This window comes from Callithrix jacchus, chromosome 12 (genome assembly GCF_049354715.1).
Source record: "Callithrix jacchus isolate 240 chromosome 12, calJac240_pri, whole genome shotgun sequence".
NCBI lineage: Eukaryota > Metazoa > Chordata > Mammalia > Primates > Cebidae > Callithrix > Callithrix jacchus.
Genome location: NC_133513.1, coordinates 61,272,761 through 61,333,708, shown reverse-complemented (window position 1 = coordinate 61,333,708; position 60,948 = coordinate 61,272,761). Strand labels below are relative to the sequence as shown.

Genomic DNA, 60,948 nt, shown 5'->3' with positions numbered 1-60,948 from the left:
TAGAGCACAGGCCAAGGTTTCTCAACAGCAGCACTACTGCCATCTTAGGCTAGATAAATAATTCATTGGGGTCTCTGTCCTATGCACTGTGGGATGTTAAACAACATCCCTGCCATCTACCCAATAGAAACCAAGAAGCCCTCATCAATATGACAATCAAAACCACTTCTTGTCATTGATCTCCTCCCAACTATCTTTGAGAACCACTGGCATAGATTAACCTACTAATATAGTATGTACATATTTATGTATGGATGATGAATATATATGTAAACATGTTGAGTATATTTAAGTCAAATGTCATATATTCTCATGCTTTATTTCCTACTAGGGTCAGATATTTTGTAGGCTCTTAAGAAATATGAATTCTCATTTCTAAAAGTAGTAAACTCATAAATTAAAAAAAAAAAAATCAATTATAGCACAAGTCTCTCTATAATCGGGTATACAAAACGTCCCAAGAGTATATAAATCCATACATACTATGCTGTTCATTTCACAGGACTCATAGCTCCCAACCGGATGGACATTTCCAATGGATTCCAAGCCTTCTTCCTCCACATGTATGTTCCATCAGAGCTAGCAGACAGAGAGAGTTCAAATGAAGAACAAGCTCTGTAGTCTGTATGCAGTGAAACCAAATTATTCCCAGAAGTATATTTTGTACATTCACTCCTGTCTTCATTTCATTTAGAGAAAAAAGATTATTGATTCACAAAAATATAATTGTTTCTCATGTCCTAAAAATCTAAGTGCAAATAATTTGATACAGCAGAAAAGCTGGCTCAAAAAAAAAGCACTAATAACTGTAGCATTTTCTATATCCTAAGCAACGAAAACATCAAGAGGTGAAATCTTTAAAATAACCTACTGAAATATTTTCTAATAGACAAAAATTTACCTAGTCATCTTTCACTTCTGTAATATTTCAAAAAATGTAAATAAAGCCTCATATTCCTATGTTTCCCAAGATATTTATTTTTAAACATTGGCCAGGAAACTCCTTTTCCTCTGTGTACACTATTTAACTTCATAAATAATGTAGGGTACTCATACTTGCCTCCCTATAAGGAAATAAACTTATTCTGGCAGTCACTTTTAAAAAACCTATAGACAAGGGTTTGTACATGCATTTCTATGCACTGATCTGATTATACCAGGGGATAAACTGAACAAACTGAAGGGATTGGACATACCACATGTCTATATCCAATCCCTTCAGTTTGTTCTATTTTCAAGCATATGGGCATACAAACACCAAATACATTTTCTCCAGCATTTAGTAACAAAATAATCAAACATAAGAGAAAATGTTTACCAGGTATTGTTTCACTTTCTTCAGTTTAAAAAATAAATAAAGCTTCCTCTGTATGTGTATCTATAAAAATTGCTAAACAAGAAAAATTTTTTAAGATTAAAAAATCAATCAGATTAGACATAACCTATATTATCTCATTTACCTTTTGGTACAGCTTTACTCATAACAAATAGCAATGATACGCTACCCTAAAAGAAAAGATGGTTTGATGAATGTCATACCACTGGTTGAGGTAAGTAGGGGAAAAGTAATTTAGAAGTACTGTCTATACTAAGCAGGAATAAGCCTGTGTATAACAGGCAAAGAACAACAAAGATTAGGAGTGGTTTTATTAACGTTGTTTTAGATATGGTGAAAAATGGGGTATGGAGCAAAAGTCGCAAGGAAAATGAATGTTATCCCACTCCAATTTTGTCTAGATCCATCCCTCCGTAAAACTTATAGTACCTTGAAATCTATCTGAAGATAATCCTAAATGTAAGTTCAGTTATATTATCTAAAAGAAAGCAAAGAGACTTAAGGTTCGTAATATTTACCAGAGACACTTACGTCTATCCATTCATCAGTTTTACTGAGGGCTTTTTCGTTTTCCTTGAAAGAATCAAATATATCCTGTGGTGGCACATTTTCACATTTCTCTTCTTTGAGAGACATTTCATCTAAAGTTATTCTAGTTCTGTTAGTCTTCTATATCTATAAAATAATCACCAAAGTCTTCACTTAAATCATTCTTGTCAGAAGATGACAAGGAAGACAAGGGAATGTCATCCACATCATCACTCAGGTATCTCGTTTTAACATCATGTTTCATGCTCTGGTTGTTTTTCATTCTGTAACTTTCATTTTCAGTCAGTTCTTGGTCCTTATTAGTAGCTCTGTCCTCAGCTGAAACTGTAGCATCTTCCTCTACATATGTGTCAGCAGGTGAATTTTATTTCCATCAACTGTGATAGTCCCAGAGAATGGAGATCGGCTAGATTTCAGGAGAGAGATGAACCATTCTATAGCCTAAAGTAGAAGTTACACCTGGACCATTTGGTAAAGCCAACTTCTTTCCACCAGCAGCATAAGGCCTATTAAACCCATACCCCAAATGTTCACTCCCGTTGAGTACTTCTGACTGCCGGGAATTTCTTGTTATCATACTTGACCGTAGAGGCACACTAATGGATAGCTGTTGGTTTTGATAAGGCTTTGTAAGATCCACAGCTCTATTAAAGGAATGTGATCAGGTTATAGATGAAGGTGGAAGGAATGAATTCTGAATGGAATGTGAAAAACTTTGTGACCTTACCATTTTCTCACAATTAATAGATTTACTACTGTCTGGGGATTGAGCTAAGCTTTCACCAGAACTGCTTCCGGTGGCACAGGAGTTTGCTCTAGGCCTTTGCATGCTACTAGCTGACCGGTTTCCATAAAATCCATTCAACTGTGATTTTGGAGTATTGACCGAAGAATATGAAGTCCTTCCTAATAATGTGCCTTTGGTAAATTTACCCAAATTAGATGGTTCAGAAAAAGACTTTTGGTTTAACTCCTCCGTAGATGACACTAACATAGTGGATGGCTTTGCTAACTTTGATGTGAACAACAAAGCATTTTCAAACCTCCCTTTATTCCATTTGTATCAGACATTCTTGGAGTAGTAACATGTTTTTCAGGATCAATTATTTTATCATGTGAATTTTGAGTATTGTTAGGCTCTTCGGCACCTTGTGCACAAAGTTGGTATTTATTTGCTTTTCTCCAACTAAATGAGTGAGATGATGAAAAATCAGAGCCATTATTTTTGATGTAATTTTTGATGTTATTATTCTTGGAAGTTCCTAATAAATTAACAAGTGTCCCATTTGGCGTTGGCTGCAATGTATTTCCTATAGAGTTTGTTCCATACTTTAGCAACTTGGAACCCAAAAATGTCTTGATTTGTGTTTTTTCTTCCATGAGTTATAAGGTGCATTTGTTCTTAAAATTTGACAGAATCTGTGAAGAGAAAAAAGTACATCAAACATTCTTAAATAAGGATAATTACGTAAATTATTATACAATATGATACTTATACTTTTATATGCAAAAAAGCTCAAAAGCTACTTATGATTTCTATAGAATTCCTAGCAAATAATGAATGCACTAATTAATAACTTTGTTGGAAATAAAAAATTTTTTTAACTTTTACAAACATATGCTATGAATGATGACCGCAAAATCCAGAAATAATAAAATTAAACTACCAAATTTGACTATGTAAAAAATAATACTTTCAGAGTACTTCTTCCAAATTCCAATCCAAGTAACTTTTTCAATTTGGGTAATAGTCTCTCCTTTAAAAATAAGAACATATGGAAAGCCATAGCCAGCACACTCAGGGAAGAAAATGAAATAAAGGGCATTCAGATTGAAAATGAGTAAGTCAAACTATCTCTGTTTGCCAATGATATGATTATATATCTAGAAAATCCTACAGACTCCTTCAAAAGATTCCTAGATTTCATAAATACATTCAGTGAAGTCACAGGTTGCAAAATCAAAGTACACAAATTGGTAGCACACCAACAATGACTAAGAATCAAGAACTAAATCCCTTTGACCACAGCTGAAAAAAAAAAAATACCTAATACACTTAACCAAGGAAGTAAAAGATCTCTACAAGGAGAAGTGCAAAACACTTCTGAAAGAAATCACAGACGATGCAAACGAACGGAAATACATCCCACACTCATGCATTAGCGGAATCAATATCATGAAAACGACCATGCTGCCAAAAGCAGACTACAGATTCAATGCAATTTGTATCAAAATACCAACATAATTCTTCACAGAATTAAACAAAACAATCCTAAAATTCACATGGAGCCAAAAAACAGTACAAATAGCCAAAGCAATCTTAAACAAAAAAACAAATCCGGAGCCATCACATTACTCGACTTCAAATTATACTACAAGGCTACTATAGTAACCAAAACAGCATGGTACTGGTATAAAAGTACATACATAGAGCAAAGAAACAGAGTAGAGAACCCAGAAATAAAACCAAATATAACAAACTGAACTTTGACAAACCAGACGTAACAAAAATTGGGAAAAGAACACCTTATTCAATAAATGGTGCCAGGAAAATTGGATAGTCACATGTAGAAGAATGAAATTGAATCTCTATCCCTTGCCATATACAAAAATCAACCCAAGATGAATTTAAGACTTAAATCTAAGGCATGAAACCATTAAAAATGCTACAAGAAAACCTAGGGAAAACTCTTCTAAATATTAGTCTAGAAAGAGAATTTATGACTAAGACACCAAAAGAAAATGCAACAAAAAAAAGGGACCTAATTAAACGAAAAAGCTTCTGCTCAGCAAAAAATAATCAGAGTAAACAGATAACCCCCAGAATGGAAGAAAATATTTGCAAACTATGCATCTGACAAAAGACTGATGTCCAGAATCTACAAGAAACTTCAACTAATCTGCAAGGAAAAAATAAAATCCCATTAAAAAGTGGTTTAATAATTTTAATAAAATAATCCAATTAAAAAGTGAGAAAATTACATCAATAAACATTTCTCAATGGCCAAGAAACATAAAAAAAATGCTCAACATCACTAATCATTAAGGACATGCAAATTAAAACCACAATGAGATATCACCTTATCCCAGCCAGAACGGCTATTATTAAAAAGTCCAAAAACAATAGATATTGGCATAGATGTGATGAAAAGGGAATATTTAGATACTGCTGATGGAAATATAAATCAGTAACACCTCTATGGGAAAAAGTATAGAGATTTCTAAAGAACTAAATCTACCATTTGATCTAGTAATCTCACTACTGGGTATCTACCCAAAGGAAACTTGTATTTAAAAAAACACCTGCATTATGTATGTTTATTGCAGCAAAATTCAAAATTGCCAGATGTAGAACCAACCTAATAACCCATCAACTGATGAGTGAATTAAGAAAATGTGGTATATATATATACACACACACACCAAGGAATATTACTCAGCCATAAAAAAGAATGAAACAATGTCTTTTGAAGCAACGTAGATGGAGATGGAGGCCATTATTCTAAGTAAAGTAATTCAGAAATGGAAAACCAAATACCACATGCTCTTACTTATAGTTGGGAGCTAAGCTATGTTATGCAAAGGCATACAGAGAGGTATAATGGACATTGGAGACTCAGAAGTGGGGGTGGTGGGAGGGAGATGAAAGATTTTTTTAAAACTACATAATGTAGTAAGGCACAATGTACACTATTTGGGTGGCATGTGCACTGAAATCTAATCTCACCACTATACAATTCATTCATGCAACCAAAAATCACCTGTTTCCTTAAAGTCAGTAAAATAAAAGTTAAAGAACATATATTTTTAAAATGTATATAATTTTATAAAATCTAGAAGACACTTGAAAACACTAATTACTAATGCCATGGAAAGTATATAGGTAAATAATGTAACAGTACCAAAAAAATTATTTTGGCATTAAGGGTTCAGTAATAAGCTGTCAATTTAGGCAACTATCTCAAGAGAATTTCCATCTAGTAACATAAATACACAGTATAGTTAGTGCCAGGTTGAGAATTACATAAATTAAATAAAGATTTGTCCACTAATCTCAATCTTACACAATTTATTTTATTTTATTTTATTTTTTGAGACAAGGTCTTGTTTTGTGACCCAGGTTGGAGTGCAGTGGCATGATCAGGCTCATTGCAGCCTCCACCTCCCTGGCTCAAGCAATCTTCCCACCTTAACCTCCCAGGTAACTGGGACTAAGGGCACACAGTATCACATCCAGCTAATATTAAAAAATTTTTTTTTGTAGAGACAGAGTTTCACTATATTATCTAGGCTTGTCTTGCACACCTAACCTCAAGTGATCGTCCCGCCTTGGCCTCCCGAAGTGCTGGGATTAGAGGCATGAGCCACTGTTCACAACTTGTATTTATTTTAAATATAACACAAAACTACAAAAACAAAAAGGTTCAATGCACACAAAAGAGCATAAACTAGAAACGACTAGTTGTTCTCTATTTCAGTAACTTTTTAATAAATTATGACATATCATGTGATAAGATTATAAAGATGAGCTACAAATATAAAATGTTTGTCCTAATATTAACAAAAATATATGGTCACTATATGCTCACTGTAACTATGTAAGGATTCTGTAAAAACACAAGGGAAAAATGGAAATTTAAAGATGCCCTAGGGTCACTAATGTTTTTAATGTAGTGTATAATATTGTCTTTAATTTTGTTTTGTTTTTTTTTTTAAGAGGCATGGTCTTGCTCTTTCACCAAGCTAGAATGCAGTGGTGCAATCACAGATCACTGCAGTCGCAAACTGCTGGGCACAAGTGATCTTCCTACCACAGCCTTCTGAGTAGCTAGGACTGACTACAGACACATGCCACCATGGCCAGCTAATTTATTTTTACTTTTTATGGAGGTGGGGGCCTTGCTATATTGTCCAGGCTGGTCTCAGATTCCTGGGTAAAAGTAATCCTCCCACTTTGCCTTCTCAAAGCGTTGGGATTGCAGGCACGAGCCACTGCACTGAGCTAAATTAAAAAAAATTTTTTTTGTTGCTGTTTAGATGGAGTCTCACTCTGTCACCTAGGCAGGAGTGCAGTCGCATGACTTCAGCTCACTGCAACTTCCGTCTAGTGGGTTCAAGTGATTCTCCTGTCTCAGCCTCCTCAATAGCTGGGATTACAGGTGACCACCACACACCCTGCTAAATTTTAGTATTTTTTAGTAAAGACAGGGTTTCACCATGTTGGCCAGGGTGGTCTTGAACTCCTGACCTCAGGTGATCCACCCACCTCAGCTTCACAGAGTGCTGACATTACAGGCATAAGCTACCAAACCTGGCCAATTTTTTTTTTCTATTTCACTTCTTAAAACATTTTCTTTTTTGCATTTTAGGTTTTGGGGTACATGTCAAAAACAGTTGCATACATAACACACGGCAGTGTGGTTTGCTGCCTTCCTCCCCATCACCTATATCTGGCATTTCTCCCCATGTTACCCCTCCCCAACTCCCCACCCACCGCTGTCCCTTCCCTATTTCCTCCCCAACTGACCCCAGTGTGTGATGCTCCCCTCCCTGCATCCATGTGTTCTCACTGTCCAACATCCACCTATGAGTGAGAACATGTGTTTGATTTTCTGTTCTTGTGTCAGTTTGCTGAGAAAGATGGCTTCCAGGTTAATCCATGTCCCTACAAAGGACACAAACTCATTGTTTTTTATGGCTGCATAGTATTCCATGGTGTATATGTGCCACATTTTCCATGTCCAGTCTATCATCAATGGGCATTTGGATTGGTTCCAAGTCTTTTCTATTGTAAACAGTGCCGCAATGAACATTCTTGTGCATGTGTCCTTATAAAAGAATGATTTATAATCCTTTGGATATATATCCACTAATGAAATTGTTGGGTCAAATGGAATTTCTATTTCTAGGTCCTTGAGGAATCGTCACATTGTCTTCCACAAAAACTGAACTAATTTACACTCCCAACAACAGTGTAAAAGTGTTCCTATTTCTCCACATCCTCTCTAGCATCTGTTGTCTCCAGATTTTTTAATGATTGCCATTCTAACTGGCATGAGATGGTATCCCAATGTAGTTTTGATTTCCATTTCTCTAATGACCAGTGATGATGAGCATTTTTTTGTATGTTTGTTGGCCTCATGTATGTCTTCTTTTGTAAGGTGTCTGTTCATATCCTTTGCTCACTTTTGAATGATCTTGTTTGTTTTTTTCTTGTAAATCTGTTTTAGTTCTTTGTAGATTCTGGATATTAGCCCTTTGTCAGATGGGTAGATTGCAAACATTTTTTCCCATTCTGTTGGTTGCCAATTCAATATAATGACTGTTCAACCCTGGCCTAATAAGTAGAATTCCTATAATGCATAAGTGTTATTAATTATGTCAAAAGTAAATATTTAGAAAATCACACAAATGTTCAAGTAAAGATAGTAGAGTGAAAAAAAACTAAAGAATGTCCTGTTACCCACTAATATGATATAAATGCAAATACATATGTATATGTGATGTTTTTACCAGAAACCCAGCAGCTACATACAATAATGCAAAAAGCTATTTAAGCTAAGCACCTATAAACTTTAAAGAGAAGTAGAAAAAAAATCTGTATGATACAGTGTGACTGGTAGCCTGCTGTGCAAGCAGCAGTGAGAAAGAAAGGTGAACTAAAAAACTTGAAAATTTTAAGAAATACCTCATTTGGATAGAAAAATTTGATTTGTCATGCCCTAGAGAAGTTGAGGAAAACATCTTGAGCACAGAGGCTTCAAAACCTACGATGAGGTATCACCAGGATCTGCCAACTTCTAAGGCCATATACTGAGTTGAGGGAAAGATTTGAAGCACATAAAAACATATTACATCCTCAGTAGAATGAACTGAGACTGGTATAAGACATTTAACACAATCTAAGGAGATGGGTAAGTGTAGGGCCACAGAAGGGCAAGACCAAAGTCTTGACCTAGTATCCAAATTAAGCCTGAGCAAGACAAAAAGAAATGGCATTACAACATATAAACATATAAACAGTTTCTTGTAACACAGAGCAACCTAATAAGAACATGCATCTAATAAAAGAAAAGCCCAAAGATGAAAAGACAAAACAAATAAATTAAAAAGAAAGGTCTGGTTAAGGAAACCATTAAGAAGAAAAATGAATGGGGGGAGGGGACAAAGAAAAAAACTAAAGACTTAGAGAAAAATCTCAAAACAACAAGAGTATTGAGAAGGCCAAAATGGTGGATCACTTGAGTCCAGGAGTACAAGACCAGTCTGAACAACTTGGCAAAACCTTAACACTACAAAAAATTACAAGAATTAGCCAGGCATGGTGGCACACACCTGTTGTCCCAGCTACTCAGGAGGCTAAAGTGGGAAGACAGATTGAGCCCACGAGGTCAAGGCTGCAATAAGCCATGACCACACCACTGCTGCATTCCAGCCTGGGTAACAGAGAGACCCTGTATCAAAAAAGAAAATAAAGGAAGGATGGAAGAACAGAAGGAAAAAAGGAAGGAAACAAAAAAAAGTTAAAAAAAACATATTGCAGAGAAAAAAATGACAAAGAAATCAAAAGAATTAGAAAAAAAACTAGGACAAAGGCTGAACAGAAAGATAATTAGTATCCCTCAAGTAGAACAATTAATTAAATGGAAGAGAAAAGGCAGAAGAATATAATGAAAAATATCCCAAAAATGAAGGTGAAAAAGTCTATACAAGGAAAGAAAAAATATACCAAATCACATGGAAATATATATCCTAGTTAATGAAATACCAAGAATAAAAAAAAATTGTCCAGAAATATAAGCAGACAAAAAAAATCACCTTAAAATTTTTTTTTAACTTGTAATATACAAAGGAAGTTACCAGATATCCTCCCAAAGAAATGCTCGGGATTCTAGGCATAATTTAACCCTATAGAAATCACATTAATTTTACCTTTAAAATTTATTCTAAATTCACCATTTCCATTCCAGAATTTTAGTTCTTATGCTCATCATTTTTTCCTATACTACTACCAAGGATTCCTACATTTATGTCAAGATTCCAACCTTACTTCTATTTAAACTCGAGTCATCTTCTTAAAGCACAGATCTGGATCACATCATTCTACTGATTGAAAACCATGTGAGACCAGGAACAACAAAATAAAACCCAAAACCCATTGTACAGGGAGGACGCTACTCTATTTGCTTCTACCTTACCTTTGTTATGTACTTAAGCAAAGATACAGTATTTGTCATTCCCCAAAATCCATCCTACACTTTCTATTTTCTATGCCTTTGCTAAAGACCACTTTGAAGATTCCATTAGCCTCAAAGTCCAAAATCACCACATACACCAATGTTTTCAGTAAAAATTAATCTTACATCATTATTCTCTTCACAGCAATAATATAGCAGAGTCTGTCTTCGAATTACGTGCCTGTCTATTTGACCCACAGGAATGTAAACCTGCTGAAAACATAAACTGAGTCCTATATATGGTACTTTGAGGCCAGCTACAGGACTACATATTTAATAGATCCTCAACTTATAGGTAAATTCATGTCTTAATGCACATTACTTAAGTAAGTAATATAAGTAAGGAAAGACTAAAGAACTGTTTTGTGAACCTATGATTCACATATGACTGGTAATAGCTCCCTTGAGCAGTATATTGAAAAGGATTCTGAGGCCAGGCAATGTGGCTCACACCTGTAATCCCAGCACTTTCGGAACCTGAGATGAGAGGATCACTGGACCTCAGGAGTTGAAGATCAGACTGAGCAACATAGTGAGACCTCATCGTGTCACTGCACTCCAGCCTGGGCGACAGAGCAAGACTCCATCACAAAAAAAAAAAAAAAAAAAGAAAGAAAAATAAATTTAAAAATAAATTAACATTAAAATTTTTTTTAAAAAGGATTCTGAGGTGAAATCTAGCTTCTGAAGTAGTCACATGATCAAGCAGCAATATTTGCCAGGAGCAGAACAAGAGCCGTGGCAATATCCATGCCACACAATGGTCTTCTTCATTTTTGATAATGGTCTTTTTTACAAAATATACTCCCATACCCACAACCACTTTCAGTATAAACATAAGAAAACTGGTAGTGACATTACATATTAGGGTCATTTTGTAAATAAATAACACATGTTAAAGATTAAAGAGCCCGAGAGTCAGAAAGGCTTTAACATTTCCTTGCCTGTCACAAGTAGACCATGGAAAGAAAATTCTATCCTTTCCCTTCTCTATCTCTATTTTCCTGCCTAAGATGAGGGTAATGCATGTTATCTCCCAAGAGCATCCTAAGTCTTAATAACTTAGAGACACAAGATGAGCTCAAAAAACAGGTAAACTGTTACTAGTGTTTGTGGCTGTACCACTTTCTGGAGGAAAGGAATAATGTTAGAACCTGAATGTGCTATTCTCTATTAAGAATATTTATTGATTTCCAAATGTACAAATAATTTCAACACAAATGATATCAATCATCTTGAACTTTGGTCTTAAAATAAACTAGTCTGACAGCTCGACTATATAGTTTACGCTATGAATATTGTCACTTCATTTGATTAGCTACCTACTGTCTTCAAATGTTCATGCAAATATCCCTTACATTTGCTTATACTTTTGAAGTAAAATAAACATTGTAAGTCTGCCTCATTTTGGTAGCCATGCTGACTTTCATGCACTTTACCTAATTTGTAATCTGTTAGGTATCTAAGAAATGCATTCATTAACAATTTGAAAAAACATGTTCCCTCTATCATCTAATGATATAATCTTCTATGTGACACTTTAATACCATCTGTGAGCTTTAATTTAATGGTGAACTAAGACTAATATTTGATACAGTACTTGGAAATGTCTGAGTCTTTTTAGTTTCCGGAAAAATAATTTTTTAAAAATATAGCACATTTATAGTATTGGTATTTCATATTTTAAAACATTTTTTCGGGCCAGGCATGGTGTCTCACACCTGTAATCCCAACGCTCTGTGAGGCAGAGGCAGGCAGAGATCACCTGAGGTCAGGAGTTCGAGACCAGCATGGCCAATATGGTGAAACCCCATCTCTACTAAAAATACAAAAATTAGCCAGGCATGGTGGTACACACCTGTAATCCCAGCTACTCGGGAGGCTGAGGCACAAGAATCGCTTGAACATGGAAGGCAGAGGTTGCAGTGAGCCCAGATCACACCACTGCACTCCAGCCTGGGCAAAAAAGCAACACTCCACATCAAAAAAAAAAAAAAAAAATAGAAAACTACTTATAAATGCCTTTTTTAAAAACTGTAAATCAGGTTTCTTGCTTTTAAAAGGCATCTACAACTGGATAAGGGAAAAGCAGAAGCAAATATTATTAAGCACTTACATTACAGGTACCATGCTTATCACTTCATCCTTATTGTTCAATCTTCATAACATTATAAGGTAGTAGATTTCTCCCATATTAAATAGCTAAAATCAAGATTCAGAGAGGCTAATATACTTGTCTAAAGTCACAAATTCATACACTGTCAAACAGAATTCAGGTTCGAGTTAACCTGATTCCAGGGCCAATGAAAACCGCCTTCATGACAAAGGAATGAAATAAAGTCAATGAGCCACATAATGATGTTACAGTCAATGATAGACTACATTTACAACAATGATCCCATGAGATTACAGTGGAGCTGAAAAACTCCTATAACATAGTGACATGGTAGCCATTGTAACACTGTAATGCAATTACTTTATTTTTTACATATTTAGTGTATCCTGTGTGTACAGTGTTTATAAAGCCTACACTAGTGTGCAATGATGTCTTAGGCCTTCACATTCACTCACCACTCACTCACTGACTCACCCAGAGCAACTTTCAGTTCTGCAAACTCCATTCAAGTGCCCTATACAAGTATACCATGTTTAGCCTAGGTGTGTAGTAGGCTATACCATCTGGGTCTATGTAAGTATACTCTATGCTGTTCGTGGAATGACAATGGCCTAAGGAGGCATTTCTCAGAACAGATCCCATTCATTAAGCAATGCATGCCTGTATTCTGAGAAGCTTACTGACAGCAAAAGACAAGAATGAAGAAAGGGACTGAATAGCTAGTGTCAGAGGAGAAGCATAAAGTCTGCAAAGGGCCTAAATATTAATTACAGACATTTTGCAGAACAGTAAAAGCCATTACTTTCACACTCCTTTCATATCCATTATCTTATCATCTGAGGAACCACCCACCCGCTTTTCTTTTTTTAGTTTTTCAAATAATTTTCTACAAGGTATAAATTGTCTGCATTTTAGGGATTTAAACAGACATAAATTTGCTACTAAGTACAAGAGCAATTAATTGAACAACAATACTATTGACTATACATGTATAAGCAATTTCTTCTAAAATCTGCTTTCACATTCAGATAACTAGGTCAGAATTTAAAGTGATTTTTTTTTTTAACTTTATGTTACTCAATTACCTCTTTCCTATCCCCTTTTACATTTTTCCTGGCTGTCATCTGTGGCATAAGTTGATTCAAAGGCTTGATGATAGCAACTAAATAAGCAAAATTGACAACTTTAGCCAAAGTAAAGGTTTAAAACAGTGCATTTACTTCCAGATTCTTCAAGGCTTTAAAGAGAACATGCCAAGCTCAACACAAAGCCTCATTATTATATCAATTTGATCTTTCTGTTCTCCAGCTACAACTTCACTTTCACTCACTTAAATGGAGTTCAAAGTAACTTGTACATTAGGCTCAAAAGGAATTTGTGGTTTAACAACATTAAATAAGGTTATTATACAGATCCAATGTATATTACTTCCTGAAATTTCAATTTAAAATACAAAAATACTAAGAAATAAAGAGAAACCAGAAGTTCCCCTGGCCAAACCATAAAAATTTGTCCCTCCAAATTTTACCAGTTGGCACAGGAACACAAACTCAAATACCTGTAGGTCATGCAAATGTCATTAATATGCAGAGGGGGCTAGGAAAAGATGACACATGCCAAACTACATGAATACTAAGCCATATACTGCCTTTTAAAATAGTAGAGAGGTATAACAACTAAGTACAGCATTTTACAAACACTGGGTCAAATCACAGCAAGCAAACATTTAACATTTCAGTCTATATAAGATCTGCTTGAGCAAAGTTCCCTAAATTAAATTCAATGGGCAGAAAGGACAGGGCTGTAGGAGCTCCAGCATCAGGGAGAAGAGTAACAGGAGTAACATTAACATGGATGGAAGAGTACTAGGCCATAAATTCACTAATAGCACATACTGGGTTTGTTTCACCAGAACAAATTACTCAATCCCAAGCTTGCTCAGTACATGACAATCAGTAAATACCTAAACATTAAACATTTTATAAAGAACTACATACATTAGAATGATAGTTTCATAGAAAGATATTAGCGGCAGTTTTTACATAATAGAATACAACATGGCAATGAAGACCTAATCATTACTATATGTAACAATACAGATAAAACTAATAGGATCCTTTAAACAGGACCCAGAGACTTGAGAGGAAACTGGTGTGTTTCCATTTATATGAAGAATCCTATAAACAGACTCCAGAGATTTGAGAGTATAAATGGTGTGGTTCCATTTATAGGAAGGTCAGATTTCCATTTTCAATGTAAAAAGCTGCAATTAATATTACTCTTACCTAAAAACCTGGAAGAGCCAGATAATCTTCAAAATAATAACCTTTCATAAGCCCATTCAGAAAGCTGGTATTATGAGGCAACCAAGTTGACCAAATTCCAAAGGGAGACAAGCCCCTCCAAGGAGAGATGGGACATTTATGGTTTCTCTTTGGCTGAGCATAAGAGACAGAAATGACCACAATAAGGAGAAGTAATAAGCTAACATTTTAATGTTGGCTTAAAAGCCAAATGTGGACTAGCACAACAGCAAGCTCTTCCACATGGGCCTCAACCTGGTGTTCAAGAGAAAAATATGGGAAAGCCCCCTCTTAATGGCACACGCATGCAGGAGGTGATCAAAGGCTGTACTGGGACAATCATAAAGCCTCTAACTTTCCTGCCTCCTCCTGTCCTCTGAAGCAAAAGCCTTAAACTACTGGGGAAGGAGCAGCAAGACTTCTCACCCAGGAACCAAAGAAAAAGTCCACTGCATCTGGGGGAAACAGAACGGAATGTGAGAAATGTTCAGTTATCCATTTATGTGAGTGTAAGGTCATGAACTGATTAATTATGATAATATGTGTTAGGAAAAAGCAGTGGTTCTACAGTGCTTGTGTGTATCAGAATCACCCCGAAGACTTCATTAAAACATGATCTCTGAACTCCACTCCCAGAGTTTCTGAACCAACGTATCTAAGGTAAAACCTTAGGAATATGTATTTTTAACAAGTGTCCAGGTGATGTTGATTCTGCCAATCTGGAGTTCATATGTTGAAAATCCCTGGGATAGAGATTAACTGCAGGGGGTGGCTAACTGAAAAGGTGTTGACTGAGAAGTTGGCAACGTGATCTGGATGGTATAAAATTCACCAAGACTAAATCATTTAAGATGTATGCATTTTACTGTATGTGAGTTATACCTCATTTATTATAGTTTCCATTAAAAAATTAAGACTTCAAACTGCTTCTAATGCTATAAATAGTAAAAATGAGCCTTACTGCTGACAACTTATTCAACAAACTGATAAAGGAATTAAGCATGCATGCTGCTCTTCCTGTACTTCAAAGCAATCAAAAGATTGACAGAAAATCTTTATAAAAGAACCACAACTAGTAGGTACAGAACAAATAATGGAATCACAAAGTAAGAAAATCTGAAACACTCCATTAAATACCAAAACACCTCTCAAAGAAGGAAGTGTGGCAGTTAAAACTGAAACTATTAAAAACTGAGTGGTAAATAACACTAGGGGTTAATTATGCTGTTTACTCATTAAGTTCAAGAGCATACATATATTTCCATTTAAAAAAGTAAACTCTGGCTGGGCACGGTGGCTCACACCTGTAATCCCAGCACTTTAGGTAGCTGAGACAGGTGATCACTTGAGGTCAGGAGTTCCAGACAAGCCTGGCCAACATAGTGAAACCCCATTTCTACTAAAAAAAAAAAAACCCAAAAATTAGCAGGGTGTGGTAGCGGGTCCCAGTAATTCCAGCTGTCTGTATCTCAGGGATAACAGAAATGGTTTCCTAGAGAAGGAAATGCTTGAGCTAAGCCTCAAAAGATAAACAGTAAATAGAAATGAAGACACTGAATGTGAAAAACAATATAGCCTGAGAGCATAAAAGGAAGTATAGAACCCAGATTCTACCAAGATGGCCAAATAGGAACAGCTCCAGAGTGCAGTTCCGAGGAGAGAGAGAGAGAGAGAGAGAGAGAGAGAGAGAGAGAGACACACACACACACACACACACACACACACACACACACACACACACAGAGGGCAAGTGATCTTTGCATTTCCAACCGAGGTACCAGGCTGATTTCAATGAGACTGGTTGGACAATAGGTGTAGCACAAGGAGGTCAGATCAAGGCAGGGTAGGGTGCTGCCTTCCCCGGGAAGTGCAACTGGCCGGAAGATTGGGAACTTCCCCCTACCCCTTCCCTGCACTCCCGTTCAGATACTGAACTTCTCCCAAGGCCTCTGGAACCCACAGACCAGGAGATCCCCACCAGGCTGAAAAGCACAAGTTAACAGCACAGATCTAAGCGGCAGCTACAGCCAGTGCCGTGGGTTGTCAGCACAGATCTGGGTGGACATCTTGACTAGCACCGAGAGCGCCTCCGGGACAGAGCTAACCACTCCACAAAAAGAGGAAAAGCTGAAAGCAGGGAGACAGGTGATACAGCTGGGTGGTTCCCACCCCCACAAAAACCAGCAAACTGAAGCCCTCTCATTTGAGAGTTCTGCAGCCATTGCACCAGTTTGAGCTCAACCCAGGACAACGGAGCTCAGTGGGGAGAAGGGTGTCTGCCATTGCTGAGGTGGGTCTAAACCTACCTATGTAAACAAAAGCCAGAGAAAGCTTATGCAGGAGCTGGACTGAGTCTGTGAAAACCCAGAAGCATCTCTGCAAGTAGACAAGGGACAGACTGCCTCAAGTGGCTCCCTGACCCCTGTATAACCAAAAAGATGCCTCATACATGAGACCTCTGACACTTAGCAGTTACCCTTCTAGGATGAAGCTACAAAAAGAAAGATCAGGTAGCAATCCTTGCTGTTCTGCAGCCCCCATGGGTGATTCCCAGGCAAGAAAGGTATGGAGTGCACCTTCAGCAGTCCTACAGCAGAGGGACCTGGCTGTTAGAAGGAAAACTAAAGAACACAAAGAAATAGCTTCAACATCAACAGAAAGGACATCCACTCAGAGACCTCATCTGAAATCACCAACTGCAAAGATCAAAGGTAGATAAATCCACAAACATAGGAAGAAACCAGCACAAAAAGGATGAAATTACCAAAGACCAGAACACCTCTCCTCCTCAAAAAGATCACAACACCTAACCTGTAAGGGAACAAAACAGGATGGAGAATGAGTCTGACGAACTGTCAGAAGAAGGCTTCAGAAGGTGGGTAATAACAAACTTCTCTGAGCCAAAGGAACATATTCTAACTCAAAGCAAAGAAACTAAAAACCTTGGAAAAAGGTTAGGCAAAATGCTAACTAGAATAACCAGCTGGCAGAAGAACATAAAGACCTGATGGAGCTAAAAAACACAGCATGAGAACTTCATGAACCATATACAAGTTTCAATAGCTGAATTGATCAGGCAGAATAAAATATATCAGAGATTGAAGATCAACTCAAGGAAATAAAAAAAGAAGGCAAGATTAGAGAAAAGAGTGAAAAGAAATGAACCACGCCTCCAAGAAATACGGGATTATGTAAAGAAAAAACCTAATCTACGCTTGAACAGTCTACCTGAATGTGATGAGAATGAATCCAAGCTAAAAAACACTCTTCAGGATATTATCCAGGAGAACTTCATCAACCTAGCAAGGCAGGCCAACATTCAAATACAGGAAAAACAGAGAAAACCACAAAGATATTCCTCAAGAAGAGCAACCCCAAGGCACATGATCATATGATTCACCAGGGTTGAATTAGAGGAAAAAATGCTAAGGGCCACCAGAGAGAAAGGTCAGGTTACCCACAAAGGCAAGCCCATGAGACTCACAGAAGATCTCTCGGCAGAAACCCTACAAGCCAGAAGAGAGTGGGGACCAATATTCAACATCCTTAAAGAAAAGAACTTCCAACTCAGAATTTTATATACAGCCAAACTAACCTTCATAAGTGAAGGAGAAATAAAATCCTTTACAGACAAGCAATTGCTGAGAGATTTTATCACCACCACACCTGCCTTACAAGAGCTTCTGAAGGAAACACTAAACATGGAAAGCAACAGCAAGCACCAGCCATTGCCTAAATGTACCAAATGAAAAGACCAAAGACGCAATGAAGAAACTGTGTCAACTAACGAGCAAAACAACCAGCCAGTAACAAAATGGCAGGATCAAATTCACCTAAATGCCCCAATCAAAAGCCACAGACTGGCAAACTGGATAAAGAGTAAAGATCCATCAGTGTGCTGTATAAAGGAGCTCCATCTCATGTACAAAGACACACATAGACTCAAAATAAAGGGATAGAAGATTTGCCAAGCAAATAGAGCCAAAAAAAAAAAGCAGGCATTGCAATCCTAGTCTCTGATAAAACAGACTTTAAACCAACAAAGATCAAAAGACACAAAGAAGAGCATTATATAATGGTAAGACAATCAATGCAACAAGAAGAGCTAACTATCCTAAATATATATACACCCAACACAGTAGCATCCAGATACATAAAGCAAATTCTTAATGACCAACAAAGAGACTTAGACTCACACACAATAACAGTGGGAGACTTTAACATTCCACTGCCAATATTAGACAGATCAACGAGAGGGAAAATCAACATGACATACATGACTTGAACTCAGATCTGGACCAAGCAGACCTAATAGATATCTACAGAACTCTCCACTCCAAATTCACAGAATATACATGCTTCTCAGCACCACATCACTCTAAACTCTGCCACATAATTGGAAGTAAATCACTCCTCAGCAAATGCAAAAGAAATCATAATAAACTGTCTCTCATACCACAGTGCAATCAAATTAGAACTCATGATTAAGAAACTTGCAGAAAACTGCACAACTACATGGAAACTGAATAACTTGCTCCTGAATGATGACTGAATAAACAATGAAATGAAGGCAGAAATAAAATGTTCTTTGAAACCAATGAGAAAAAATAAACAATGTACCAGAATCTATGGGACACATTTAAAGCTGTGCTTAGAGGAAAATTGACAGCAATAAATGCCCACATAAAAAGTGAGGAAAGATCTAAAATTGACACCCTATCATCAAAATTTAAAGAGCTAGAGAAGCAAGATAAAAAAAGCCAAAAGCTAGCGGAAGACAAGAAATAACTAAGATCAGAGCAGAACTGAAGGAGACAGAGACACAAAAAAACCTTAAAAAAAAAAATCAATAAATCTGGGAGCTGGTTTTTTGAAAAAAATTAACAAAACAGACTACTAGCCAGACTAATAAAAAAGAAGAAGAGAGAAGACTCAAATAGATGCAATAAAAAACAATAAAGGGGAACTTCTGGACACTTACACCCTCCCAAGACTAAACCAGGAAGAAGTTGAATACCTGAACAAAATAACAAGGTCTGAAGTTGAGGCAATAATTAATAGCCTGCAAATCAAAAAAAGGCCAGGTCCAGATGAGTTTACAACCTCTACCAGACATAAAGAGGAGCTGGTCCCATTCCCTCTGAAACCATTTCAAACAATACAAAAAAGAGGGACTCCTCCCTAACTCATTTTATGAGACCAACATCATCCTAATACAAAAACCTGGCATAGACACAGCTAAAAAAGAAAACTTAAGGCCACTATCCATAATGAACATCAATGCAAAAATCTTCAATAAAATACTGGCAAACTGACTGCAACAGCATATCAAATAGCTTATTCACCACAATCAAGTAGGATGCAAGGCTGGTTCAACATACACAAATCTATAAATGTAATCCATCACATAAACAGAATCAAAGACAAAAACCACATGATCATCTCAATAGATGCAGAGAAGGGCACAGACAAAAAATTCAACAGCCCTTTATGCTAAAAACTCAATAAACTAGGTATCGATGGAACGTATCTCACAATCATAAAAGCTATTTTTGACAAACTCACAGCCAATATCATACTGAATGGGCAAAAACTGGAAGCATTCCGTTTGAAAACTGGCACTAGACAAGGATGTTGTCTCTAACCATTCCTATGGAATATAGTATTGAAAGTTCTAGCCAGAGAAATCAGGCAAGAAAAAGAAATAAAGCGTATTCGATTAGGAAAAGAGGAAGTCAAATTATCTGTTTGCAGACGACATGATTGTATATTTAAAGACCCCATTGCCTCAGCCCAAAATATTCTTAAGCTGACAAGCAACTTCAACAAAGTCTCAGGATACAAAACCAATGTGCAGAAATCAGAAGCATTCCTATACACCAATAACAGACTAACAGCCAAATTGTGAGTGAACTCCCATTCACAATTGCTACAAAGAGAATAAAATCCCTAAGAATAAAACAAAAAATGTGAAGAACTACAAACTACTGCTCAAGGAAATAAACAGATGGAAAAACATCCCAAGCTCCTGGTTTGGAAGAATCAGTATCGTGAAAATGGCCATAGGGCCCAAAATAATTTAAAGATTCAACGCTATTCCCATCAAGCTACCATTGACCTTCTTCACAGAACTGGAAAAAACCACTTTAAATTTCATATGAAACCAAAAGAGAGCCCACATAGCCAAGACATTCCAGCAAAAAGAACAAAGCTGAAGGTATCATACTACCTGACTTGAAACTACACTACAAGGCTACAGTAATCAAAATAGCATGGTACTGGTAACCAGAGATATAGACCAGTGGAACAGAACAGAGGCCTTGGAAGTAATGCCACACATCTACAACCATCTGATCTTTGAAAAACCCGACAAAAACAAGCAATGGGAAAAGGATTCCCTGTTTAATAAATGATGTTGGGAAAACTGGCTAGCCATGTGCAGAAAGCTGAAACTGGATCCCTACCTGTCACCTTACACTATAATTAACTCCGGATGGATTGAAGACTTAAACATAAGACCTAACACCATAAAAACACTAGAAGAAAACCTAGGCAAAACCATTCAGAACATAGGCATCAGCAAGGACTTCATAACTAAAACACCAATGGCAACAAAACCAATGGCAACAAAAGCCAAAATGGACAAACAGGATCTAACTAAACTTAAGAGGTTCTGCACAGCAAAAGAAACAATCATCAGAGTGAACTGGCGACCAACAGAAAAAGGAAAAATTTTTGCAATCTACCCATCAGACAAACAGCTAATATCCAGAATCTAAAAAGAACTAAAGCACATTTACAAGAAAACAAAAAAAAAAAAAACCTCATTCAAAAGTGGGCAAAAAATATGAACAGACACTTTTTAAAAGAGGACATTTATGAGGCCAACAAACATGAAAAAATTCTTGTCATCACTGGTTATTGGAGAAATGCAAATCATGCCAGTTACCATAGTGATCATTAAAATATCTGGAGACACCAGATGCTGGAGAGAATGTGGAGAAACAGGAACACTTTTACACTGTTGGTGGGAGTGTAAATTAGTTCAACCATTGTGGAAGACAGTGTGGCAATTCCTCAAGGATCTAGAAATAGAAAATCCATTTGACCCAGCAATCCCATTACTGGGAATATACCCAAAGGATTATAAATCATTCTATGTTAAAGACACATGTACACGTATGTTCACTGCTGCACTGTTTACAATAGCAAAGACCTAGAACCAACCCAAATGCCCATCAATGACAGACTGGACAAAGAAAATGTGGCATATATGTACCATGGAATACTATGCAGCCATAAAAAGGATGAGTTCATGCCCTTTGTAGGGACATGGATGAAGCTGGAAACCATCTTCAGTAAACTGACAAGAACAGAAAACCAAACACCACATGCTCTCACTCATAGGTGGGTGTCGAACAATGAGAACACTTGGTCAGAGGGAGGGGAACATCACACATGGGGTCTGTTAAGGGGTGGGAGGCTAGAAGAGGAACAGTGGGAAATGAGGAGGTTAGGGAGGGATAACATTGGGAGAAATGCCTGATATAGGTGATGGGGGAATGGAGACAGCAAACCACCATGGCATGTGTGAACCTATGCAACAATCCTGCAATATCTGCACAAGTACCCCAGAACTTAAAGTACAATAAATTAAAAAAAAAAAGTAGGCCGGGCGCGGTGGCTCAAGCCTGTAATCCCAGCACTTTGGGAGGCCGAGGCGGGTGGATCACAAGGTCAAGAGATCGAGACCATCCTGGTCAACATGGTGAAACCCCGTCTCTACTAAAAATTACAAAAAATTAGCTGGGCATGGTGGCGCGTGCCTGTAATCCCAGCTACTCAGGAGGCTGAGGCAGGAGAATTGCCTGAACCCAGGGGGCGGAGGTTGCGGTAAGCCGAGATTACGCCATTGCACTCCAGCCTGGGTAACAAGAGCGAAACTCCATCTCAAAAAAAAAAAAAAGTATAGAACCAGCATGACACATTCAGATAATTGTTATTAGCTGAACAATGGTAGTGAACAGGTTTTCAGAAATGCCTATGAAAAAAGAATAGTGGAGACAACACAGCCTACAGAGTGGTTTATGTGCCATACTAAGAAGTTTGGATTTTTACTATGGGCAACTATGAAACTAAAGGGTTTTAAACCATTCAAAAAAAAATCTGACCTGGAGGAGATGGGTTAAGAAATGGGAGATGGGTTTAAGAGGTTAGAACATGAGAAAGAAAACAAACATTATGGCAAAAATGTACAAATATAAACGATATCAGCAATATTAAATATAAAGAATTTTGTCACAATAATGGGCACAAAATGATAGCACAGTATTTAGCAAATAAATGGATGAATAATTGATTAGATGTGAAGATGAGAGGAAAGAGCTCAAAATTCTAGGCTTATCTGCCTGGACATTATCTTTTTCCCCAGACATAATATTTGCCTTTCATTGAGGGCAAGCATTATGTCTGGGGGAAAAGATCATAAACTTAGCACATCAAGCTAAATTTGAGGTGCATAAAGAGAGCATAGGCAAAGATGTTTACTGTTCAAAGGACTATGAATTGCAAGGGCAAAGTGAAAGAGAGATGATGATTTGGGAATTGTCAGTACTGAAATGATGATCAAGTTTTCCACCAAAAACAAGTGAGGTAATCTGGAAAGATGTACAAGGAGAGAAAGGCTAGGGGCACTGTACTGGTATCACCAACACTTAAAAAATGGATGGGAAGAAAAGAGGGGGGTTGATGTAAAGAAAAGTATTTTAAAAGTAATTCAAAAGAAAATTTGAAGATAACAAGCAGTACTGTTAAATTCCACATATGAGTAAACTAAAAACTACAAAGAATAATTGGGCATGGTAGTTTACAAATTTGCCCACCTGCACAGAGCAGTTTTAGGAGACAAGATGAGGTACAGAAACCTGACTACAGCAGGTTCAAGAATAAAGAGATAAACAGGAAACACACTCTGTTCTTTCGAAGACAAAAGAAAGAAAGAAAAAAATGGTAACTTGAGACAACATAGAGGCAATCTTCTTTGTTTTTTTTTGTTTGTTTGTCTGAGATAGGGTCTCCCTCTGTCACCCACCCAGGCAGGAAGTGGAGCAAACACAGCTCACTGCAGCAAACACAACTGACTGCAACCTCGACCTCCTGGGCTCAAGCAACCCTCCTGCCTCAGCCTCTCCAGAGGATGAGATTACAGGTGCTACCACCACACATGGCTAATTTTTGTATTTTGTTTTGTAAAGAAACGGTTTCCGCCATGTTGTTCCAGCTGGTCTTGAATTCCAGAGCTCAAAAAATCCACCTGCCTCAGCCTCCCAAAGGGTTGGGATTACAGTCATGGGCCACCATGACTGGCCTGGGTTTTTTTGTTTTGTTTTCATTTTGTACCCTCTTTTCTGCAGGAAAAGAGCTCAAAAAGAAGGTAAGAAAATAGTGGGGACAATATTTGTAACAAGATCCCACAGTGAGAGAAAGGTGGGCTTCCAGTCCTATTAGGAGACTGAAAATGCTGAATGTGAAAACAAAGCAGAAGTTCTGATTTACAGCTGAGGCCAGAAGAAGGTGGCAGCTTGATGGGAATGCTGAACACTGTGCCTATGGTAGCCATAATGATTGCAGGCCCCACTCACCCACCTAAGTAAGCACTGGCTAAACCTGAAAGGTGTGGCAATTGTACCTGCAGCTGAATGGGGCTGGAGGAAGTAAGGACTAGGTCTTACTAAATGTTATGAGCAAACTCAACCAACAAAAGCATACAGAACTTGAGGAATACAGTAATTTCAAAAACATAAGCATAGTGAAAATATCTATAACATACACTAATTAAAGACTCATTTTTTTTAATATTCAGTATCTAGCACAGAGCCTGGCACATAACAGATGTTAGTACATACAAATGAATAACATCCTGGGGCTAGCTCAGGCTACTATCTCAAGAGACAGGAACACCTGTGGAAGACAGGCTATATACGGTCTCCACAACCAAGGCATAAAATTGTCCTTTCTATGCAACCAGAGGGTGGAAAGGCTTAACTTTCCCTGCTGAGAACAAAAGAGAAGAACATGACTGTAAGGGCCCTTAATGATAACTCATTTTTACCAAGTAGGTTTATGTGTAGCATTGTGTTACTCACTTATAAGAATTATCATATCTTAGGCTGGGTGCAGAGGCTCACACTTGTAATCTGAGCACTTTGGGAGGCCAAGGCAGGTGAATCACTTGAGGTCAGAAGATTGACATCAGCCTAACCAACATGGTAAACCCTGTCTCTACTAAAAATACAAAATTAACCAGATGTGGTGGAGCATGCCTGTAATCCCACCTACTTGGGAGGCTGAGGCACGAAATTCGATTGAATCTGAAAGGTGGAGGTTGCAGCAAGCCAAGATTATATCACTGCGATCCAGCCTGGGTAAGAGAGACTCCGTCTTCAAAAAAAAAAAAAAAAAAAAAGAAATATCAAATTTTAACTTCTTACCTTAACAACTAACAACTACTAGAAAAGTATATTTATTCCCATTTCACAGATGAAGAAATTGCTTTAGAAAAGTTAAGTAATTTGTCCAAGTTCATACAGAGAGTAAGGGATCAGGTTCAGTGGCACTTAATATGGTAGAACTGGTGGCGGCGATAGCATAGCAGAAGAAGCTGACACTTTTATAGCTCTTACTATGTGCTATGCAATAGTCTAAGGAATTCACATATATTAATTCATCTAATCCTCACAAATTAATGAAGTAAACACAATCTTTATTTTACAAATGAAGAAGCTAAACAGGGTCACACAATTAGAAAGTATGGGGCCAGGATTCAAATTTAACCATTAACCTATACAGCTGCTCTTCAACTACTTTTCTTAAGGTAACACTCAATGTATCTGTTTCCCAAACTGCAGATCATGACATCAATTTCTTGGTTTATGACAAGCAGATTTTCTTGGTAAATACAAAGAATAGAATAGAATGAACTATCCCATTCCGTTCCCAGTACCTTCACTAGTGCTGGACAAGATTACTGAGATACTGGAGGTGACAAACTATAGGACAAGCTTAGGTAATGGTTGCATTTAGTTTTGTAATGGGTAGGGGGAAGAATAATCCAATTTAACAGTGTAAAATATTTAAGAATGTATTTATGAGCACAAATCAGAAAACCTATTTCTTCTGTAAGTACAAAAGTTACATAGAACAGAGAAAATATTTAAGAATCACTCAAAGCAACTGCAGACTCAGTTTCAATGAAAAAACCAAAAGAACAATCAATTTTCTTAAGAAATCAATGCTTTAGGAAAGCTTTTAGAAGAATATGAGGAAAAAAGGTGGGGGGAAGGAGAAGCAGAAAGTTAAAGTCAATGCTCAATTTAATTTTAATAAGCCAAAAAAAATTTAGTCACAAAACACAAAAACAAGCATGCAAAAACAGAGGGGGAAAAATGGTGCCACCAGAGCCTCTTGAAGAACTGAAAACAATTATACAAATTGCAATTTTACCAAGAATATCACAGTAAAAAAAAAATATTTTTAACAATGAACTATATATAAGATGGATAGGAACTGTATCTTAAAATAACTTTTTGCACAAACATAGCTAATGCCAAGAAAATGCAGCACTGAATGAAAATCACACAACTACCACAAACAAAGAATTAAAAGACTCTTAAACATTAAGCAAATTCTTCTCACCACCTCAAGATTTTAAAGGTAGCTGAGAAATCTACAGAGAAAAGTGAAAAGCAATGTTCTAAACAAGACAATGATGTAAAACCAATGGAAGTACACCTGGGTGGTGCAGGGAGAAGTTTTGAAAAGCAAGTGGACAAAGAAATTTTAAGTAAAGGGAGAGACAGTGAACTGAAAGCCAGTCAGCTTGATAATTAAAAGGAAGTTAAGAAACAAACAGAAATTCTGTAAACAAGCCAGCCAGTGAAAGATTAGACTATAAAATAGTAAACAGTATTATACTGACTCAGCTTCCTGAAGCCAGCTCTCATAAATGGGATCAGTGCCCTTATAAAAGGCTTATTTTCCCCTTCCACCATGTGACAACACAGCTATTAATATAAGGCACAATGTACAAGGAAGAAGGCCCTCAGCAGACATCAAATCTGCTAATACCCCGGACTTTCCAGCCTCCAGAAATGTGAGCAAAGAATTTCTGTTGTTTGTAAGTTGTCCAATCTAAGCTATTTTGTTAGAGCAGCCCTAATAGACTAAGTACAGTAATATGCATTTATTTTATATACATATTTTTGCTTTAATAAGAATCTCATATTAAAAAAGCCAACATAGAACCTAAGATGGTTGCTTCTGTGGCTTTTTTAACGTTCAGTTGCTTTCTTTAACTTAATTTGGCATATCGTAAAGCAGTCTTTTCCATCTTAATAATGGGTAAGTTATCCTTGCCACAACAATAAAAATACAACAGACAATATCAGAAAACATCATATATAGTGAGACTGTTTTTGACACTCAGTTTCAGTTATATCTCTGGATATATGTGTACCATGTAAAATACATTTCTATCGAGTCACAGTCAAAAAAAGCTTCATGAACACTACACTACACTATGAAACATGGGAGTCCTTCCCACAAGAAGTTAGCAAAGAGTCCCTGAGATTCCAGGTTAGGAACTGGCACTAGAGCACTTCATAAAGCATCAGGCAGCTTTATGACAAGTATGGCAGCTAAAACTTTGTTAAAGTGAACCAGCCCAAGACAGCTCTGCTGCCCTGTTACAGAGACACCACTCTCTATAGAGTCACTTGGTTAACTTCTTTATGGCAAAACAGAAGTAGTTGACAATCGACTATTAGAGACTAATCGCTGTTCCACAAGGTCTTTTTCAAATATGCCTCTTTAAACTCCGTTGAACATTACAAGAGTAAAAACACATATGGGCAAAAATATTTTTATGTAAATGTCTAAGAATTTTTTTCTGTAGAGGCACTCTTTGAAACATATAGACCCTACCAACGAACTTTTACATAGACAGAAACCTTGCACACTAGCTCCTACTCACCAAGAGGACTGCTACCCTCATTATTCCTACTCCCAGAGTGCTTCTCCAATAACTAGCAGGCCTGAGGAGATACTGCCACCTAATGGCAAGTGCAATGAACTATGTCTTGTGGCCCTGTTTCCATACCTCACCTTGGCTCCTCTTACCTTCAACATTAGGCCTAAAAAACATTGGATGCACACAAGGCACCATTTTGCCTATTTTGCTCTCATGAGTGATCCATCCCACACAATCTCTTATTCCAGCACTATCCATAGAACATGGTGCCATAAGAAATGTTCCCTATCTGTCCTTACCCAATACATATATCTGTCCTGTCAATACAGTAGCCACTAGCCAAATGTGGCTATTATTACAATGTGATAAGGTCAAAAAAGCATTTGTAAACTACATTAAAGAAATATAGTCTAGGCCGGGCACGGTGGCTCACGCCTGTAATCCCAGCACTTTGGGAGGCCGAGGCGGGTGGATCATGAGGTCAAAAGATCGAGACCATCCTGGTCAACATGGTGAAACCCCGTCTCTACTAAAAATACAAAAAATTAGCTGGGCATGGTGGCATGTGCCTGTAATCCCAGCTACTCAGGAGGCTGAGGCAGAATTGCCTGAACCCAGGAGTCGGAGGTTCCGGTGAGCCGAGATTGCGCCATTGCACTCCAGCCTGGGTAACAAGAGCGAAATTCCATCTCAAAAAAAAAAAAATATATATATATATATAGTCTTTTTTTTGTAGAGATGGGGTTTTGCTACATTTCCCAGGCTGGCCTTGAATCCAGAGCTCAAGTGATCCATCCACCTCGACCTCCCAAAGTGCTTGGGTGTGTTAACCACTTTCTGCTCAGTATCCCATCTGTAAATTGGGATGACAGTGATGCCTCTGCAAGTGATGAAATATGCTTATGTTCCTTAGCAGAGGTTTTTTTTTTTTGAGATGGAGTCTTGCTTCATCGCCCAGGCTGGAATGCAGTGGCGCAATCCTGGCTCAGTGCACCTCCCAGGCTCAAGTGATTCTAGTGCCTCAGCCTCCAGAGTAGCTGGAACTGTAGGCACACACCACCACACCCGGCTGATTTTTGTATTTTCAGTAGTGATGGGGTTTCATCATGCTGGCCAGGCTGGTCTTAGACTCCTGGCCTCAAGTGATCCGCCTGCCTCGACTTCCCATAGTGCTGGGATTACAGACTTGAGCCACCGAGCCACCGTGCCCAGCACTAAGCAGAGCTCTTGACACAGACTGAGTGCTCACAAATCAGTCTGATACAACAGGGATAATGACAGCTCCAGCCTTGCGGGCCTACGGGAACAGCCAAGCTTCATGAAAGCCTCATAGTGAAGAGCCCAGACTCTAGGTTTGTTTGGGTTCAAATCTCAACTCTGCCACTTGCAGCTGTGTGACTTTGGACAGGTTACTGAGACTCTCTGAACCTTAGGTTCTTCAAATGTAAAATGGGAATCATAGCCCCTATCTCACCAGGCTACTGAGAAGATGCCTGAGGATATGAAGGGGACAGGACACAGAAGGCCTCAGGCCTTGTCTGCTCTTAAGCTGTATAGCACTGCTGTTACATGTGGCCCTGAGGCCTGCTAACTCTGGGAGTGAGATGGGCCTGGCAGAGGGAGTCCTTAAAACGTGCCAGTGATGATTCACTTGGGAGACTGGCAGGGTGCCAGCACACAAACACCGATTGGGAAATGATGGTGATGCGTGATGCCACCTTCATGGGCACCATGGGCTGCTCCAGACTGGGAAGTGGGCCCAGAGAGGTGAGTGGGGACTTCCTGCACCCCAGAAGGGGCTGAGCCCCCACACCAGCAGGACATAGGGGTGGTAGACCCAGAGCGTGTCGTTAAGCCAGTCCATGCCATTGTCCTGCTGCAGCAGTTGCTCGTAGGTGACAAACAGGAAGTGGATATCCTCCTCATCGATGCCACCATTCCAGATGTCATACAGGATGGTCATCTCCTCAAACTCCGAGTGGGGCCAGAAGAGGAGCTGAGGTGGCAAGAGCTCGGGCGAGCCCACAGGTGGCACCAGGTCTTCATGGTGCTTCTTAGGCGGCCGGCACCATGGCCCCTGACTCTTGGCCAACTCCATGTACTCCTTAGTGACCATGTCATGCCCACAGGAGCCTGGAGGGATGGCCTCAGAGGGCCACTGGTTGTCTAGTGCCCTTGAAGGGCAGCTTGGTGGGCTCTACAGGTAGGGGACATCGGGGGGCTGGGGAGGAAGGGGTGGTGGAGGGGCTGGGATCCCTGCATTCCGGAAGTCCAGGGTCACCATCCGGGGGTCATGGGTGCTGGGGAAGACAGAAGTCTGTGGCTGGCCCGGCGGAAGCAGGAGGTCCCTTCCAAAGGCGGCCCCCACTGGCGGCTGGACCAAGGGCCCATCCAAGGAGAGGACAGAGGGTGGGGATTGCCAGGGCTAGCTCAGCTTCCTCTTGATGGGGGTTGGGCAAGGGGCCAGAGGGGCAGGCAGCAGGGCCTGGAGCGCTCATCACATCAGCCAGCAAGGAGCAGGCAGATGGACAGGAGCAGGGGCCTGCTGGGCTCGGGGAAGGTGGGTGTGAAGCTGAAGTCCCAGCCAGCTGTCCGAGGGAGGCCCCCACTGCTGAAGCCAGGGGATGGGGCTGGGAAGGAGAAAGGGCTGCCGGGCACTTGAGGAGAGCTCACGGACAGGCCACTGCCACCTGCTGATACCGGGGGCTTCCCGCCTGGTATGGCTGGCACTGTCTCTGTGCTCTGTGACTTGGCCAGGCTGCCAGAGGCCTGGAGTATGTGGGGGCTGGTCCTCAGTAGGGAGTTCCGGAGGGACAGATGGGTGTGAGGCATCTGTGGTCTCGGGCTCTAGCAGTGAGCTGGGTGGCTGGGGCGGTCATGGGGGCCGCAATGGTGGCTGCAGGGGCAAGGGGAGCATCGTAGGGGGCTCCGGCTCTACTTCCAGGTCATGCTCTGGCCCCTTCCTGGCTCACACCTGGCTCCTCAGGGGGCTCCCTGGAGTTCGCTGGCTCTTCAACACCCACAAGCAAGGGGGGCTCATCCAGCATGGGGGGCCACTCCTCAGGGGCCACAGCCTTAGCCTCGATGTTCTCCTCTTCCATGCCCAACGAGTCCATCGCCAGTGCCCCTGGGGCCACAGTCACCTCCTCCCTATCCTGCTCAAAGTCCTCGGGGCCTGCAGAAGCCATGCTCTAATCTGCCATCATCGCCTCCTCCTCCTCTTCCTCTTCTTCCCCTTCCCTGGCCACTATCTCCTCTTCTCTGAGGATGAGGGCGAGGACTCAGAGCTTGACTCAAATTCGGAAGACTCAGAACTCTCACTGGACGATGTGGCTTCAGCCTTGGAGATTGTGATGCTCACCATCTCCTCTCCATCCGAGTCCCCTTCGTCATTCTCAGTTGCCTCTGACAGGGCTGTCTTCGTCATCGTTCTCACATTCATCCTGGTCATCATTGTCATCGTCATCCTTATCTAATGTGGATGAGGTCAAGCAGGGGGACAGCTGGCTCCTGGGGCCTTCCTCCTCCTCCTCTTCCTCCTCGGTGCTCTCGTGTTCCTCCAGCTTGTCAGAGGCCGAGGACAAGAGTGAGGTGGTTGAGGAGCCTGAGGATGAGGATGCCGATGAGGATGAGGACACCGACAAGGATTCCTTCTTATCCTCCTCCCCACCGCTGTCCAGCTCCAGAGGTTGTGCTGGCCACCGCCACAAACCCACACTCTAGGGGTCCTGCTTGGCAAGCTCACAGCGGGTGTCCGCCATGTCCCGGTCCTGCTCCCGCTTGGACTCTTCAACTTCCTCATCCACAGAGATTAAGGGCTGTGGCCGCTTCAGGTCGCCAGACAAGGTGGTATCTGGTGGTTCCTTCCTCTTGACCTTGAAGGAAAGCAGGTGAATGGCCCCATGCAACCTGATGCCTAGGCCCAGGCCCTCGTAGCCCTGGCCCTCGCCCTTGTCCCATGACTCCTGCAGGCACGAGGTGATGCAGTCCTTGGGCTCTGGCCTGTCCTCGTCCTTGTGCTAACCTGACTTCACGGGGGTCAACGAGGCCTTGGCCATCCACTCCTTCTTGTCCCGCCACTCACTGAAGGCCCAGAAAGCCACCACTTCCACCATCTTGCGGTTCAGGTCCTGCTTCATGATGGCCTCAAGCTCCTTTAGGACCACAAGCAGGATGCCATCCACTGTGGCCTTATACGGGTACTCCTGGCAGGGCACATAGCCTGGCGGAGGCACTGATGGGTCAAACTTGGGCAGTGGTAACCAGTGCTGCCCGCAGCCTGGGCCAGAGTTGCTCAGGGAGAAGAGGCCCCGGTAGGGTGGCAGGTTGACAAACTGGAGCCCGGCTGAGGCAGCAGCAGCTGAGGTAGCCATGAAGGGCGGGTAGGGGCAGGCCCTCAGCTGTCATCAGCCGGCTGAGCACCTGCATTTGCATCTGGAAGGACATGGGCATGCCGCCCCACTGGCCACCCAGCAAGGGGCTCATGTCCACCTGCATCACAGGGAACAGGCCCAGCAGAAAGGGGGCAGTGGCAGCAGGATGGGTGGGGGTGGGACTCCAGGTGGTGCTGGAAGGGGTGGTGGGGGCACTGTCACAGCAGGGTGGGCTGGAGACAGAGGTGGGGGCATGGGAAAGCCAAGCTGCAGTGGGGGCAGCAGGGGGAAGCCAGGTGGTGGGGGCAGTGGCAGGGTTACAGCCAGCATGGAAAGGGCTGCCATGGCCCCCCCTCCTGGGGTCACCACCATATGCTTGGGGCAGTCGGCACTGCTGATGGGGGCCGAGGGCATCTCATCATCCGAGATCTCCATGTCCTCACCTGAGGACTGTTGGCCCTCATCCATCTTTGAGGCCAGGGTTCTGTCGCCAACCAGGTCCAAGGCTACCTCGGCTCTCTGGCCCAGAAGCCCAGCAGGGTCCGGGGGGCCGGGCTCAGGTGGAGGCCAAGGCCCAAGGCTCAGGTTGAGCTCCTCATCCTCATCAGTCTGGCAGAGGCATTGGGCTGATGTCTTCCAGGCCGGTGCTGGAGGGGCACGAGGAGGAGGGCGTGGGGCCTCAGAAGCCAGGCTGGGAGTTGGCGCCAAAGGTGGCCAGCAGAAAGAGCTGGGAGGAGGAGGAGGAGATGGGGCTGCCCTCCGTCTGCAGCTCAGTGTCCGAGTTGGGCACCGGCAGGAAGAGCAGCTTGGTGCGCTGCTCCTTCAGCAGTATCTCGATGCTCGAGTCCAGGCTGTCGTGGGGCTTCTCTGGCCCCACAGGGGACGACTCCAGCGTGGGCATGCTGGGGCTGTCGCAGGGCTCGGGACTCCAACCAAAGGGGGGTCAGCTGCCTAGCTCCATGCTGTTGGTGTCGGGAGGTGGTGGGCCGAGAGGCTCAGCTGGTGGCAGGGGTCGGGGTGCTGGTGCCCTCCAGAACTCCCCGCCATCACAAGCCCCCGAAGGCTGTGATGGTGGTCGTCAGCTCTTCTGGGGGTGGAGGGAAGTGGGCCACTGGGGTCTGATACGGAGAGAAAGCAGACTTGAATCCAGGAGCTGGGGTTGCTTGGGCGGAGTGTGGGCAAATGTGGCTGAATCCTGTGACTGGGCCTTGAAGGGGAGGCTGCTACTGCCCCCAGTGCTGCTGACTGCTCCAAATGAAAGGTCTGAGGAACCCCGGAAGGCAGCTGTGGCCCCGGCCACTGCAGTGACCGCAGGAGAGGTGTGGACATAATGATGTTCGTGGCAGTGGGTGTAGGCATCTGTGAACTTGCTCTCGTGGTGCCAGGCCTTGAAGGTCACTGTAGGGCCCTGGCTGAAGAGGTATAAGGGTGTGGCCTGGTGGCTGGAGTAGCTGGAGTCCTGTGAGAAGGGGGTGCCCAGGGGTGGCGTCAGCGGGGTGCCCTGTCCGTAGGAGTTGGGTGTGTCCAGGCAGTAGCTGGAGTAAGCCGTGTCCTGGGAAAAGGGTGTCCCATGGTTATTGGGAGTGACAGAGGAGGAGCCGGAGCCACAGCCTGCAGACAGGCCTCCATCCTTGAGGTGCTTCAAGGCATCTGACAGCTGCAGGATCTCATTCACGATTGGAGAGACAGCATCTAGCTCGCCCACTGGAAGGGTCTGCGGGGTGTAACGGCCAGTGACCCACGGTTCATAGAACTGCATTCGGGTTTCCCCTTTGGTGTCCAGCTCCACGTGGATAATGTTGCCCATGACAGAAATGCTGTGCAAATGTGGAACGGCCTCCTTGGCAATGCCAAGGTGCTTCTTGGTCTTGGGGTTGTACAAAATCTTCACCTCCTCCATACTCCTCCTCCTATGAGGAGGAGTATGCCTCCCCATACTTCTTGCACATATCCCTTAGGAAGTTTTCTCGGATGTTATCATTCAGCTTGGCAAATGTCACCTGCTTCGGAGGCACTGGGCCCACGTAGAACTCATGGATTTTGAATTTGGGCACCAACAGCTCCAGCTCCTTGTTTTTGGTCCAGATCCTGACAACTCAGGGATCTTCGACAATTTCCACGGGGTGGTTGCTGGACATCGCCAGGCTGAAATGCTGCCCATCGTAGCAGTAGTTTATGATGCCCCCTTTTCAGAGCCACATCAATCATCAACTTGTAACTTCTCCAATGGTGGTTTCTCCTCTTACCTGAAGGGCCGGGCTGCGGCGGGGGCTGCTGGTGGTGGTGGTGGGGTGGCTGTTCTCCATGCTGTTAACCCAACATCCCCACCGGGCACTGGCCTCCCTGCACCACCAGCCAGTACATGGTGTCCCCCGTGAGAGCCAAGGCTGGGGCGGCCGGACCGGGGACTGGGAAGGGGGGCGCTGACACCCCCTCGGCTGCTGGGCCCGGAGCTGCTGCCACTGCCATGGCCTCTGCTGCTGCTGCCCGGGAGGCGGCTGGCGGCAGAGGCCAAAATATAGTCTTAATGCAGACCAGTGAACTCTCACTTAATTCTAGTTGCAATGACATTTCCAAGCATTAGAGTTTCTCCTTTCTTATTAAACCAATTATAAAATGCTCTATATTTTTACATTTCTGGGCCAAGCATGGTGGCTCATGCCTATAGTTCAAGCTACTTGGGAGGCTACAGTAGGGGGATCACTTAAGCCCAGGAGTTTGAGTCTAGCCTGGGTAACATACTGAGACCCAGGGTCAAAAAAAAAAAAAAAAAAAAGCCAGGCACAGTGGTTCACACCTGTAATCCCAGCACTTTGGGACTTTGGGAGGCCCAGGCGGGTGGTTCACTTGAGGCCAGGAGTTCGAGAACAACCTGGCCAATAGGATGAAACCCCATCTCTACTAAAAATACAAAAATTAGCCAGGCATGGTTGCAGATGCCTGTAATCCCAGCTACTCAGGACACTGAGGCACAAGATTTGCTTGAACCTGGGAAGCAGTGATCTGAGATCACACTACTGTACTCCAGCCAGGGACACAGAGTAAGACTCTGTCTCAAAGAAAAAAAAAATCTCCCTGTAATTCTACCACCCTAACAAAACTATACAACTATTCTCTCACATATCCTTACACATTTGACTACTGGCTACTGTACTGACAGATACATGTATTGGGTATGTACCTTTAGAAGGTACTTATGTACCCTTCTAAATTTCATCTACACACACAGAGTCAGCTATATTAACTCTCTAGATACAATTTAATGTTCTACTTTTAAAATATCACTGTTTTATAAATATATCCCACAGTTCTACAGTTATATTTCTTATTTTAAGGGCTACAGTATATTATATTGAATTAATGTGCTATAAATCATTTAACCACAGATGACTGGACCAAAGATTATAACTATCTTTATCCTTCAATGTACCACTTTTAAAGCTACCCTGGCAAAATGAATACAGAGGAGGTAAGAGTAAACAAACATGTCGGCCGGGCGCGGTGGCTCAAGCCTGTAATCCCAGAACTTTGGGAGGCCGAGGTGGGTGGATCACGAGGTCAAGAGATCGAGACCATCCTGGTCAACATGGTGAAACCCCATCTCTACTAAAGATATAAAAAATTAGCTGGGCATGGTGGCACGTGCCTGTAATCCCAGCTACTCAGGAGGCTGAGGCAGGAGAATTGCCTGAACCCAGGAGGCGGAGGTTGTGGTGAGCCGAGATCGTGCCATTGCACTCCAGCCTGGGTAACAAGAGCGAAACTCCGTCTCAAAATAAAAAAAAAAGAAAGAAACATGTCACATGATGAAAACCTGAAGCACTTATAAATGGTTTAGCCTAACAAAGCCAAGTGCATACATAACTGCTGCTGTCAAATAGTTTAAGATACTATATAGTGAGTCAAAATAGTTTAAGTTGTGACAAATGGGCAGAACTAGATCAATGAACAGAATTAAGAAAAGGGCAGTTTTTCAGCCCAAAATAAGGAAAACTTTTCAAACTGTCAAAATTATTCAACAAAGTAAACTACATAAAAAACACTAAGCTGTCCATCTATGAAAGCATTAAAAAAATAAGCTAGATAAGCACTTGCCAGAGATAGTGCAGACTCTTACAACAGGTGGGAGGCAGTACTAGATAACCTCTCAGGTCTCCTTTCACTCAAATATTCAAATATTTATTAATCACCTGCTATAATCCTAGCGATGTGCTAGGTATACAAAAGTGCACAAAACAGACAGGTTCTCTATGCTTTTTCCACTTACAGCCTAGTGTAGGAAATAGAGGAAAAGAAAAAATAATAATTACAAATCACAAGTGCTACAAAGGAAAATGATGAAATGCTATAGTAAAAATAACAAACTGAGAATCAAGGAAGGCCTCTCAGAGGGAGAATATTTAAAGTTGTGGACTAAAGAAGAGTTAAGCTATGCAGAGAGTGCTCTGGAGATGTGGAAAGCCACTTAATATATAAGCTGGGGAGTGACACAATCTGATTTACATTTCTAAAAGATCATTCTGGCTGTTATATGGGGAATGAATAGGATAGAAGAAAATGTAGAAGCAGGAAAATCAGGTAGAAAACTAGGCAGGAGTCCAGATGAGAAATCATGATAGACTAGGCTGGTTGAAGTTGATGTATAAAAAGGTCTATCAAGTTTCTTTTTTGTTGAAACAAGGTCTTTCTCTATCATCCAGACTGGAGTACAGTGGGGTGATCACAGCTCACTGCAGCCTCAACCTCCTGGGCTCAAACAATCCTCTCATCTCAGTCTCCCTAGGAGCTAGGACCACAGGTACATACCACCACACCTAGCTAACTTCTTAATTTTTGAAGACAGTGGGTCTCACTGTGTTTCCCAACCTGGTCTTGAACTCCTGAGTTCAAGGGATCCTCCTGACTTGAACCACTTCAACCCAGCCAACAGAAAGGTTTCAAGATACATAAGGGAGAGAGACACTACAGGACTCAGTGATTGGTTAAACACAAAGGATAAAGTTAAAAGAGAACCCAAATAAGCTTCAGATTTCTGGCTTGAACAACTAATGGGATTGTGATTTTCTGAGATAAGAAAGTTTAGTGGAGGCATAGATGTGAATCAAAACAGGAATCCAACTTTAAGTCTCCATGATTGTCTTTCTACCCTTAAGAGAAAGTTTCTACTAAAAATTGCTCATGATTCATTCTTTGCTCTTTAAAAAACAGTCTGTGGAAGGGGAAATACTATAAAGGTGACTGGGCCAATTGCAAAAAAAATTGGAATACAAATGGTAGATTAAACTATTGCGTTAATGTTAAATTTAGTGAGGTTCATACTGTACAATTTTTTTTTAAATCCCTATGCTTGGGAAATATATGTTGAAGTAGTTAGGAAGTAAGGCGCCATGATATGCATGTAAACATATATATACACACACACATACACACATTCATATATACATATATATGAAAGAGAGCAAATAAGAAAATGGCACAAAATACTAACAACAAGTAAATCTAAATAAAGAGTATTTAGATATTCTTTGTACTATTCTTGGTCTTGCAACATTTCTCTGAGTATAAATTGACAAAACAAAAAAATACAAAAAATGTTTTTTAAGACAGTCCCAGATTTATCTTATTCACACCAAATAATTCAAATTCCTTTAAACTCATATGTATTTCCCTCCTCAAACCACTCCATCATGTCTTATTCATTACCCAGAGTAGTGTCCCCATCAAGGAGACAAGGAACACACACAACATACTCTATAAAGAAATGGCATAAGAATTGAGGACTGCAAGAGGTTTCTTGCAATCTGCCATTTCCCGTGAAGCAGCATGTCCTTAACTGTGCTCTCTGAAACGCACTATGTCCTTACCTGGAACAGATGGCTGGATGATAGACTCCTTTCAGCTCCAGATCTACTCTTCTCATGTAATATACAGCAATAAATCTATCAAATTAGCATAATCATGTGATATCTGCAGATTATATGTTCCTCCTACAAATGCCCATGGTTTAGCTGGGCATCCTGGGTACAGCAATTATTACACTTTTATTTTTAAAATCTTGTTTTCCTGTGTTCTACTTTCTCCAGTAGACTGAGAGCTCCCTGAAGACAAGCAGCATAAAATATTTAGTTTTTCTTTTTAATTCCTAAAGACTATTCTAATACATAAAAAAACACTAATAAAAGCTACTGAGTGAAGAAATAAAGATCACACTAAAAAATCTTTCTTATGATTGCAGCTCTACTAAATGTTACTTTTTTTGCCTTTGGATATAGCAGTATGTAGAAAGAGTCGTATTCTAATTCAGTAGTGAAGGAGACCTAACTTCTAGGATTGCTGATAAATAAATGAAATTGGCTATAACCTGATACACAATCCCATAATCTTGTTTACTTCAATAATTATCATTCTAATTTTATAAAATATGATTAATAAAAAGTAAAATATCTTAGGCCTGAGTCTCAACCACACCTTAAAATTAAAGTACATTATATTTAACCCACAGTACAATTAGTCAATACAAGGAATACTTCAGTGACAAGAAAACACATCATAGTCTAGACAGAACTTTGTTCTGTATTATCAAAGAATCCAAGTAAAACTATGAAAGGTAAGAACGTTCAACTGAGTAAGCAAATTAAAGTCTAATCATTTTACTGTGAAAGGTCAGTTTTTCAATGCTACAACGGAACTTGCCAAAGAGAATACCACTCAATGAGAATGTAAAGTACTCCAAAAACAAAACTGTGTAAGTAGATATGTATCTTTATCCCAAATGATTGTATAGTAACACTTCAAAATGTCCCAATACCAAATGTGAAAATGCCAAATGCTTTTAAAGTATGTTTATGAGCTGTATTAAGAGGAGGAAAACAGTGTTTCTTACTCAGCTAGGTATTCTGTCCATATTCTTGCTGTCCTATTCTCCTATTTCCCTTTAGATCTCCCCAACCCATGAAATACAATGCATGTGACAATCTGCAATAGTTCTCAAACCCATCCTGTTCTCTCCTCTCCTCATTTCTTAATCTAGAATCATACTAGCCAGTATGCTAGCACTCAGGCCTACTTAATTTTCTGCCTTCCATTTCTTCCCTTTCAATTTTTCACAATTTTCCTGAGGTTAATATTTAAAATTCTGAGTCTGATCATGTCACTCTTTAATTTAAAATCCTTCAGTAATTTTCTAAAGTACAAATACCTAAACACAGCAGCTATTTATTAGGTACTTGTGTGCCAGGTACCAGTGTTACCTAATTAAAATCTTACAATAATCCCACAGTATATTTTTATTATTCTCACTTTGCACATTAAGAAAATTGAAACTTAGGGAAATCACATATAGACACACAGCTAGTGAGTGAGTGCAGCTAAAATTACCCAAGCCTTCAAATTGTGTCTATGGCATTCCTTAACAGCTGCTCCCTCTCACCACTAACCAACAAACCCTGCCTTCCAACCACACCAAACCACCTAAGGATCTGTAACCATAAGATGCTCTTTCAGGAGTCCTTATCGAAGTGCACCCTACTCCCTTGACTCAAAATGCTACTTGTTCACCATGGGAATTCTCTCCAAAGAATTTATCCCTTCTTTCCCACCTTCCCTAGGGAAATTGCCCTGGGCAGAATAACATAAACCAAAATGATATACTAATCCGACTATCAACTTCAAAATGCTACAATACAAAGTACTCAAATAGATTTTCCAAAGTAATGTCCAGGTGACAATCTAGTGCCAGCCTCATAAACCCCTAAATTCATCAGAAAGTAAATAAAGATCAACAATAAAGCAACATGTATTCAAAAGATAACATTAAAAAAGAAAAAAAATAAACAGCAAAATTTTAAAAAACGCTAATACTTTTGTAAAATATTCACAAAATATAAATTCAGTTATTTTGAAATATGTGCAAAATCATTTAGTATAAGGGAATCTTAAGGTTTAAAGTAGAAAATTACTGCAAATTTGGACCTTTCTATGATGGCACAAATAAGACAAATCCTATCTAAGATCTACTATTAGCAAACCAAAAAAAAATTTCAAGAGACTAAAGAGCTCTTCTGCAAGTATGCCTGGGTTCAGAAAATAATTCTTCAACACCAAACAGCATGTGCTTGTAAACATATTAAATGACACAGAGCTATAGTGATTATATTGCCACAACTCAAGCATCAGCACATTATGCCAGTATCTTCCAGGAACATGAAACAGTAATATCAGGAGTTTCTCCTGGGTATTAACTGACAGTTAAACAGCATCTCTTCACATACTACTCAAATACATTAGGTAACAATGTCACACACTAATACTCAAATTTTGTCTATTTCAGTCTCAAGATCTTCCTGTAGTTGATTGCTGCTCTTACATGGTCATGTAGATAAATAAGGACCTAACATTATATGTGCAAACTTTTAATCTTTTCTTGCCCTTTCCCTGTAATACTAACATATCATCTATTTAAGCTTTCAGTAAATTTTTTGTAAAAAGTAAAAATTACTTCATAACAATGTCATCTAATTGAGATATTCAGGAAATTGCCCTTTAATGGATACAGAATAATTAGTCCATGGATTAAGCCCTATTCTAGGGTGGTCAACTCAAAACTATATTTTGTGTTTGGCATTCCTCCTGGCTATAACCAAAATGCATTTCCTGAATACGTGTTACATATAATGCCCAGGACCAGGTGAGGACTTAACACTAAACCGGCTTTTCATAGTTGTGTACTCTAGATGTTAGATCTAGCCCAAGGAAACAGTAAAGAGAATGAAGAGAGAAGAGATACCTCACTGAGACTTGACAACAAATGGAAAATGAAAGATAAGTCTGGATTACTCCCAGCTTTATAATTTGGGCAAGTGAATGACTGGCAGTATCATTAAGTAAAATAGGAAAATGAGCTGAATAAATGAACAAGAGACAATAAAGACAGCTGGAAAATAAGAGGTATAAAAGAGAAACAGGGCCAGGCATGGTGGCTTACAGCCATAATCCCACCATTTTGGGAGGCCAAAGTGGGTGGGTCACTTGAGGTCAGGGAGACCAGCCTGGCCAACATGGTGAAACCCTGACTCTACTAAAAATACAGAAATGAGCTGAGTGTAGTGGCAGGTGCCTGTAATCCCAGCTACTTGGGAGGCTGAGGCAAGAGAATCGCTTGAGCCCAGGAGGCAGAGTTTGCAGTGAGTGGAGATTGCACCACTGTACTCGGCAACAGAGTGAGACTCCATAACAAAAAACGGAGGAAGGGAAAGAAAGGGAAGAGAGAGAGAGAGAGAGAGAGGGAGAGAGGGAGAGGGGGGGGAGGGGGAGAGGGGGAGAGAGAGAGAGAGAGAGAGAGAGAGACAGAGCGCGAGCGCGAGAGAGAGAAAGGAAGGGAGAAAGGGAGGGAAGGAGAGAGGAACAGGAGAGTGATGCTTTGGAAGACAAGAAAGTGTCAAGAACATGGGCATGATGGTCTAAGGTTTACAGTGGGTTTAAATTAGGAACTATGTCAACAGATACAGTTTCAGTAAATAGAGGAAGCAAAAGTAAAATGTTGGGGGAGAATTAGTATAAAATCAAGGCAAATAAAGAATGTGTGAAGTGTGTTTGGAATGGAATACAGAAGAGTTTTGCTGGATGAAAGATTCATGCAGCAGAAGATAAGAAAAGTCTGAGTCAAGGGCTTTGAATTCTAGATTTTATTTATGGAGTTCATTCTGTGAACAGGAGAAGGAAAGGCATGTAACTTTTTCCTTTTTAAGACAATTTTCTGATGACAGGGTGCATGAGGAACTGGAATGACAAGAGTTAACGCAAGACTAGCTACTAAAAGTTCTTACAATTACCTAGACATAGTAATAAAGACCTGAAAGAGATTGGTAGTAGCCAAAGTAAAAAATAAGGAATATTTGAAAGAGATATTCTTTGTTCATAGGCTGCCTTTGACACTGTGATATGATAATGTATTACATATGTATTTGGTCCCTGCCCTGGTTCAGGACACACAGCTCCTAAAACCTGTGGAATCTCCAAAGTGATGAGTGTCTTTTGTATGCTAATGAGGACTGACCACAGGATGGAAGCCGGTCACCAGGAAGACCAGTTCATGAGTACAGGGTTGGAACTTTTCAGCCCCATTCCCCAACCTCCAGGGAGGGGAAGGGGACTGAAGGTTGAGTTCATCACCAATGGCCAGTTATGTAATCAATCATACCTATGTAATAAAAGCCTCCATAAAAGGCCAAAAGGACAGGGTTCAGAAAGCATATGGATTGCTGAATACGTGGAGATACCTGGAGAGTGGTACACCCAGAGAAGGCAGAGAATCTCCACGTCCCTTTTCATGCCCTACCCTATTCATCTCTTCTATCTGGCTGTTCATCTATATTTTTTGGAATATGCTGTTTAATAAATAGGCAAACATAAGTCAAGTGTTTTCCTAAGTTATATGAGCTGCTCTAGCAAATTAATTGAACCCAAGAAGGGGGTCATGGGAACCCCAATTTATGGCCAGTCAGGCACAGGTCATAATCTGGAGCATGCATCTGAAGCAGGTGGGGGCAGTCTTGTGGGACTAAGCCCTTATCCTACAGAATTTAACACTATCTACAGGAAGACAGTGTCAGATTTGGCTTAAATTATAGGACATCCAATTGATCTTTACTGGAGACTCTGGTGTCAGAACTGCTTAGTGTGTGGCAAAACAATCTCCAAACATTTAGTGTAAGTGGTGCTCTGTGACCAGGTGCTGTGGCTCACTCTTGTAATCCCAGCATTTTCGGAGGTGGAAGTAGGAGGATCACTTAAGGCTAGGTGTTTGAGACCAGCCTATGCAAGATAGCAAAACTCTGCCTCTTAAAAAAAAAAAAAAGTTACAAAGGCCAGGTGTGGTGGCTTATTCCTGTAATTCTAACACTTTGGGAGGCCAAGGTGGGAGGATGTTAGAGGCCAGGAGTTTGAGACAAGCCTGGACAACATGGACCTCATCTCTACATAAAATGTTTTACAAAAAAATTAGCTGGGCATGGTGGCACACACTTGTGGACCCACCTACTTGAAAGGGCACATCAATTAAGTCCAGGAGGTCGAGGCTGTGGTGACCCATAATCAAACCACTGCACTCCAGCCCGGGTGACAGAATAAGACATTGTCTCAAAAAAAAAAAAAAAAAAAAAAGTGTTGTACTGAGTGGTATGAGAGAGTAGAAAAAACACTGGATTTTTTATTTCCCATCTTTTTAAAAATTTATTTATTTACTTTAGGTGCATACTATATCTGGCATTTCTCCCCATGTTGTCCCTCCCAAGCCCCCACTGTCTCTCCCTTATCTCCCTCAACTGCCCTCAGTGTGTGATGCTCCTCTCTGAGTCCACATGTTTTCATTGTTCGACACCCACCTATGACTGAGAACATACAGTGTTTGGCTTTCTTTTCTTGTGTCAGTTTGCTGAGAATGATGGTTTCTGGATTCATCCAAGTCCCTACAAAGGACACGAACTCATCATTTTTTATGGATGTGTAGTATTCCATGGTGTATATGTACTGCATTTTCTCTATCCAGTCTATCATTGATGGACATTTGAGTTGGTTCCAGGTCTTTGCTATTGTACATAGGGCTGCAATGAACATACGTGTGCATGTGTATTTATAGTAGAATGAATTGTAGTTCTTTGGGTGTATGTCAAAGATGAAAAAAATAAAAACAGAGGAGAAAAAAAATTCAGACAAAAATAGAGATTTGGGTTAGAAAATAAATAATCAACAAGTCTTATTATTTGCTAATGAAAAAAATATTTAATAAGTATAAATTTCCTAAGACACTTTAGGATATGACTGTCTTTAAGAACACTTTTTAAATTGCTCATTTGTATATTCTGTACAAACTGAATGATGTAAATTCCCAATCAAATGGGTCAAACAAAACTGGATCAACACTGAATAATTATTTGCTTTCCTCATTCATTCAACAAAAAATTTACTGAGTGTCTATAAGTTGTGGGCAAGAGGAACCTGTCATGAAAGCAAACAGTAAAATACAGCAATTACTACAACAAAATAACTGTAATGTTAACAGGAACACAGGTAACAGAATATAATGAAGGATAGATGGAAGAGGCATAATGAACATATGTCTAGCAGCTTTCTAGGAAGAAGAGGCATCTATATTGGGCTCTCAAAAAAAAGATAAAGTGATGGCTAGGCGCAGTGGCTCACACCTGTAATCCCAAAACGTTGGGAGGCTGAGGCGGGTGAATCACCTGAGGTCAGGAGTTCAAGACCAGGCTGGCCAACTGGTCAACATGGTGAAACCCCATGTAAATTCCCAACCAAATGGATCAATCAAAACTGGATCAACATTGAATAATTATTTGCTACTAAAAATACAAAAAGAATTAGCCAGGCATGGTGGCATGCACCTGTAATCCCAGCTACTCAGGAGGCTGGCAGGGGTAGAGGTTGCAATGAGCTGAGATCTCGCCTTTGTGCTCTAGCCTGGGCAACAAGAATGAAACTCCATCTTAAAAAAACAAACAAAAAAACAAAAGATAAAAGTGATTTAAAGAGATGAATGGTATTCTATTAAAAAAAAAAAAAAAAAAAAGGAAGTGGCCGGGCATGATGGCTCATGCCTATTAATTCCAGCACTTTGGGAGGCCAAAGTGGGTGGATCACCTGAGGTTGGGAGTTTGACACCAGCCTAACCCAAATGGAGAAACACCATCTCTACTAAAAATACAAAATTAACTGGGCATGGTGGCACATACCTGTAATCTCAGCTACTCAGGGGGCTGAGGCAGGAGAATCGCTTGAACCCGGGAGGCAGATATTGTGGTGAGCTGAGATCACATCATTGCACTCCAGTCTAGGCAACAAGAGCGAAACTCCATCTCAATAAAATAAAATAAATAATAATAAAGGAATAGTATGTGCAAAAGCAGAGAGATGTCTAAATATTTCTCATTATCATAGAACCTCCTCTTGAAGGACTGACTACCTGTATGATAACAAAAAATCCGGTCTTTATTCTATAGTCCTATGGTAAGAAACATCATGTGTGTATTATATTCCCTTAGGGAGGCAGGGCACGGTGGCTCAAACCTGTAATCCCAGCACTTTTCCCAAGGTGGGAAAATTGCTTGACACTAGGAATTCAAGATCAGCCTAGTCAACATAGCAAGATATCCTAGGGAGCACTCCAGATCCCCTGAAGCATGTGCAGGCAAAAGGTGGGTAAAGAGGCAAAAAAAAGAAAACTAACTTCTGCAAAGAATAGGAAGCCACAGATGACTTTTTAGCAAAAACAGAGCTGGTCAGATCTGAGTTTTAGAAATCCAAAGTCAGGAGCATGGATCAGAGGTTAAGGTAAGAAAATCTGGAGAAAGAGCAATCGAGGGTTAAGAAGCAATTGCAATGATGCTCCTAAATATTGACTACTACTTACTCAAACATAAATGAACCAATAAAAGAGACTTATAAAGTGCTATAACTATAATATGTGCTTTCAACATAGTTTCTGAACTCATCTCAAACATCAACTCGATAATCATAAACAATTATGGTAAAATTCAGTCAGGTATATTTGAAAAAAAAGAAAGGGGTGGTGAAGAAGGGTAGCCTGGCCTGGAAGGCCATATGTGCTGACTCACACCTGTAATCCCAGCGCTTTGGGAGGCTGAGGTGGGTTGATCATGAGGTAAGGAGTTCAAGACCAGCCTGGCCAAGATAGTCAAACCCTATCTCTACTAAAAATACAAAAATTAGCTGGATGAAGTGGCAGGCACCTGTAATCCCAGCTACTCAGGAGGCTCAGGCAGAGAATTGCTTTACCCCAGGAGGAGGAGGTTACAGTGAGCCAAAATCATGCCACTGCACTCCAGCCTGTTCTCCATCTCAAAAAAAAAAAAAAAAATTCTGTGGAAAAGTTGCTCATTTTTTCTTCAATTTAATTTTTATTTTCAAAAAGGTAAAACTACTATAACAAATGGGTTGCTAAATCAAAATTTAGAGGCTACTACAAGGCAAGCACTGCACAAAACTTCTAAGTATAATCAACAGAGAGAAAATAAGTTAGCACATATACGGCTATTTAATTCATTTTCTATTAATTCATAAAAAACCTTTGTTAATCATAGATAAAAACAACAGTTTTTATATTAATAAAAATTCACCCACTCCACCTACTAGAAAGTAAGTAGGGGTCAAGTGTTCAACATCTCTCCCAGGGGCCATGATCTTCATTTGAAAGAAAGAGAGAAATTACATGTAAAGACATATACATGATGATGACGGACCTTGGGTGCACAGATTAAGATACAATTAATTTATGTTTCAAAGAAATAGATCCTGTATTTCTTTCTCTGTTGAATCATTTTGTTAATTACATGTACTTGTATTGTGAAAGTAAAAAATTAGAATGCTAATTTCACTATGCCAAAAGAAAAAAAGAAGTAAGCTGAAAGCTTAGTCACAGAAGAAGTTGCCTTTCCTTTTGTTCTTGTTTTGTTTGTTTTTGAGATGGAGTTTCTCTCTTGTTACCCAGGCTGGAGTGCAATGACCCGATCTCGGCTCACTGCAAACTCCGCCTCCAGGGTTCAATAGATTTTCCTGCCTCAGCTTCCCAAGTAGCTGGGATTACAGGCATACACCACCATGCCCAGCTCATTTTGTATTTTTAGAAGAGATGGGGTTTCACTATGTTCGTCATCGTGGTCTCAAACTCCTGACCTCAGGTGATTCACCTACCTCGGCCTCCCACCAAGCCCAGACCCCTTTCCTTTTGTGTCTAAGCTGATAGCTACAGATAAAAAGTTAAATATGTCCACGAATAGCCTACTTGGTGTTCACCATATCTTATGTAAAGCACCAGTTTAGAGCGCTAGACAAATACATAACTGATTATTCCCCTACCTGCTCCTTTTCTTTTGCAATGTGTGGATTCAGTAATGGGATCATTTCCTCTCTCTTGCCCCTCCAACCTGCTTTTTCCATTTAAATAATGAAACTCAAAATCATCTTTGGAGAAAGACACAGACCTGTCTCCCTGGCATACATCCTTAACCTTGGCAACATAAACTTCTAAATTGACTGAGACCTGTCTCAGATACTTTTTGATTTACAGTATGTATATATAAGAATTAAAAAAAAAAAAAAAGGAACAAGGAAAAAAGCACCTATCTTTAAAAAAAGAATTCCTTGACAACTGGCTATTCCCCCCAGCTACCACCCTGGCTTTTACCTTCACTTTATAAACAATTCCTTGAAAAAAAATCTATCCCAGCAGTCTACAATTCATTTCCCCCAATTCTCTCTTAATCCCACTCCAATCAAGTCTTCCTTCCACCACTAAACCAGAAACAACTTGTTAAGGTCACCAATGATTTTCATATTGCTGCATCTTAATCCTCAATCTAATAGCATCTGACACAAATTGGTTACTCACTTGCTCCTTCTTAGAACATTTCAATTGGCTTCATTGATTCTCCTCAGCTTAACTCTCTTCCTTCTTCATGGGTGTGCTGCTTCTTGGTCTTCTTTGCTAGTTTCTTTCCCTCTGAATACATTACAGGATCCTAAGGCTAACTTGTGGAACTTCTCCAACCATACTTGCTCCCTAAATTATTTTAATCCCTTCTCGTGGCATTAAAGACTATCTCTCGAATAACTGGAAATTTATATATCTCTGCTGTGAATGCATACTCAGCTCTCTACACAATCTCTCCACTTAGATTACTAACTTAAAATGTCCAAAATTGAACTCATTATTTCCCCCCAAAACCTGCTTCTTCTGCACTCTTACCCATCTCAGTAAATGTTAATTCCATGTGTCCAGTTGTTCAGACCAAAACTCACAGCCCACATTCAACACATCATTAAATTGTTGGCTCTGCCTTCAAAATGTATACAAAATGGGAGCATTTCTCCCTATCCCTGCCTAAAATCATCCCCCACCCAGGATTACTGCTGCAGCCTCCTAAATAATCTCATTATGCACCACCCCTGACATTCTCTACATAGCTGCTGAGAGTTCTACTTAGAACAAGTTAAAACTCTGGTGGCTTCCCACTTTTTAAAAGCCAGTCTCCCTGGCCTACAATGCCATATATGATCAGACATCTCCCCCAACTCAATCCACCTCTCTGACCTCATCTTCTACCAACCATTTCCCCTCAATGCCTCCACTGGCCTACTTGACACTCCTAGAACAGGTCACACAAGCTTCAGCCACAGGATCTTGGCATTCCATTTCTGTCTTCATCAAGTACTCTCTCTCCTAAATATCTGCATAGACCACATTTTCACTTCTCTAAGATCGCTGCTCAAATGCTAGTTTTTTTACAGCCTTCCTTAACCACCTTAGATAAAACAGCAGCATCCCCCTCACATGCTCTTTTCACCTTATCCTGCTTTATTTTTCCCACAGGGATATAATAGCCAACATATCACATGTATACTTTTCTATCCTCTGTATCTTGTTATTAGAATGTAAGCTCCACAAAGGCAGAAAACTGTCTTGTTCACTGAACTATTTCTAGCAAGTGTTCAGAATACATTTCTTGAATAAATGAATGAGAAAAAGCCAGACTGAAGATCTGTTCTGTAAGCCAGGATTGAAGAAATTTAGAGTGTAGAAAATCTCTAAGTCCTGGAAAAACAGGACTTCAAGAAAGGCCACAAGGCTGGGCACGGTGACTCACACCTAGAATCCCAGTACTTTGGGAGGTCAAGGCAAGCGGATCCCAAGGTCAGGAGTTTGAGAAGTGCCTGGCCAATAAGGTGAAACCCTGTCTCTACTAAAAAAAAATACAAAAAAAATTAGCCAGGCATGGTAACGCACACCTGTAGTCCCAGCTACTTGGGAGGCTGAGGCAGGAGAATTGCCTGAAACTGGCAGGTGGAGGTTGCAGTGAGCTGAGATTGCACCAATGCACTCCAGCCTGGGCAACAGAGTAGACTCCTCCGTCTCAAAAAAAAAAAAAAAAAGAAAAAGAAAAAGAAAAGAAAAGAAGCATGGCCACAACAACGGCCAAGTCTACAACTCTAGCTGGTACCAATAATAAATAAAGGTTGACAAGCCATACTATTCCTAAACTGAGGAAAATATACTTGAGGAAAATTTTTAAATAAAACAAAACAAAAAGATGGCTATTCCTGCCTCCCCACCCTTGAAAAGAAATATCACCTACATATTTCCTGAATATTTGAGCCCAGCCTGGGAAACATGGGGAGACCCTGTCTCTATGAAAATTTTTAAAAATTAGCCAGGCATGGTAGTACATGCTTGTAGTACCAGCTACTCAGGAAGCCAAGGCAGGTGGATAGCTAGAGCCCAGGAGGTCAAGGCTGCAGTGAGCCATAATGGCACTACTGATGACAAAGTCAGACCCTGCCTCAAAAAAAAAAAAAAAAGAGAGAGCAAGAGAAGTAGAATGCCAAGGAACAGAAAACATTTGCTCAGATACAAGATGTCACGGAGCTGGCTTTTCAATACCAGGCCCCAAACCAGAGATCACAAAAGGACCAAAACCCTGAGATGCCCATCATTCCTCAGCTAAAGAGCCATGCCCTGGATTTCTATTCCCACACACAGACCTCAACATACAGGGTAGGAGACCATGCCAAAGTGAACAGCTGGGAGCAGTGATGGCAGGGAGGAGAGCAGTAATGACTATCATAACAAAGGGAAGGGAGGAGCTTCACTCATGCTTTTTCTGTTTTCCCCTTCCTATTGTTCTTACCAAGGCCAGAAACCAGGTAGATGAAAACCAGAGAAGGCAGAGAACAGAGGGTAAGGATGGCCAGAAGCAAACGGTTGTAAAAAAAAATCAAGAGCGATTCCTTTACCAAGTAACTCACTGAAAAAATAAACACATGAAGTTAGGAACTAACCAAGAAAATGTAAAACAAGCCCCTATGTCTCATATAACTATAAAGTACAAAGAAAACAGAGAGATTCTTAATTATTTGGAATAATCTGTGGCATTTTTAAGACCGACAGTCTTCAAAGATGATCCAACTACATTCGAACTAAGCTACTGATCAACATGAAAAAGGAAACAGGTGAGAAACTTCAGGGCTCATGGATCCAATCTTTAAGAATCCTGTGGCTTCCCAATGGCTCCAAAGCATAATACAACCAATCAGAAGTCTTTAAAGGTAGAGAAGTAACTCTACAGCATTCCAATGCAATCAACTCAGCAGAGAAGAGCTAAAAACTCAGAGATTACATCTCACGTACTGTGACTGGTCAATTCACTTAAAAAGAAAGGACTGTTCTCATTGGTTAATCTCAATAGGCTGAATCACACCCCAGCATCAGCACCTGTAGCAAGCAGACGTCAGAAGCCAGAGAGGCAGAAAGCAATCAGATACTCAGAAAAAGCTTGGCGGGGAGGGGCGTGGGGGTCATAGGGGGATCGGTCTGTAACAAAGGAAAGACAAAGTTGCCCCATACAACCACTCATCAGCTTATGACAGCAGCCCACATCAACCACAACTGTTTGTAGCCTGAGGTGGCAGCATTCTACATGCTCACATCTGTGCTAATACTTTCCTCCCCTCTGCTCCCTCCCTGATGGCTCTTTCCCCATCCTCCTGACAGCTGTCACATTCTAGAGCTCCTCTTCCTCCACTCACTCTTTCATTCTGGTGATCTGGTGTTTCCCAGTTCGGTCCCTTGATGTCTTTCTGTATTATCTCATCCTATATTCACTCATTCCTCTACCCAGTCCCTATCCTTGACAAGCACACAATCCAGTGGGGGAGACAGATGTGTCACTAGAATAGGTAAAATACATCACAGTCAATGCTGTGAAAGAAATACAACAAAGGGCTGTGAGCACATATTCATGTCATTACCCCACTCTATGTCTTCCAAATCAATACTCTGCCTTCTCACTCTCTTATAAATCAGTTACTAAATCCTGTATCGTTTCAAAATATCCCCTGATCTCCACTTCCACCTCAAAGTTTAGCCTTCATTTCTCACAAGACTATTTCAACCACTTCCTATTAGAAACATAATTCAATATATAGCCACTTTGTCACATGAGCAATCTCCCCAAAAGAGATAACATACCATATCATCCCCTTGCTTTGCAACATCTAATCTTTCCGATGTCTAAGAAATGAAGTCCAAATCCTTGGCATCAAATAGCATCTTTTAAAAGCAGGCTGAGTTCCACTTCCAATGCTCACTACCTATGTTATCTGGTCTCTAAATTTTCATATCCACAAAATGAACATACTAAAAGAACCTATCTTCTAGGGTTGCTGAGGACTATGTAAGAAACTCAATGCCAGGAACCAGGACAAAACCCAGCACTCAAGGTAAACTATTATCCTGTGTTGTCTCATCTACCTAGAATGGTCTACTCTCCAATAGGAACAGATTACTAAGCTCTTCTTTCACATATTTTAGAATGATTAACAACAAGAGTTAAAGACAATCCTCTGGTTAATCTTGAACAGATAAAAATTTCAATTAACCAATAAATTGCTGTCATAAAATTTTAGTTTATCAAAAGTTCACCATCAATTATTAAAATATAAGTACCTATTTTTTTAAAAAAAGTTGGGTTATTTTGTTTTGTTTTCTATTTAAGTTCAGAAAAAAGAATGAAAACATAATAATGTAGTTTTCTATAACATAAAATACACATAAATGAAATCTGACCTCAGTTGCATATTAACTTTCTAAATATATATACATAACCAATGAACTCTAGAAGCTTAAGGAAATAAAAGTATGCATCAGATAGGAGCATGACCTTCATTCTCAGATAACACAATCAAAAGACAAAAATCACTGACTTTTTTCTTTTTCTTTTTTTTTTTTTTGAGACAGAGTCTCACTCTGTCACCAGGCACCAGGCTGGAGTACAGCAGCACAATCTCAACTCACTGCAACCTCCACCTCCCGGGTTCAAGCAATTCTCCTGCTTCAGCCTCCTGAGAAGCTGGGACTACAGGCGCACACCACCACACCCAGCTAATTTTTTTATTTTTAGTAGAGAGGGGGTTTCACCATGTTGGCCAGGATGGTCTCAATCTCTTCACCTTGTGATCCACCTGCTTTGGACTCCCAAAGTGCTGGGATTACAGGCTTGAGCCACTGCGCCCGGCCCACACTGACTTTTTTCTTTTTCTCTTTTTAAATAGAGACTGGGACTCACTACGTTGCCCAGGCTGGTCTCAAACTCCTAGGCTCAAGCGATTCTCCCACCTCAGCCTCCCAAAGTGGTGGGATTACAGGCATGAGTCACTGCACCCAGCCACACTGACTTTAAAATAGATATACAATAATATAAATTTAATAATACAAAACCTACAAAGCCTATAATGAGGAAAAACAGATCAGAAATATTTTTCAAGAGATGAATATATTTATGATACTAGTGCTAATGAAAAGTGGTGAGAAGATTCCAATAAACTTATGGATGATGGACAAATAAAGGAAAAAATAAAACTGGAAGAATACTGCATTTGCTTTTCTACTATGGACTATGACATTAGATTGCAAGTAACCTTATCCTTGTTTTTTAAAAATAAACTTTTAAAAGCAAAACCTATAAAGTATGATAGAACCAGTCAACCAAACTCTACTGGAGTCAGTGTAAATCAGGATCTTTTAGAAGGAAATCTGATATATTTTTCAAAATTAACAAAACCTTCATACCCTCTGACTTGTAATCCTGCTCTTAGGCCTTTAGTTTAAAGGAAAGAAGCAAAATGATGAACTATACACTAACTGCATTACTTGCAAAATAGTAAGAAATCTAGATGTGCAATTATTAAGAAATAAGTCACTGTAACACTGTATAATCATCTAAAGGTATAAAAACTACAGCAAAAATGAAACATCAAATATGAAAGCAAACATTCAGCATCACATTTATGCTTTATCATTTAAAATCACTTAGATATGACAGGAGATAAGAAAAATTAAAAGTTTGTTTTGATTCTTAAAATTTGACCATTAAGTTGTTTGTAAGATAAAAAGCCTTTTGGAATTGGTCAGGCCCATACCACTAAGTACACATTTCAAAACTGACTTTTTAGAGGCAGCCACAATCATCCACTTTTTCTCCCAAAATCCTATCACATAGGAATAAGATAGACTCTTCTCACAGACCAGCCACATAAGTAATTTTAGCCATGCTATTAGCCAGCTGCAACTTTCTTATATTAAAATCTCATTTTACCATCAAAACTTAATTATATGTGAGATCTCTATATGGTGATCAGAAGCCACTTGTTATGGGGCATCTGAAGAGAGGGCCCCAAGCACTGATGTTAAAACTATCTGGCTGAGTGGAATAGTGAAGGTTAGGTTTCTGTTGTATCTCCAAATGAATTATCATGTTTCTCAGCCACAAGGATTCTAAGTCCCTAGGAGTGGCAGCTGTGGATTCAAAGAGGGATAACATGCAAGCAGATTTGCACTCCCTCTGGAAAAAACTAGCAACTCCTTGATTTCACCCCAAAGCACCATGGAGTAGCAAAAAATGCACAATCGCAAGGTCAGAAGATATGAGATATAGATGAGTCTAAGCAATCTCAAACAAGCTATTTGTCTTTTCAGCCTGGAGCTGTTTAATGCTAACCATTTTTAAGTTAAACCAAATAACCTGTTAATTCTTTCAAGTTCAATATTCTATTAAGTTAAAAGACCCTTTATTCATGACACCTCCAATTCGCTCACAACCCCCATTAGAATTGTAAAACAATTAAAACTTAGAATTAGGAGACTGAGAGCAAGAGTGAAATACAAAGATGGTCAAACCTGGACTGTAATCCTTGCCTTCCCTTTCTACCTGCATGACTCTGGGCAAATTACTGCACCTCAAAATAAAGTTGTAGGACCAAAGAAACAGCAATCCTTATTGGTCATGCCCTTAAATTCCTGTGTCATAAAGTGAATTTTTAAAAACATAACTGGGATTTCATTCCTAACCAGCAACAATTTTTGCTTCATTCTTGGATATTTAAAACAACCTTGTGCATTCTTCTTTTCTAAATTATCTGATGCTGAATGCAATGGTCTAACATATTTCACCTATCTTATGGCTATATTCAAGACTCGGAATATTTGTCAAAAACGCATTGAGTAAATGGTTTTGAGCATTTGCACCACACTGTATTAGAGTTGCAAAGTTCTGTTCCCTTAAGAAGCCCAAAAACCAGGCTGGGCACAGTGACTCAAGCCTGTAATCCCAGCACTTTGGGAAGCCAAGGAGGGTGAATCACCAGGTCAGGAGTTCAAGACTACTCTAACCAACATAGCGAAACCCCATCTCTACTAAAAATACAAAAAAATTAGCCGGGTGTGGTGGTGTGCAACTGTAATCCCAGCTACCAGGGAGGCTGAGGCAGGAGAATCTCGTGAATCCGGGAGGCAGAGGTAGCAGTCAGTCGAGATTAAAGCCATTGTACCCTGGCCTGGGCAACAGTAAGAAACACCCTCTCAGAAAAAACAAAAAACGAAGAAACCCAAAAACCTGGTGGAGACAGACATAAAACAAATCATTAACTACCAGTTATCAAATACTAACTGCAGAATGTACAAATCAGTTAAGACAAGAGGGATGAGCTGTCTAGACAAGCCTCAGAGATAACACTTTAGTAAGGTCTTCAAGGACAAGTTGTTTACTAAGTAGAGAATTCTCAACAAAGGAATACTGAAAAACCACAGAGGAAGATGTCAACTTCAGAGAACTGCAAGCAGTCTTACACGGAGAGGGCAGGCATAATGGTAGAAGATGACACTAGAATCTTGACAAATACCACTAACATGAAGGACTTTGAATTTCATTGATATAGATTATGGAGTCACTGAAGGATTTCTAAATATGGATTCGAAGTCCTTTCTTCCACCATACAATCAAAGGAGTTAAGTCAAAGCAACAAAAAGGCGGGTCTGAATGTGGAAAAGTAAAATTTTTACAGAATTCTTAATGGAGACTTTGCTTGCTTTCAGGATGGCTTCTAGCGCCTTCTGAACTATGACTTATTAATACGATGCTGAAGTACACAGTATGAATTATGGCTAAAAGGTTCAACAAAGTGTGCATTTTTAACCTGAAGATTATTTGAACCCAATGTGTTGAGAACACAAACGAAAACAAAAAATAACAGTAAAGAGTTTTCATAAATTAAGAGAAGCAAACATTAATGAAGTCCAAGAGAAAGAACACTGATTTCAGGCAAACACTTAGGAATATTTACATAGTTATCACATACTGATGACGGATAAGATGTTTTGCACCTATCTTTTGCAGGAGAGCATCTTAAGTTCCTTTTGGTTAAAGAGTAGCTGCCATCTCTAAAGTCTCTAAACGAGTCTAAAAGAGGATGCTCTAAAAACACTGGCCAAATTTATAGGCTCTGCTATATGTTAATGCTCGGGGAAAAAAGGAATGCCTTTTTTTCTTTTCCTTTTTTTTTTTTTAAGACAGTGTTTCACCATGTTGGTCAGATTGGTCTTGAACTCCCGACCTCAGGTGATCCGCCTGCCTTGGCCTCCAAAGTGCTTGGATTACAGGCGTGAGCCACTACGCCCAGCCAAAGGAATGCCTTTCATATGGCCATTTTGAAAGGCTTAAAGCTCAATTTCTCATCTACAGGAGTGAGCAACCAACACTCTAATCTGAGACCACAGAGTCCTTGCATCAGTCATTTCCACCCCGCTAAGGCCTAGTCTGGGAGCAGCCAGCCTCATTGGCCGCGAGCCCACATACATGAATATGCAATTATTGAAATGAAAACTTAAGCTTTGCCACCAAGGGCCACCACGAAGGAGTCCTTTCATTCCTCCTTTTACTTTCGCAAGAAAGTAGGTGCATTAAAAATAAAATGTATTAAAATACATGTCTAAAGAGAAGAGAGAAGATCTGAACCTACGCAACGGTGTGCCCCGTCAAAGTTTCACCTCAGGATGTGTTTTAGGGTGTGTCTTTGATTTAGCCCTGAAATTAATTAAAAAAAAAATCCCACTCCTTCGGGGCGCCCCGGTACTTTCCTCATCCACCCTCACAATATACCAGGCTCTGAAATCACTGAGTACCTCAGCCGCGCCCGATTTCCCCTGAAAGACAGCGGCGCCCGCGGCCCGAGGCCCCACGCAGTTACAGCCGCAGGGACGGCGTCCTCCCGCCTCCCGGGTCCGCGCCCGCCCCGCGTCCGAGGGGAACTAGAGAGGCTCACCCTGGAGGCCGGGGGACAGGAGGGCGCCACCACCTCAGCCCGGGAGACAGAGCCTCCGTCCCGCCCCGGATTGCGCGCCTAGTCCTGGGCTGCCCCCAGAGCCCGCGGCGACCCCGGCCCCGACTCGGGCCCGGAGCCCCGCTCTTACCGTGCGGAGGTCGCGCTGCCTCCTGTGCCGAGGCCCGGCAGCAGGCCGCCCAGCGACCTGCGGGCCCGAGGACGGAAGGTGAAGCTAGGGCCGCCCGTCACATCTCTGCAGTCCCCGCAGCCGTAGCCGCAGCTCCCAGCAACGCGTCATCGGTCTGAAGGAGCGCCAGACTCCAAATCCACCGCGCCCCGTCCCCCTGCCGGCGCCGGCCTGGACTCCGCCCTCCAAGGTCCGCGAAAGCGCGCAGCCCCGCCCCGCCGCGGACCAGTACGCAGGCGCGAGCCTCACGGGGCTACGGTGCCCGCCCCACCCCGTGATCCGGCTGAACCCCACCTCGGGCCCTGCCCCGCCCTCGCGCTTTGCTCTCCCAAGCTCCGCCCCACTTCGGGCCCCGCCCCCTCCACTGACCTTGCTTGGCTGCCTCTTGACTCAGGTTTTTGCTCGGCCCACGGAGTGACGTCAGTCTTGCGGTCGACCTCACCTCTAGCCGTCCCTTGGACTACATTTGCTGCCCGACTGTGGTCAAACCTGACAGCTCCTTCTCCGGGATGTGAAAAGTGAGGAGCGGTCTGAGCATTGGGCCTGACTGAACCACGCACCTGCCTTCCGCTTCAAAACACAGGTTCTTGCTAAGGCTGAGAGGAAGGGGCACCTCAAATGCTGATCTGGTTTTCTTTTTTCTTTCTTTCTTTCTTTCCTTTCCTTTTCTTTTCTTCTCTTTTCTTTCTTTCTTTTTTTTTTTTTTTTTTGAGACAGAGTCTCGCTCTATGACCCAGGTTGGAGTTCGGTGGCGCTGTCACAGCTTACTGCAGCCTCCTGGGCTCAAGCGATCCTCTCGCCTCAGGCGTGCATCTCCACGCCTACGAAATAATTACATCTAAGACCACACTGGTCAAAATAAACTATAACATATTGACCTAAATACACAGCTAATTTTTATATTTTCTTTTTAGAGACGTGGGGGAGTAGTCTCACAGGGTGGTCTCAAACTCCTAGGCTCAAGCCATCCTCCCACCTTGCCCTCCCAAAGTGCTGGAATTACAGGCGTGAGCCACAGCTCCTGGCCTATTGGTTTCCTTTGCCAGAAACCAGGTCCTTCGGGGTGTTCATCTCCCAGAGGCCATCTCTTCCCCTCTTTTCTTCCTCGACCATGGCCAGCCCTGCCCCTGAGAGCTCTCAGCCTGGAAGCCTTGAGGGCCTGGCCGGCTGTTTAAAGCGCTGGAGCTGCCCTTACCTGGTTGTACACTTGCAGTTCGCTTAAATCCTTGTCCGCCCCAACAGCTCAATTGCAATAAATAACATTTCAGGAGAACTGCTTGAAAAATAAAAGTTCTTTCATGTCTGCAGATCAGTGATACTCAAAAGGAAAAGCAGAGGGAATGCCTGATTTGTATGAGCACATTTCATTTAATAATATACCTTTATATTTAGAAAATAATGTCTTTTAAATATCAGTCCTTAAAAGATTTTATTGGACAAAAATGTGCATGCTCAAAATTTTGAGAAAGACATCTAAGCGCTGTACAATTTCTCTTTGAATTAAATGAGATTAGAAAAAGCAAATACCAGGCTAGGTGCGGTGGTTCACGCTTGTAATACCAGCTCCTTCCTTCCCCATCATTGCCCCTATTTCTGAGGTGCACTGGGAGGCTGCCCTTCTATTTGGAGCTTGATGACTTTCTTTTTGTAGCTGGGGCTTTGGTGTTCCTTCCAGTGTCATTTCTCATCCACATACCTTGACCTGGTCCCCTCAGTGTTGTCACGAGATCCGATTTGTAATCCACTGAGAGGACAGAGGGAAATAAGTGCCCCCTCCCACCCTCTTTCTAATGATCTCTCTATGCCTCTCTTCAGCCTCTTGTCTCTTTTACCCTGACCCCTCTTCCTTGGGCTCTGATGAAAAATTGCTGACTGTAGCTTTGGAAGTTTATCTCTGAGAACTGTAGATGATTTCAGTTCTAGGAAAATAAAACCCATTGATTATAAAAAAAAAAAAAAAAAAAGGAAGAAAGAAAGGACCTTCGGGTCCTATCCCTGGCATGGTAAGTACTCAAGGAGTGTCAGCCACCTGCACAAGCCAGTCAAAGACAGCCTCTGGTAATATGGGGCTTAGCCTGCACATTGCTTTAAAATGTTTTGAGATTCATTGCCAATGTTGAAAAATCAGGACAATTTGTTTAAATCCAGATGTCAGAAGATGAGGCCTTACCAGGCTGCCTTCCTATAAGGTTCAAATTTGCAGAGCTCAGGGCATTTTGGATCTTTGCCCAGGACACGTGCTCTTCTGTCAGCTGCAGTGCCTGTGTTCCCTGTGGATCCTGTGGGCCTCTGGATTTGTGACTAGAGCCATCCTGGGTCCCCAAGAGAAGGAGACAAGGCCAAACACATCAGCATCCTCACCTGTGCTCGGGGAGAGGCACGGACGAAGGCAGTTTGGCCAGGCTGCTTTCAGGGGTGCTTAAGCTCAAGCCCTGCATCCCCAAGGCTTCCTGGAGGAGGGAAAGGTGGGCTTGAGCATGGTCACCCTGGCCTGGGTTGGCAGGAGATGGGAAGGGCTGAAGCAGCACCTGGTAGGGTATGACCACAGTCCCGCCAGAAGCTACTTACTTCAGAAGCTCTCTGAACATGGGCTTTTCTGCCCATGTTCCCAACCATCTTTCAGATCTTTGTGCCCTGTGAACAGACACTGCATGCAGGGCCTCTCCTCTGCCCTCCTTCCCACCCACCCCACAGCCTCCCCTGCACCCCTGCCTTCCTTTAAGCAACTCAACTGCCTCTGGGAAGAGAGGACAGAGGGAGTGGCTGAATCCTGTCTGAAGTCAAGGTGGGCCTTTGGCACAGTCACTGAGCTTGGATAGGAATCAAAGTCTGCCCATCCCTGGCACTTGGCCTGGCAGAAGTTAGACCACAGCCCTCAAAGGCCTAAATCCTTCTCAGGCTTGCTTTGCTCTGCCCAATCCTCAGGGTGTCCCTCAAGCTCTCTGCTGATTTTCTACAATGAATATGTACCACTTTTTGAATCACAGAAACATATAAATAAAAATGTTACTTCTACCTCCTTCAGTGTTTTATCCCTGGCTGTAGTCGTGTGTTCCCTGCAGAGCCCATTTGTCCCTGAATGTATATCTGCAGCTCTTACAGAGTCAGCACTTTGGGAGCAGATGTGACAGTACTTTGGAGCATCAGGGAAATGGAGATGGTGGACAAGGTGACAGAGGAAGTCTGATGAGAAGGCGCAGCTGACCCAGGACCATGGAGGCGGGAGAAAGCAAGCTCGGTCCCACAGAGCAGAGGGGAGAAATAGATAAGCCCCATCAGTCTGACTTTGCTGAACATCCTTCCCACCAGCCTTCCTCTCCTGCCCCCTTCCCAGGCTCCTCTGGAGCAACTGCTCACCCTTTCTTGGGCATCCCTAGGTCTTTTTTCTTCATTCACTTGTGTCCCATTAATGCCACCCCCTGCAGACACAGTGAGTTTTAGGGGGATACACCAACAGGTGCCCACATTAGTCATCACAGACACCCCACAATGCTGTCTCCAAGTTCCGTGCAGCCCTGGAGAACTGGGGCCACAGGTGGAAAGGGGAACAAGAGCAAGGTGTGAAGACAGAGTCTGGAGAAGTCAGGAAGGAAAAAATAAGTGTGAAAACAGCAGAGACGGTGCCAGAGCCTCATCTGCAGAGCACAAGGGCTCAGGGCATCTTCATCGGAGGCCCGGAGAATTTGCCCAACCTTCCCTTGTCCTGGCCTTTGGCCACACGCTACACTAAAGAACACACTGATACAGACCCATAGACTGGACTTGGAAGGGGCCACCAGGGGGCAGGTGGATATCCATAACCAGCAAGCACCAAGCACCAGAAAATGCCACCTCCAGCAATCACTTCCTTATTCGTAAGCCAGCATCCATATCACCCCTGAATCCCTGTCTGTGTTACTTCTGGCATATTCACCTATCCATCCAATACGTATCTACCGAACAGCTGCTGTGTGTCAGACACGTGCTTGATGTGACGATGCAGTACCAAGATCCTTTCCAGATACTGCTGAAAAATGTCCACTGTCTCTTTAACTCTTCATTACAGTTGTGAGTAAAATACAGGTGTTAACAATAGCTAGGAAATCAAAGGTAGAAATTACAGTGCAGCTGTGTCCAGGTAGGTGGAATCAGGTATAATAATGTAATAAGTGTTATCAAGACAGCCCAGAAGATTCCTTTAAAATCTCTGCAAGTCCTTATCACAAAACTAAACGCTTATCCCAGGCTCTAGATAAATTCAGCGTGCACTCTGTGCTTCATTGTGTACTTGGTTTAATTGTATTTCAAGGGAATTATCCCCCACTGACTTTCAATGTGTAGCCAATTTTAGCCCCACTCTGGATTTTTAAAAATTTCTATTTGACTTGGGAACCACTGTTTTTCTCTCTCTCTCTCTCTCTCTCTCTCTCTCTCTTTTAAACCACCTAGTCCTCTGTAAGCAAACCACCATTATTTCTAAGAAGAGTTTTCCCTAAATTGCAATCCACATAGGAAGGCCCCATAACATGCACTCCTGTGGTGTGACCAGGCCCTGCTGTCCCCTCGCTGGGTAGCCTTGGGAGTCAAGACCCACTCTGGTCCATCCCCTCTGTCCTCTTAGTCCCTGGGGGCTCTGACACAGGAGAAGGTTCTCA

At 41.2% G+C, this 60,948-nt stretch overlaps 2 pseudogenes across 1 annotated transcript; both read right to left on the bottom strand.

Annotated features, from left to right (window-relative positions):
* Window positions 1-249: 249 nt before the first annotated feature.
* On the bottom strand, window positions 250-56,403 carry LOC118146319 (serine-rich coiled-coil domain-containing protein 2-like; annotated as a pseudogene). The gene is made up of 3 exons (XR_013524937.1): window positions 56,276-56,403; window positions 1,855-3,304; window positions 250-679 (listed from the first exon to the last, which is right to left on the bottom strand). The product of XR_013524937.1 is annotated as a serine-rich coiled-coil domain-containing protein 2-like (transcript).
* LOC144578680 (histone-lysine N-methyltransferase SETD1B pseudogene) lies at window positions 29,152-34,002 on the bottom strand (annotated as a pseudogene).
* Window positions 56,404-60,948: the final 4,545 nt, after the last annotated feature.